General features: G+C 40.9%; 2 protein-coding genes and 1 pseudogene across 3 annotated transcripts; 2 read left to right on the top strand and 1 right to left on the bottom strand.

Annotated features, from left to right (window-relative positions):
* Positions 1-5,524: 5,524 nt before the first annotated feature.
* On the top strand, positions 5,525-6,442 carry LOC311091050 (olfactory receptor 6N2-like; the record flags this gene model as incomplete). Its single annotated transcript, XM_084126781.1, has 1 exon — positions 5,525-6,442. One exon carries the CDS (start codon positions 5,525-5,527, stop codon positions 6,440-6,442), a length of 918 nt encoding a protein of 305 aa, XP_083982907.1.
* Positions 6,443-37,051: 30,609 nt separating this feature from the next.
* On the bottom strand, positions 37,052-49,594 carry LOC311090410 (olfactory receptor 6N1-like; annotated as a pseudogene). Its single transcript has 5 exons — positions 49,591-49,594; positions 49,381-49,482; positions 39,344-39,615; positions 37,691-38,185; positions 37,052-37,059 (listed from the first exon to the last, which is right to left on the bottom strand). The product of its transcript is annotated as an olfactory receptor 6N1-like (transcript).
* On the top strand, positions 42,898-43,887 carry LOC311091043 (olfactory receptor 8A1-like; the record flags this gene model as incomplete). Its single annotated transcript, XM_084126774.1, has 1 exon — positions 42,898-43,887. One exon carries the CDS (start codon positions 42,898-42,900, stop codon positions 43,885-43,887), a length of 990 nt encoding a protein of 329 aa, XP_083982900.1.
* Positions 49,595-72,089: the final 22,495 nt, after the last annotated feature.

The following is a 72,089-nucleotide window of genomic DNA, read 5'->3' as shown; positions in this document are numbered from 1 at the left end:
GGCCTGTCTCAGGGACGCTTGGTCTGACGTTTGCCACCTGGTTTGGCAGCGCCCGAGACGGGCTGGGCAGCCTGCCTGCAGCTGGCTCCACATTGAGGCCTGGTTGGAGGCTGCTGCGGTGGCCTAGCGGGAGTGGAGGTGGCGGCAGGGGGATGCCCCCGGTGACGAGCAGGCGGAGGATCTGCCACCGGCGGCGAGGTGGAGCCAGCAGCGGGCTGCTGGGGCAGGATGTGCCGGATGGCCTCCGTCTGCACCTGGGCGGCAGAGAACTGTTGGGCACAGTTCTCTACCGTGTCGCTGAACAGCCCAACCTGGGAAATAGGGGAGTCCAGGAACTGAACCTTGTCCGCATCCCCCATATCGACCAGGTTGAGCCAGAGATGGCGCTCCTGGACCACTAAAGTGGACATTGCCAGACCGATCACTCAAGCCGCAACAGCCGTACCCTGGAGGGCGAGGTCGGTTGCGGTGCGGAGCTCACCTATGAGCGCACGCTTTGGACTAACCTTGTGCATGTCCATGAGTGCCTTGGCCTGGTAGACCTGTAGTAATGTCATGGTATGCAAAGAGGTAGCGGCTTGCCCACAGGCTTTGTAAGCTCTGCCCGTAAGAATGGATGAGAACTTACAGGCCTTAGAGGGGAGACGAGGATCAACCCATCCAAGAGGCAGCAGCCGCCGGACACAGGTGCACCTGTGTCGTGACAGACCGCTCCACTGGAGGGATTGCCTTGCAGCCTCAGCGGCCCGTTTCAGCATAGCTGACATCTCTGGATCTGGCTCGGGCAAAGTTACACTCCCTGAAGGGTATAACGCAGCCAAGTTGTCATCTCCAGAGCTCAGCTCACCCTCCAATGTTGCAATCGGCATCCTGTCCTCTGGAGGGGCCCAGAGGAAACGGATGATCGGTCCATTACAGAGGGACCAGCATGCTCAATGGGGAACTCCACCGGCTGTGGCGTGAGGGGCCCACAGGGATTAGTTACCGGGTGGGGAAGCCATCACAATGATCCTCTGATCACCCATCGCACACAGCACCCTAAGGTGGGGCATGGTAATGGGGACTCCACCTTTGCGGACAAAGGCAAGTCTTGATCTCAACACCGCGATAGTCATGTTCTCACAAAGCATGCTTCAGCATGCTGTAACCCAAACACGTGATGCAACTAATGTGACCATCAGAGGGGGACAGGAAACGATCGCATCCAGAAATGCACGGATGGAATGACATCTTGACAAAGATGCAAACGCACCCGTGTTGCTCTTTCAGAAAATGAAAAACTCTCAACAGTGCCGGAGCACACAGGGGAATGATCGCGGCAACACTGACAGGGATGATGCAGCCTGTACCAGTGAAGCACTCACTTTCTTCGCCCTCAACCGGCCGTCAGACAAACAAACACAAAAAGGGAATGCTGTTAAAACAGCAGTTGAGAGCTTAGAAGGCTCGCGACCACTGCTCGCGCTGTAGAACCACCAGCACCAGGAGAGACTTCTAGAAGAAGCACCGACACACTCACTTGTTGAATGAATCAACACTCTTCAGAGACACCGTCATGAACACCGATCGGCTCCGAATCGAAAGACAAGTGGTGCATGCGTCCACTTCCGTATTTATACCCACGCTGCGGGGCGGAGCATGGAGGCAAAGCTCGCACACCTGTGTGTGCATTGGCTCGTTTTATCAATACTCGAAGATGACAGGCTCCCTAGGCGTGATCCCAATCAGCCGACTACGTCGACCATGACCGAACTGAAAGGGAACTTTGCAACTACATGTCAACTTGCAGTCATTAGAGTATTATATCTTAGTTTAATATTATATATTAGTTACCACATACAAAAAACAAAAGAATAGGAAGTATCATCAGCAAAACTTGAAATGGCTCAGCGATTTACTGCAAAGCAAGTACTGAATGTGTTTAGTCTCACTGTCACTTTATGGTGGATCTGGTGAAGAAGCTGTCATCGATCAAATTATTGATTTTGAAGATGTTGAAAATTATAGTTTTGAGAATATGTTTGAGATAGCAAATATGAGCCAGATGCTGAAAGTACTGGGAAAATTTTCTCCTCTCTCTCTCTCTCCCACTGCAGACCACACTGAACTCCCGTCCCAGGAGATAATAGCGGAGGATGAGAATGGCCCATCTGATCGCTAAGCACTCTTTTTCGATAGTGCTGTACTTGGTCTCTCTCAGAGACTCTCTCTGCCTGTTTGTTGGAAATCAAGGCATGGATGAAACACAACTTTCTTAAACTAAATTGTTCCAAAACTGAAATTGTATTAATTGGCACTCCATCTAATGTCAATAAGTGTAATCATTTTAAACTTTCATTAGACAATACCCTAATGTCCCCTTCTGGCCAGGTGCATAATTTGGGCGTGATTTTTGATGCTTAGGTGACTTTTAATTCTCATTTTAAAAACATAACAAAGGTTGCTTTTTTCCATCTTCGGAACATTGCTTTTCCTTTAATGCACCTAAGTTACGGAACTCACTACCTGCATCTATTCGGAATGCTGCTTCTGTGGATTGTTGTAAGAAACTTCTTAGGGCACATCGTTTTAGTCAAGCTTTAAATTTATAATTTATTACTGTGTATATTTTGATATTATGCATGCGGCTGGAGGATCTGGTCCATGAGACGCTGAAAAGTGGGCAGTGTCCCAAACAACCCAAAAGGAAACGTAACAAATTGGTGCAATCCAAACGGTGCTGCGAAGGCAATTTTTTTCTTTGGATATAGACAATTAGGGGACCTGCCTATACCATTTAGTTAAATCCAGTGTCGAATAAAATCGAGCTGCACCAAGCCGATCAAGGAATTCGTCAACCCGTGGCAATGGATATGCGTCAAATTTTGACACAGCATTCACCTTGTGGTAATCCACACAGAATCGCACAGAGCCGTCCATTTTAGGCATGTCTAGCATAGTGTCGAATACAGTCTGAACCACCTTTTTTGTGTGTTCAGGTAAACGATATGGCCGGCTGTGGACCACCAGGCCTGGCTCGGTCTCAATATGGTGATGAATGAGATTCGTTCAACCAGGCAAGCAGGGGTGAGAACACGTCTGCAAATTCTGCTTGTAAACTGGTTACATCAGTGAGCTGCGAGGGCGAGAGGTGATCTCCTCCTGGGGGCAGAGCTTGAGATTGGATTTTTGTGCTCAATTCTGGCCTGAGATCTTCCTCCCCACTCACTGCCGTCGCTAACATCACTGACTCCGCCTCACTCCATTTTTTAAGGAGGTTGAGGTGATATATCTGATGTGCTCCGCTCCTGTCCATTCAAACTACCTCATAATTGTGCCCCCCACTGTGACCTCAAAGGGTCCTTGTCACATAGCGAGTAATTTAGAGCTAGATGTAGGTCTGTGCGGGTGAAGGTTTACTTGTAAGAGTATAACCTTGGTCGTGCTGTTGTTCCTTCCCTCGTCAGGTCAGAAACTCAGAACGAGGGTGTGTTCGCTTGGGAAAGCTTTTATTCCTTTCGGAGGGGATTACTAATTCTCGCCTTCCTAATGTAGTGGTGTGATTGGGTCGTAGCAAGTGTCCACCCATCACGTCCCACCTTTCCATCCTATGGAGCTTGTTGTATTGTCACAAAATACATAGTTAAATAAAACCATGAATTTAGAACCTTGGAAATGCTTTATTAATTTTCCAAACCTTTCTCAAAGCCCTTGTGGAAGTGTTCTGAACTCGTAGAATCCAAACTTGATGTAAATTGGTTGAGGTATCACCCAGATGTCCATTTCTATGTAAGTGGGTGAGATTACAATGGCTGTTATTCCAGATACAGTTTTCACTATGTGTGCACAATTCCCTGGGAGAATAAGGAGACGTATAAGACATGTTTCTTACAGTTCCCTGTCCATTTGTTGTGGTTCTGAGCCAATGTTTGTATAGAGATTTTTATCACAGTGAGACAAAGGGACTCATGTTGTGAAGTGGGGACCTCTGATGCCTGATCTCTAGATCCTGACTTTATCCTCATTGCCTGCAACCAACGCTGACAACAGTTTTGTCAGTGCTGTTTAACTCTTCCTTATGTTCCATATCTCTTTCATGTGCATCTCTCGTGCTTGCTCTCGTGCTCATGTTGTTTGCTAGAATTGAATATGATGAGGATAAATAGACACAAATAATAAATAAACTAATTAGACAAAAAATACTTAAATACATGAAAAATGAAAACTATCACAGTACAGATTAATAAAAATTAATATTTTACTATCAATACAAGAAACTTGAAATTATGTGCATTGTGCCATTCTAACATACATATATATTTCTGTCATGACAACACTCAGAGAGATTGGCATGGTTATGGTAATGGATATGGCAATGTTAATGTATTTTGTATTGGCGGAATAGATCTGCTACGCTGCTGCAGAACAAGTACAGAGACTGCCAATATATTGCTACTGCCAATACATTCACAGACATTGCTATGAGCATGTGAGACATGCTGCTGCTGGACATGTAACATACATGAAATAACCCCGTTGCAGATCTATACAGGTGGATCTGGAGAAGGTGGAGGGTTTCTGAAAGTTTCTGAAATACATTCACAGACATTGCTGTGAGCATATATTAGGAGAGGTTCACATGCCACATACTGCCTAAATTATACACAGATCTATATGATTATAGATCTGTATTAAGACATACTTTTTGTCATGTAAAAGACAAACACAACTGAGAACATGGTGTATGAATCTAGTTCTATAGTACCATATTCCCACTGACACTTTACATAATATGTAAAATTTTAATTTCAACTAGAATACCTTCCCAAAAACTCACAACCTCATTATTGTGTCTGTGTTATCAGTACATTTAGAGTTACAAGATTTTTACCCACTGTGCCACGTTTTTAATGTTTTTAGTTAAGGAAAACTTCTGGTGTGCTGTTTATGCAAGTCAAGCCACAGCAGAGAGGTCTTCAGAGACTTGTTTTATGCTATATAAAAGAGCATGGTGATTCTTAGGTCTTCTTAACAGAGCACACATAGGCTAGACCTAATTCCCTGCACATTTACACATTCTCTGAAGATAAAGTGATGGTAATGCCAGATCGTATCACAGAAGGTATTTCTGGTAATGCCATTTCATGTACATGAATATTGTTAAACTGACTAAATAATTCATATTCACATGATTTATTAAACATTGTGGCTACAATTATACAAAGCTGACAAGCATGAAAACAGTTGGTTACACTTTAAGGTTAAATTTTAAGGTGTCCTTATTACAATGCAGTGGTGCAGAGTAATATTAATGAACTAAATGTACTTACTGTAGGGTTAGAGTTAGGATTAAGAATAGGTTTAGGGTTAGTTGCGTGTACCTATGCATCATTTATAGTTATTACTATATTAACTACATGTAGCATGTAACAAGGACAATGTAAAATAAAGTGTTACCAAACAATCTTTTTTTGAGGTAAAAATCACGTGAACTGTGTCTTCTTTCATCCTCAGGTCAATGAATCCATCCTTTGCTTAACGAAAAATGGAAAATGGAACATATTTTTACTTGATGTTGTTTGAAAATATTGGGTACATAAAATATACCTTCTTCAGTTTGGGAATTATTTTATACTGTGCTATTATATTCTTTAATGCCTTTATAATTATTGCAATTTGTCTGGAAAGGACTTTACACCTGCCCATGTACATTCTGATTGCATGTTTGTCCATCAACTCTGTGTTTGGAACAGCTGCTTTTTTCCCAAGGTTACTGACAGATTTGCTGTCTGATACACACTTGGTGTCCCGTGAAATATGCTTCTTACAGGCTTTTGTCATTTATTCATATGCATCAAATGAAAATACAATATTAATGTTAATGGCATTTGACCGATATGTAGCAATCTGTAAACCTTTACAATACAACAGCATAATGACTCCCAGGATTTTATCTGTTTTAATAGCTATAAGCTGGATTTATCCAATGCTTTGTATTGGTATTGGTGGTATTTTAAATGCCAGACTGACTATGTGTGGTAACAAACTGTGGAAAGTGTATTGTCACAACTGGGAAATTGTCAAGCTTTCTTGTGCAAACACTATTATTAATAATGTTTTTGGCTTTTTCACAATGACCACAACTCTTATCATGCCTTTAAGTTTTATATTATATTCCTATGTTAAAATTCTTATCATTTGTACAAAAAGTTCAACAGAGTTCAGGAGAAAAGCATATCAAACTTGTATTCCACACATAGTGATCCTTTTAAATTTCTCTATTGCTATTTTTTGTGAGGTCACTCTGAGTCGGGTCGCGACTTTGGATCTCCCTCTAAGCCTGTCAATTATTCTTTCACTGCAGTTTCTTATTGTTCCACCCATCCTGAACCCTCTTGTTTATGGTTTAAATTTTCCTGAAATTCGCAAAAAAATTATATGTATTATAAAAGCATCCAAATAGATGTGTTTTTAATGTAATAGATACTATACAGGATTGGATTTCTCATAAGCATTGTGAGCTAAGTTTATCGTGGAGACCGTTGGTGGCAACGGTCTACTTAGGCTTATGATGCTTTTGGGAAACACAACCCAAAATGTTTATGATATACAGCCAAAAAATCATTGTTTAATCAAACATTGTTTTATCTCTTCTCATATAGCCTCGCTCACACTGATTAGTTTTTCACTCATTTGATTTGTCTGCTATAGTCTCATTCATTTCTTTGCTCCTCTGGATTTGTTGATGTTTCCTAGACTGATTCCGGTTACCAACCTTTATCAACGGGCTTTTTTCGACTATGCTCCCCCTGTGTCACAGTTGTGTTCTGTTTAGTTTGTTTTCATTGGACTTGTCTGCCTGTCTTCATGTCACGTGTCATCATCATTATCAGTTCATCTGTATCACCTGGGTTTAGTTATTCATCATCATCTACATCACCTGTGTTCTGTTAATCAGTGTTCATCTGTGTTAGTATTTAAGTTCCTTCAGTTCAGTCAGTCTTTGTCCGTTCTCCGTTGTATTTAGGTGTGTGAACCTTCTGCCTGTCTGTACCTGTTTGAATTATATTATTAGTAAACGTTTTGCATTGGAACTTTTGACTCCTCATCTTCTTCTGCCTGCACCGCACCCTGTCAGAAGAACGGACTGCCCAAGATGGACGATAGGGCAAGAATAATCGTCCTGGCTCAGGAGAGCCCTAAGCTTTTTTATTTTGTTAATCACTTTATGCGTCTTGCCGCCACCAGCTCTCTTGAAGACGAGACCCTAAGGGTCCTTTTCTGGATCGGGGCAACTTTCCACCACCATTTCGACCTCCCAGACACCACAGGATTGGACTAGAAAAAGACCGTCAATAGGTGTCTGGAGAGTGTCGCGCCCTGATCCAGAACACTGCCTGACCAGCCTGTTCTTAACGTCATGCCCGCCATGCCTGAGCCCTCATCTTCAGCCAAGATGGCCGCTGCCTCACCGCTTGAGCCCTCAGCCAAGATGGCCGCCACCTCGCCACCTGAGCCCTCAGCCAAGAAGGCTGCCGCCTCACTGCCTGAGCCCTCAGCCAGGATGGCCGCCGCCACACCAAGACCTGTTCCTGTTCCCCGTTCTGTGCCTCGACTTGTTCCTACCCCAAGGACTATCCAAATTCCCAGACCTGTTCCAGAGTATCGTCCTGCCGAGACCGCCCGTCCAGAGTCTCATCCCGCTGAAACCGCCAAACCAGAGTCTTGTCCCGCCGAGACTGCCCGTCCAGAGGCTTGTCCTGCTGAGAACCGCCCGTCCAGTGGCTTGTCCTGCCGAGCCTGAAACTGTTCACGTCATGCCCGCAGAGCCAGAGACTGTTCACTTCACGTCCGCCGAGCCAGAGACTGTTCACATCATGCCCGCCGAGCCAGAGACTGTTCACGTCAGTCCTGCCGAGCCTGAACTTCACGTCAACCCTGCCGAACCCGAATCTTCTGTCCCCAAACCTGAGTCTTCTGTCCATGAGTCTGTCTCCGCCCTGGCCACCTGCACAGCCTGCTCCGCCCTGGTCCATCCTGCCTTCAGTCTGCCCTCACCTGCTCTTCGTCCTCCTCCTGAGTCCCCTCCTGTTTGAATTATATTATTAGTAAACGTTTTGCATTGGAACTTTTGACTCCTTATCTTCTGCCTGCACTGCATCCTGACACCCTGTCTGCCATGTACAGAACCCGGTATTGTTCATTAAATGTTCTGATCTTTGCTTTTTATGTTTTATTATACTTAAAAGAAATTTGTATATTCGTTTATTTTTATTTTTTATTTTTTTTTCACAAATGTATGACTTTTGGAAGTGAAATTTGATTAGGCATACCATTATGCAGTTTTAATAAAGCTGAATTAATGTAATCTGTCATTTTTACTCTTCAAAGTTTACACATGCAGGTGCTGATTATGATTAGGCTAATTTACTGATAGCCCCATTAAATAATAATGAGGATAAACAATATTTAAAAAAGTATATAATTATCTAACATATGACTAATTAAAAATTAACCTCAAAACATAAAATGCTAAATGGGGGATATCTATAGGTCTATCTAGCATAAAAAAAAAAAAAGTCGTCTCTCAGTTGCTGAATGTCGCGCAACAACGTTGCTACAGCCCTATCGTGTCTTACAATTCTATGTTGTTACAATGTTGCAAGCACATAGACAGCTATGGAAGTTTTTTCCTTACATAATTCAAATTCAAATGCTTAAAAAGATCAAATAATAAATCAAAGTCTCAAAAAAAAAAAATGCGTCGATAACGCTTTGGGAACGCCCCCGGCGTGAATGCGTCTGAAGCATCTATGTCAACTAGTCCAATGGAATGAATGAAATGCGCGTCACGGGCGGGTGACGTCATGACCAGGAAGCTATAAAAAGCGCATCCGGTGAAACCGGCTTTAGCTTCGAAATTTGCCGAAGCAAGTCGATCACAGGAATGCAGGAAGTATGGCAGGGCGACGCATCGTCTCGTTCCCTTTCTCAGGGAACTATGGTTACAGTCGTAACCTGAGACGTTCCCTTTCGAGGGAACTCGCGATGCGTCGATAACGCTTTGGGAACGAGAATACCCAAAATGCCAGAATTCCAAAAGCCTGAGTGTAAGCATGTTGTCAAAGCCACACTAAGCATTAAGCACCTGAGACCCCGGGGCAGCATCCAGGTCCAGGCTATAGAACCTGACAAATGTGAGCGGAGAGGACCAGCCCGCCGCATCACAAACGTCTTGAAGAGAAACTCCGGATAATAAGGCTTTAGAAGCCGCCATACCTCTCGTGGAATGAGCTCTGACCTCCAACGGGCAAGGCTGGCCAGAGGACTCATAGGCAAGAGAAATAGCCTTGACTATCCACTTACTCACTGTCTGCTTAGAGGCAGGCAGACCCTTCTTGGGTGGCCCAAAACAGACAAACAATTGATCGGACTTCCTCCATGGAGAAGACCGATGAACATAAGTATCCAATGCTCGCACTGGACACAAAAGGTTCAGCTTTTCCTGGTCCGAAGAAGTAAAAGGCGGAGGACAGAAAGCCTGAAGCACAATAGGCCTCGGAATAATGGTTGGCACCTTTGGGACATAACCCTGTTTAGGATACAATAATGCCTTGACCATCCCCGGTGCGAATTCAAGGCAGGTGGGAGAAACCGAAAGGGCCTGAAGATCTCCGACTCTTTTGAGGGACGAAATGGCCAGTAGAAAAAACGTCTTAATGGTAAGAAATTTCTCTGAGACCGACTCTAAGGGCTCAAACGGAGCCCCAGATAGGCCCTCTAGAACCAATGCCAAGTCCCAAGCCGGCATCCTAGTGCGTGTCGCAGGCCTCAGCCTCAAGGTGCCACGAAGGAAACGAGTAATCAGGGGGTCTCGACCCAAAGAAACACCACCCACGGGGACGTGAAAAGCCACAATGGCTGCCACGTAAACTTTTAAGGTGGAAGGACATAACCCTGAAGAAAAGCGATCCTGCAGAAACTCCAGTACTGCGTTTACTGAGCAGTTAACCGGGTCCCACTGACGCTGGAGACACCAAGAAGTGAAAACTCTCCATTTCAAAGAGTACAGTTTCCTCGTAGCGGGAGCTCTGGAGCTTAGAATGGTCTCAACAACCTCGGTTAAAAGACCACTCTCTATGAGTTGGGCCCCCTCAGAGGCCAAACCCAAAGTTTCCAAATCTCTGGTCGGGGGTGGAATATTGTGCCCCCGGCCATTAGACAGAAGGTCTCTCCTGATCGGTAACTCCAAGGGAGGACCGTCTAAGAGATTAATCAGGTCCGCAAACCAGATTCGGCTCGGCCAACGTGGTGCTACTAGCAGTAGGCTTATTCCGTGCAGACGAACTCGCTCCAGAACTCCTGGAAGCAGAGCAACAGGGGGAAAGGCGTACAGACGTAGTCTCGGCCACGTCTGAACCATAGCATCCAGCCCCAGGGGATGGGTAAGGGAGAACCAGAGTGGACAGTGCGTCGTATGCTGAGACGCGAACAGATCCACTTCGGCCTTGCCGTAAAACTCCCATATCTCCTCCACCACCTCGGGGTGAAGTCTCCAGTCCCCTGGCCTCAGCTCCTGCCTCGACAGGACGTCTGCTCCGATATTCTGGCCCCCTGGAATATACACTGCCCTCAGAGAGAGTATTTTCCCCAGGGACCATAGGAGGATCTGGTGTGCCAATTTGCATAGTGGACGCGAACGCAGACCCCCCTGACGATTTATATAAGAGACCACCGATGTGTTGTCTGTCCGGACAAGCACATGGTGATCCCTCAGGTCTGGAAGGAAATGTCTCAACGCGTTGAAGACAGCCATCATCTCCAGGCAATTTATGTGCCAGGAGAGATGATGACTCCTCCACAGACCCTGAGCTGAGCGGCCTTCCATTACCGCTCCCCAGCCGGTGAGGGAAGCATCTATCGAGATAGCAACTCGATGGCAAAGAGCTCCCAACACCGGACCCTGGGACAGGAACCAGTGCTTCCTCCATATAACCAAAGCGCGAAGACACCGCCGCGTGACCTTGATCATACGAAGTGGGTTTCCCCTCGGAGAGAACCCTCTGGTCCTGAGCCACCACTGCAAAGGTCTCATGTACAGCAGGCCAAAAGGTATCACGTTGGACGCCGCTGCCATGAGCCCTAACAGTCTCTCGAACTGTTTCACAGTGCGTGACTGGTCTAGCTTTAGCTCTTTCATGGCTGTTAGGATAGCAGCTACACGAACGGGCGATAGATTGGCTCGCATCGTGACCGAATCCCATACCACACCAAGGAAAGTGGTCCTCTGTAATGGAGATAGCACACTCTTCTTGGCGTTGAGCCTCAACCCCAATTTCAGCATATGTGAGAGGACGACATCTCGATGCCGAACCGCTAACTGTTCTGACTCCGCTAGAATCAGCCAGTCGTCTATGTAATTCAGAATACGTATGCCCTGCAGCCTGAGCGGGGCCAGAGCTGCATCTACGCACTTCGTGAATGTGCGGGGTGATAAAGCTAGACCGAACGGAAGAACCCGATACTGGTATTCTTTGCCCCCAAAAGAAAACCTCAGGAACTTCCTGTGCTGAGGGAGGATGGAGACATGGAAGTAAGCGTCTTTCAGATCTATCGTGACAAACCAGTCCTCGGATCTGATTTGAGTCACGATCTGTTTGAGTGTCAGCATCTTGAACTTGAGTTTTTGAACTGTACGATTCAACAGACGAAGATCTAAAATGGGACGCAACCCCCCATCCTTTTTTGGAACGATGAAATAGCGGCTGTAAAAAACGGATTCTCTGTCGGGTGAAAACACCTGCTCTATAGCTTCTTTCGCCAGAAGAGCTTTCACCTCTTGCTCCATCACCAGAGCCTGCTCGGGGTGTACCAGCGTGGGCACCACCCCGTTGTAGCGTGGAGGACGCGAACCGAACTGGATTCTGTATCCTTTCTCTACTATATGCAGGACCCATTGAGAAATATTTGGCAGATTCTTCCACTCTGTCAGAAAATCTACTAAGGGAACCAGCCTCTCGAGGCTGGCCTCTGGTGTATTTGAGACACTCGGCCCGGGGGCCTGAAACATACCGGCAGGAACCACCCGAACTGAATGTTTTTTGAACCCTCCTCAGAAGGCTCATATCTGGCATAATGTCGAGCTGACATTGCGCCAGACGATCGCTGGGAACCACTGCGCCCCGAGACCAAGGGTGCGGGGTTGGCAGGATGGCTCCCTGAGGACACCGAGGTGGAGCGGGCACCGTATGCTGAGGTGTGATCCGCTCCACCCCGGGTGGGGCTGCCCTCATGGGTCTGACTCCATAGGAGTCAGGACCTCTTCTTTTGAGCCGAAGCCTTCTTAGCCTGAAGGACGGTCCTCAGATCCGGCTTCTGCTTTGAAGGCTTCGGCTGAGAGTGCTGCGTCTGCCTCCAGTGTTTTTGTGGCGGAGCACGAGACGCAACACTCTCTTTCTGCTGTGCTCTGTATGAGGAGCTTGACGGCTGGGACTGCTCACGCCCAGCAGCCCCAGGGGGTTGGACACGGTGAGGGAGAAATCTTTTAAATGCCTCTGATTGTTTCTTAGCCTCCTGGAATCTCTCCACAACCGAATTAACAGCCTCACCAAAGAGACCAGAGGGATCAATAGGTGCATCTAACAGAAAAGCACAATCTTTTTCTTTTATCTCTGCCAGATTTAACCAAAGATGCCTCTCAGTGGCTACAAGGGCTGCCATAGACCGCCCAATTGCTCTGGCGGTCTCCTTAGTAGCCCTGAGAGACAAATCCGTGGCCCGACGAAGCTCTCGAACCTCATCGGGACCCACCCCCTCACTTTTATCCAAATCCCCCAGCAGATCAGCCTGATAAGCCTGGAGCACTGCCATAGTGTCACGGTTCATGAGTGCGCTGCTTCCTGCTTGTCTCGTGCATTTGTTATTGTTGTCTGTGTGCCATGTGCGTGTGTGTGTGGGTGTCACCGTATCAATTATCAGTCAATCATCTCATCTGTAATCAGCTCGGCGCCAGCTGCCACTCATCTCCAGTTCCTTTAAAGACTCACTGAATTCTTCTCTCATTGTCAGATCGTTGGTCGATGTTTGTGCTGTGTTTCCTGTTTCCCGTGAGTTGGTTTCTTCCTGGAGTCCTGTGCTGTGTGTTCTTCGTGTCTGGATCCTGTCTTCACCTTCCCGCCGTTTCACCGCCGGATTCATCGCGACCATCTAGTCCCTGCGCCACCCTGCTTCAGCCGTCTGACCCTCACCATCTGCCTGCATCTGAACTTCTGTGTTTAAGTGTTTAATAAACATACATTCTTGAGATCGCCTGCATTTGCTTCCTTTTTCCAGTGCGTCATGACAGAACGATCTGACCAATCGATGGGAGCAGCAGGCGAGACCCAGATATCGATGGAAGCTTTCATCGGCACGAGCATTCAACGAATGGACGCTCAAGAGGAGGGGCTTAACAACAACGGACGTGCCATACAGGCACTGGTGGCGCAGGTGTCCGAGCTAACCCAGCAAATTCAACATCTGCGCATGCCCACTGCGCCACCCACGCCGTTCGTGCCCCCCGTTCCTGCTGATCCGCTCTCCCAGTCCGAGCCTCGTATGCCAGTTCCTGAGAGGTATGCTGGAGAACCTGATTATTGTCGTGCTTTCATTACCCGTTGTGAGATGCATTTCGCCCTACAGCCACGCACGTTTGCCACGGAAACTTCTAAGGTGGCATTTGTCCTCACTCTCCTGACTGGGAGGGCGGCCCTTTGGGGCACGGCGGTGTGGGCGAATAGAGACCCTTGCTGCACGTCGTTCCAGGCACTCGCGGAAGCCATGAAGAGCGTCTTCGACCGCGCGGCGGCCGGGAAGGAGGCTGCTAGGAGGCTGGCGGAACTCAGACAGGGTAATCGCTCTGTATCAGACTACGCCATTGAGTTCCGCACCCTGGCCGCCGAGTGCCAATGGAACGACACGGCGCAGTGGGACATGTTCCTGCATGGGCTGGCTGACCGCGTACATCAGGAGATCTACGCCCTGGACCTCCCGACGACCCTCCATGGTCTGATAGAGCTGGCGTTGCGGGTGGACTCCAGGCTTGGCCGGATGAGTCGACGCGCGCCAACCGAACGTCCAGTCCACTTCCTTGACTTCCCGAGGTCCAGCGGCACCGACGCGGTCAGCCCCATCCACGACACCGAACCCATGCAGGTGGGAAGAGCTCGGCTTTCCCGGGAGGAGAAGGAGAGGCGGAGATCCCTGGGCCTTTGTTTGTACTGTGGAGGATCTGGACATTTTCTGAACACGTGTCCGTTAAAAGGCCCAGCCCGGCAGTAACTATGAGGCTACTGTCGGGTGGGATCTCCGCTGCTAAGACCTCAGGAATACCATCAGCGACATCTACTCTCCTCCCGGTTAGACTTAGATGGTCGCATCACCAACACCACTGTCATGCACTCTTGGACTCAGGGGCCGAAGGTAATTTTCTGGATCATCACTTCGCCATCAAACACCACATTCCTCTACAACCACTCACCCAACGCATCTCTGTCCACGCACTCAACGGCCAAGACCTCCCTGTTATCACCCTGTCCACTGCTCCTCTCACACTCACCACCTCCGGAAACCACACTGAAACCATCACCTTCTACATCATGGACTCCCCCCTGGCCCCCATAGTACTTGGACACCCCTGGCTCACTCAACACAATCCCAAAATAGACTGGCAACACAGAACTATCAATGAGTGGAGCACTGAATGTCATAAGTCTTGTCTTTTGTCTGCCTGTTCGTCTGTTTCCGTGTCTGTCTTACAGGAGAAAGCAGCGGACTTGTCAACCGTGCCCGAGGAGTACCACGACCTGAAGGAGGTGTTTAGTAAGTCTCGAGCTGCTTCTCTTCCTCCTCATCGTCCCTACGACTGTGCTATAGATCTACTGCCAGGTAAATCTCCGCCGAAGGGCAAGTTGTATTCACTTTCTGCTCCAGAAAGGGAGGCCATGGAGAAATATATTTCTGATTCTCTGGCAACCAAGTTCATTCGCCCTTCCTCTTCTCCTGCAGGGGCGGGGTTCTTTTTCGTGGGGAAGAAGGACGGATCCCTGCGACCTTGCATTGATTACCGGGGACTGAACAACATCACGGTAAAGAATACTTATCCTTTGCCGTTGATGTCTTCAGCCTTCGAGAGGTTGCAGGGAGCGACTCTCTTCACGAAACTGGATTTACGCAATGCTTATCATTTGGTCCGCATCAGGGAGGGTGATGAATGGAAGACCGCCTTTAATACCCCCCGGGGACACTTTGAATATTTGGTTATGCCCTTCGGGCTTTCCAACAGTCCAGCGGTCTTCCAGGCACTCGTCAACGACGTGCTGCGAGATATGGTAGATCAGTTCATATATGTTTACCTGGATGACATATTGATTTTTTCTTCATCTCTCCAGGAACACGTGCAGCACGTCCGACGAGTGCTTCAGCGGTTGCTAGAGAATGGGCTTTTTGTCAAGGCGGAGAAATGCGAATTCCACGCACAGTCGGTTCAATTTTTGGGGTACGTTATCTCGTCCGAGGGGATTCGCATGGACCCTGACAAGGTTAAGGCTGTGGTAGAGTGGCCAATTCCAGATTCCCGCAAGGCCCTGCAGAGGTTTCTGGGATTCGCCAACTTCTACAGACGTTTCATCCGTAATTTCAGCCAACTAGCCGCACCTCTGACCGCCTTGACCTCCTCCCGAACTACGTTCAGGTGGACAGACGCGGCTGGCTCCGCGTTTGCCAAACTCAAGGACCGCTTTGTTTCGGCCCCAATTCTCATCGCCCCTGATTCCTCACGTCAGTTCGTGGTGGAGGTCGACGCGTCAGAGGTGGGGGTAGGAGCAGTGTTGTCCCAGCGTTCCCCCACGGACGAGAGGATGCATCCTTGCGCGTATTTTTCACACCGTCTGTCTCCTGCCGAACGTAATTATGACATTGGTAACAGAGAGTTGTTGGCCGTCAAACTAGCGTTGGAGGAGTGGCGCCACTGGTTGGAAGGGTCGGGGGTACCTTTTATTGTCTGGACCGATCATAAGAATCTGGAATACATTCGTACTGCTAAAAGGTTAAACTCCAGGCAGGCTCGGTGGGCACTTTTTTTCGGTCGTTTTGATTTTACTCTCTCGTACCGCCCGGGTTCCAAGAATATTAAACCCGATTCTTTATCGCGTCTTTTTGATCGTTCCGAACGCCTGGTTACTCCCGAGTGCATTTTACCGGAGAGTCTATTTGTCTCCACACTCGTATGGGAGGTCGAATCGAAGGTCAAGAAGACCTTAGAAGGGGTAACGCCCCCGGTCGGGTGCCCACCGAACCGTTTATTCGTGCCGGAGGAACTACGGTCTGAGGTTATTCAGTGGGGTCATTGTTCCAACATAGCCTGTCACCCAGGAATCAATCGCACAAGGTTTTTGGTTAAGCAGCGATTCTGGTGGCCACGGATGGCCCGCGACATTCACGATTTTGTATTGGCTTGCTCGGTATGTGCCACTGGTAAGACTTCCAATCGCGCGCCAGATGGGTTACTCCAACCGCTGCCAGTCCCTTCGAGACCCTGGTCCCACATCGCTCTAGATTTTATTACCGCCCTCCCGCCCTCCCAGGGCAACACGGTTGTTTTGACCGTGGTGGACCGGTTCTCGAAGGCGGCTCATTTCATTCCCTTGCCCAAATTGCCGTCAGCCAAGGAGACAGCGGTTGCCGTCATAGACCACGTCTTTCGTTTACATGGCCTTCCGATTGACGTGGTCTCTGACAGGGGTCCCCAGTTTGTGTCCAAATTCTGGCAAGAATTCTGTAAATTACTGGGCGCGACTGTTAGCCTGTCCTCTGGTTTTCACCCTCAGAGCAATGGCCAGACCGAGAGAGCCAACCAGGATTTAGAGAGAATGTTACGGTGTTTGGTTTCCAAGAATCCGACTTCCTGGTGTCAACAACTGTCTATGGTGGAGTACGCCCACAATACGTTACCAGTGTCATCCACGGGCCTTTCTCCGTTTGAAGGTAGTGTAGGATACCAGCCACCTGTTTTTCCCAGTCTGGAATCCGAAGTCGCGGTTCCCTCCGCACACGCTTTTGTCCAGAGGTGCCACCGCACCTGGACTAGAGCCCGTGAGACTCTACTCCAGGTGGGGGCGCGCACTAAGGCTAACGCCGATCGCCACCGGTCTAAGCCTCCCGTTTACGTCGTCGGTCAAAAAGTGTGGCTTTCTACTAAGAACATTCCTCTCCGTTCCGTCTCGAATAAGTTAGCACCCAAATTCATTGGCCCGTTCACTGTCACCAAGATTATTAGTCCGGTGGCAGTCCGCCTCAATCTTCCTCCAGCGTACAGGAGGATACACCCCGTGTTCCATGTCTCCAAAATTAAGCCTGTGTTTCGATCAGCAATTAACCCGCCTGTACCGGTTCCCCCACCGCCGCGTCTTGTAGATGGGGAACCGACGTATTCGGTTAACCGTATTCTGGACACCAGGCGGAGGGGACGAGGATTCCAGTACTTGGTGGACTGGGAAGGTTACGGTCCGGAGGCGAGAAGTTGGGTTCCTGCGAGAGACATACTAGATCACTCCCTTATTGATGAATTCCATCGACAGGTAAGGGAGTCTGGGGACGCCAGGAGGCGTCCCTAGGAGGGGGGGTACTGTCACGGTTCATGAGTGCGCTGCTTCCTGCTTGTCTCGTGCATTTGTTATTGTTGTCTGTGTGCCATGTGCGTGTGTGTGTGGGTGTCACCGTATCAATTATCAGTCAATCATCTCATCTGTAATCAGCTCGGCGCCAGCTGCCACTCATCTCCAGTTCCTTTAAAGACTCACTGAATTCTTCTCTCATTGTCAGATCGTTGGTCGATGTTTGTGCTGTGTTTCCTGTTTCCCGTGAGTTGGTTTCTTCCTGGAGTCCTGTGCTGTGTGTTCTTCGTGTCTGGATCCTGTCTTCACCTTCCCGCCGTTTCACCGCCGGATTCATCGCGACCATCTAGTCCCTGCGCCACCCTGCTTCAGCCGTCTGACCCTCACCATCTGCCTGCATCTGAACTTCTGTGTTTAAGTGTTTAATAAACATACATTCTTGAGATCGCCTGCATTTGCTTCCTTTTTCCAGTGCGTCATGACACATAGTGTGTAGACATGCTCCAGCCTGACCTGCTGCCGTATATGCTTTGCCCACGAGAGATGATGTAGTTTTCAGAGGCTTTGTGGGCAAAGCTGAGGCCTTCAGAGACGATGCTGAACCAGGCGACAGATAGCTCGCGAGCGTCTGTTCAGCCTGGGGCATCGACCCATAACCATATTCTCTCAGCCCCCTAATATCTGAATACACATGAACATGGGGACTATAGAGACGAGAGGAATATGGTTTATTCCAAGATCTAGATAGCTCATTGTGCAGATCTGGAAAAAATGGAAGGCCTCGTGGTGGATATGATTTAATAGATGGAAGGAAACGCTCGTCTAGTTTGCTTTTAGGACGAGCGTCCCTTTTCTCGGCTGGCCATTCAATATGCAACTTTTCAACAGCGCGAGTAATCACATCCACCAACTCCTCATACGCTGGAGAAGAGGACTGTGAATCCTCTTCCCTTATTATTGTAGTGCTTTTGTCACTGCCAATGCTCAGCACCTCTAACTCCTCGGAGCTAGAGCACTGAAGCATTGGGCTCTCTTCCCGGGCGGAAGAAGCCGCAGCGCGGGCTTCCGACACCGGAGAGAGAGCGCTGGATCCCCCAGGACAGGAAGGAGATAAGGTCCTCGGACCCGTCTCCAACCCTTCTGAGAGATCCTTTTGCGATCCCCAGGAATGCATTCTCTGTGCTGCCTCAGCAGCAGCGGGTCCTGCACCCTGAGGATCACGAGGCAGACCACTTTCCTCAAAAAGTGACAGCCGGGAGCGGAGCGTGCGGAGAGGGAGCCTCTCGCAATGCTGGCAATCACCCCCCTCGAAGGCTGACACCGCATGCTCCACTCCCAAACAAATGACACAAAGCTCGTGTGTATCCCCACCCGTTAAATAGCGCAGGCAAGGAGGGACACAGAGTTTGAACATTTGCTTTTCCATTCTCTCAAAATACAGACAACAGTATATAAGACAGACAGAGTTACACAGATCGCTTGCTGAGGCAAAAGAAGCTAAAGCCGGTTTCACCGGATGCGCTTTTTATAGCTTCCTGGTCATGACGTCACCCGCCCGTGACGCGCATTTCATTAATTCCATTGGACTAGTTGACATAGATGCATCAGACGCATTCACGCCGGGGGCGTTCCCAAAGCGTTATCGACGCATCGCGAGTTCCCTCGAAAGGGAACTGTTCAATTGATAAATCAAATGGTCAAATTATTAAATAATAAATCAAACTCTTAGCCTGATGTCGTCATACTCAGATTCTAGTCAGAATATGAGTCTGATACTGCTCCATTGGGCTGTGATTAAGGGGCGTGTTTCAACCGAACCAGGAAAGAAAATTCCTCTGCACTCAATTGGATAAACCTACAACCAATCAGAGCAACGGAGTAAGTGACGTATGTTCTTCATTCATTTTTCCGATCGACAAATGCCTTGATCGCGGTTCTCTGTTCCTCTTTTCAAATTAATGCGCTGTCGATATCTTCTATAACAGACAATATCTTCTATAACATCTGTTCTATAACAGATGGTGGAATCTACACATGATGTTTTATAAACAAAGTTCGGGAGGAGCACATTCAAATAATCAATCCAATCAACTTGTCATCAAACAATTACCAGGTCTACCCTATCAGCATGAGAGGAAGCATATATTTATTCACTCTGTCAACTCACCTAACATTCCTTGACAGTTTTCAGCATCCCTCCACTCACTCCTGGCTTGTTCTTCCACAGCCAGGAATATGGGGGGAGTACTTTGGGTTCGGGCCAAATACCGAGCCCCTAGCCCTCTCCTCGGACAGCACGCCAAATATGCATTTATTCTATCTGACTTATTTGTAAGTGTGAACTCGTGAAATCTCAATTCTCCAGCGGCAGTCATCTTTGTTGTAAACAAATTCAACCCAAGCGCTCTTGTGGATGATTACGTTACTGTTGATCATCTGTCCATCATCGTATAAAGCCCGCCCTGACAATTTGATTGGTCCGAACAGCTTTTGTTCGGGCATAATAGCTCCACAACGGATCAAGTCCAGACCGAACTTCCAAACCTAAAAATGTTGTGGGCAGGGCTAAGTTCGGCTGGCATCCAGGCTATCAAACTCTCAGAATGGCTGCACAAATGATAAATCAAATGCTTAAATGGAATTTCATTTCCTCATTCGGATTTGATTTTTAATTTTCATTATCAACCCAGTATAAACCTGTCATAATTAAATCTATAAGTTAATGCTCAAATCATAAATCAAATGCTCAAATTATAAATCAAACGCTCAAACCAACATCGAAAATGGCAAATCAAATGCTCAAACGCACATCGCTAATGATAAATCAAAAGCTCAAACAGACATCGCAAATGATAAATCAAATGCTCAAACGGAAGCCGGAAATGATAAATCAAATGAGGAATGTTAATCAAGTAGCGTGGGCGTAGGCCGCGGAGCTTTGAGACGGAAGAGATCAAGATCGGTGACGATGGTTTTTGAAGGTGTAATTTTACATTTGTGTGAACTCTCCGAAAATGTGTCCTTTGGAAACTTTGATGAAAAGGTTTTTGAGTCAATGGTGGAATATCTTCTTGAGAGAATGGGGGAAATATTGGCCCTTACTGACACCGAGGTCAACAACGTTGCAATTGCAAACCTGCGCGAGGTACTGAGGCAACTGCAGGTGCAAAGAGTCAGAACAACACCATTGCCAGGGAGACCAAGTCAAAACATTCTACCAGAGACCATCGACACGTATCTAATGCGAGGTATAAAGGCTACGGAAATCGCAAGATTGTTTGGCATTTTGGAGATGACTATACATCGTCGAATGCGTGAATATGGAATAAGGTAAGTCACATATGGGACTTTTTGTGCGTTATCACTAATTTGCAGGGGGTGCTGCAAAACAGTAAGTTAGTTATTGGAGAAATGATTCACCGAATGATTCACTAACGTTACGTCTGATCAGAGTTTTTCTGTCAGAAAAGGTCTGTGCTGTTTGCTTTTAATTAAAAACAAACAGAAGTCCCATACAACTTGCTTGCTTCAAATTGTTCTTTCTAAATTAATTTGGAACTAGTTCCTGTCTTTGTGGCTTAAACTTTGTTTTTCGTTTAATTGGCATACCATTGTTTCCCCATTATTGCAGAGTGTCTGACCTATACACAGACATATCAGATGATGATCTGGACAGAAGTGTAGCAGAAATCCAGAACCCCAACTCTGGCTACCGTATGATGCATGGCCACTTGAGCTCAAGGGGTGTTAAAGTATAAGGTAAGAATTGTTCATCTTAATGTAAAATAATGATTATTGCATACAATTGGTCATACTTCCACAGTAGCCTAGACACCATTCAATTAAGTAACTCCTGAAACTGATCTTCAGTAGTCAAATAATTTATACAGGTAAGATTAAGATTTTTTTTGTGTGTTATTTATCTCTTTTTTTATATTAGTTGAAAGAGTGTGCAAGTCCCTGCGGAGAGTGGATCCACAGGGAACACAGCTACGAGCCTTGTCGCTACGCACAATAAGGCGTCGACAGTATTTCATTCCAGCACCTGCATTGCTATCTGCTAGGACTTTTACGTGCTTTTCCCAAACCACTGAAGGGACGTCGACGTCCGGGTTAGCAGTAGCATGAGCCGTCAGGCAAGTGTTATTTAAATAAACTCCTGATGTACTTACAAACTTTCCAATGCCTCGTTTTCTGAGTACAGAACCTATTTGTACTACTGTATAAGTTTGGTACCATTCCGAGCATTATTAGTGGGGTAATATATGAGATACATCGTAGGATCCATTAGCGCCTGCAATAAGCCATCCGGCTGATTTCTCTAAATAAGCTCTAACTTTAATAATGTTCAACCAAGGGAATTTTTTTTTACATGCTATGTTTGAAACTTCAAGGCAGAAGTACATTGAATAATTAATTGTACGTACACCATGAAATTCATATATAACTGCAGCAAATCCGATATATTAAATCTACCCATATGCTCGTTAATCTGAGCTCTTCCCATTGGATTGATGAACAGATACAATTTATTATATTTCAGATGTGTTATATGTTTTACTTGTTAGAGTGAAATGAAGACTTGACTCATATCTTGGTCTCTAAAAACACTGTGTTGTGTTCCCATGAGTCTGTGTGCTACACCCATTGAAGGATAGAGCTCAACGCCACCTATTATGGGATTTCAGTTTCTGTGTCAGAAAGTTTTTTCTGAGTTATAGGATTTTTGTGAACTGTGTTGTAGGGGAGCATATCGATTTTCCTAGGGTCATATGCTGCCCAGCTTTATATGGCACATAATGAACATATGAAAAAGGGTCCTATGTTCCCCAGTTCAACTGTCTATTAACACACATTAAACAAACTTTTTATACGGTCAGGATTCATTTTCCCAGGGCGCTATCAACTTCATGAACTTTCATCCCTAACCTAAGGAAGCTGACCATTTGTGATTCCATTACTACAACCATTTCAGTTCCCTCAAGTCTAGCCTATTATACTGAGAGCCATATGGCAGTGCTGAGGAATAGAAAACCCATTTGACGTGTTCCCAAAATAACCCATGTCATATTAAGCGAATACAGAGATTGTCATAAATAACTCCATATAATTTACACAGTAAAATCCCCAGTGTTAATTTAACACAACTAAGGGTTTATATAAACCACACTACAGAGTGTTCAAAGTAACACAGAAGCAGTGTTGAAGTTAATTAGATCAGTGTTTCCCAACCCTGCTTCTAGAGGCACACCAACAGTGCACATTTTGGATGTCTCCCTTATCTGACCCATATATTTCTGGTCTTGGAGTCTCTACTAACAAGCTGATGAGTTGATTCAGGTGTGATTGATTAGGAAGAGTTGGAAAATGTGTAGAGTTGGTGTGCCTGCAGGAACAGGGTTGGGAAACTGCAGTAGATAATTAAGTGATTAATTACTAACTAATTACAACTAATTACATAAAACTTTTATGCGTTTTGGTCATTCATTTACGCGACAACAGCATTTTAGGTGCCTGAAAATGCAAACTTTTGAACACGGGTTTCAAAGTGCAAGTTTTTGAAAATGGTCTCTATGTAAACAAAAATGCAAAATCATTGAAGATGATTACATCATCCACATGCGTATCACGTGTTCAGTCTATAGTGATTCATCGCCATCTAATGGCCTGGCAGCAGAATACAGGGTTTTTAGTCGTTTTCGCAGATCTATGTGAATGGGGATCGCTTTGACAATGGTGTCGTCTGTACGGGGAAAACCCAAAATAAATACTTCTCTGTTTTAAGCATATCATTGTCGTGTAAACGTACCATAAGTTGTGATTGACTATTAGTGATAACACCTGCTGTTAACAAGCAAAATCACTAAAGGAAAGAGGAGCAACAATTACAGAAAAAAAGGAGATGAGCAGAAACACAACTACTGTTACGTCCCAGGGTCTTTTAATATAATGTGTTGTGAGAAAATGCTTGTATGCCTTGTGTTGTGCTCTGTTTCTCTCCCTCACTCTCTCTCACTCAGGTTAATTACCATCAGCTGCAACTCGTTGTGAGCATGCCTGAGTCTGAGCTGATCAGTATAAATGCAGCACTCCGAGAAGCCTGTGCTGAGGAACACTTCTCCCCCAGCCTCAGACTGAGATTGTGTGTTTTGGTGAAAACCGTGCTTATACTTGAGTTAGAGTGGACCTATACTCATTTGTTTCGTGCTAAGAAGTGACAGAGCTTGCTTTCTAGTGTTGATATCTCTACCTGTGGGTAATTAAAAGGTATTGTATGGAATCTTGTTAGCTTTGTTCATTTTGGATTGTCTGGGGAATGTAGGGAGAGGGTGCCTTATTTTATTTTAATACCTTTTTTCCTGTTTTTGGTTAGAGAGGGAGCTCAGGAAAGTTTTGTTGTTGATTTTCATCTTTGTTTTTGTGCAGGGTAGATAGCTCCCTTAAACCTTAGTTAGCCTCTATTTTTGTTTGTTATTTTAGGACATGCTCTCTCCTGAAGAGTTATTCCCATCCTTTGTTAATCACTTAAATATGTAACAGAAATAAATACTTTTACTTGTACTTGAAGTTGTGCTTGCTTTCACTCTGGGGGCTGAGGCCGAAGTGTGTCCTCCACGTAATTTTACGTCTCAATGTTACCCTTTTTTTTCCTCTTTGTTACTTCCCCTCCTGACCCCTAGACTGGGAGGGGAACGTAACAAGTGGGGGCTCGTCTGTTCCCGTTACTAATAATAGCGTCAATTCACTCATTTGTGGGTAAGTCTACTTTTTTTTTCATAAGCTGTTTGGCAGTTTTTTTGGTGTGGGGAGGAAACTGTGGTAGTAAGATGGAGTTTGACTTGATTAAGTTCACTCTCTCTCCTACCACAGAAGTCTTTGAGCGTTGTAGGAAAGCGGATTTAATTTTGATTGCTAACTTTTTTAATATTACTGTTCCTACAGAAGCAACGAAACATGTTATCAAGCAAGTACTGCGCGATAAACTTGAAGAAATGGGAATTCTACCAGAACCCTCTGGCAGGGAGGAGGTGTCGCCCGACATAGCAGAGGGAGCTGTGTCGGATGATGGCCCTCCTGGTGTTCCTGCGGTAGAGCCTTCTGTCGACCCAATGTTGGCATTAAAGATGAAAGAACTCGATTTGATGATTAAAAAACAAGAGCATCAAACAATGATGGTTAAATTGCGCATGTTAGAGGCGGAGGCTGATCGGGATATTCAATTGCGTCAGATGGCTCGAATTGAAAAGCAAGAATTGGAAAGCAAACCTGTACCTTTGCCTCGTTCACGAACTCCTTCTGCTAGCTCTCCTTCTGATAGCCATTCTGCTGCACCTCAAAATCCACGTGAGGCTGAAGCCAATGAAAATTGATTTAAGCAGGTATTTGAAACTGGTTCCGCCATTTATGGAAAGCGAAGTAGATGCTTATTTTGTTACTTTTGAGCGCATAGCCGTGAAGTTGCGCTGGCCTAAAGACGTGTGGGCATTGCTTCTGCAGTGCAGCCTTTCTGGGAAAGCCCAGGACGTTTCCTCTGCCTTGCCGCTAGAACAATCGCTTGACTATGACATTGTGAAAGCCACTGTACTTAAAGCGTATGAACTAGTACCGGAGGCGTACAGACAAAGGTTCCGTTCTCATGCCAGAACTGCCAAACAGACTTATGTTGAGTTCGTCTGAGAAAAGCGCACACTTTTTGAGAAGTGGTGTCTTTCTAATCGAGTCACTACTTTTGAACAACTACAAGAGCTAATTTTGCTTGAGGATTTCAAAAGTAGTGTGCCTGAAAACGTGGTAATTCACCTAAACGAACAGAAAGTGACTTCTATCGTTGCCGCAGCTGTTTTAGCTGATGAATTCGTGTTAACGCATCGGAATGTATTCTTTACTCCACGGCGTAATGTAATGTCCTCCGCTAACGTTAATACGGAAAAGGAGGCGAGACCTGTCTGGTCACACACTAAACCAGTCACACAACCAAGTTCACCTCGTAAGAACGACAAGCGAGCTTGTTTTTTCTGTTTGGATCCAAGTCACCTAATTTCTTAGTGTCGGGCTTGGAAACAGAAAACTGCTGCCTCACAGCCTAAAAGTGCAGCTTTGGTGCACACGGTCGGTATTAGTAAGGGTAGTACGGGGACTGTTACGAGTGCGTATCAGCCGTTTTTACTGGATGGCACAGTGTCTCATTCACCTGACGCGGTAGGTAGGTCGGTGAAGATTTTGAGAGACACTGGATCAGTCCAGTCATTGATTTGCGAAAAATCGTTACCGTCTCTAACCGTTTACTCCGGCACCAATATCTTAGTGTGCGGGATTGGCATGGGATGCCTTAGTTTACCATTACATGACTTGTACCTCATATCAGACTTGGTCACCGGTCCTGTAACCCTTGGAGTTTGTTCGCATCTACCGGTTGATGGAGTAGATGTTATACTAGGGAACGATCTTGCTGGTGGAGATGTTTTTCCTAGACCTTTGGTAATTAGGGAACCAGCTCAAAATAACAGTTTGTCACTTGTGCAAAAGTTTCCTGCTGCCTTTCCTGCATGTGTAGTTACGCGTGCCCAAAGAAAGAAGATGGGAGATGTTATTGATCTCTCTGAGAGCTTCTTAGTTGATTCAGATGATCAGAACTTGACGCCAGAGAAGGTGGATGTTACGAAAACCTGCGAGGTAGATCAGGTACCTGAACTGAAAGTTGTATTGGGAGTGGGCAGGGAACCGTTGGGTGCTGCTCAGAGAACAGACCCTTCTTTAGCAAGCTGTATTGAGTCTGTTGTGAATCTCAAAAGAAAACCACATGATAAGGTAAAGTACTTCTGGGAAGGGGAAGTTTTATTGCGGAGATGGAAGCCCATTGCTCGTTCTTCCCTCAACACAATTCATCAAATCGTTCTGCCTCAACCGTATAGAGAGCCTGTCCTGAAAATCGCTCATGAGCATGTACTCTCAGGTCACTTAGGAGTTACCAAGACATACAAACGAGTGTCACGCTACTTTTTCTAGCCAGGGCTAAAATCAGCGGTGTCCAAGTTCTGCCGCTCGTGTGCTGCCTGTCAAATAGCTGGTAAACCGAATCAAAAACTCCCAGTTGCTCCCTTGCGGCCTATTCCTGTTATGCGAGAACCTTTTGAACGCCTGTTATTAGACTGCGTAGGTCCTCTGCCTAAGTCCAAATCTGGTCACGAATATATACTATCTATAATGTGTACTTCTACACGTTTTCCCGAAGCGATACCCTTGCGTTCCACGAAAGCCCACATCATTGTTCGTGAACTGATCAAGTTTTGCACTGTCTTTGGATTGCCAAAGGTCATACAAACTGATCAGGGTACAAATTTCACCTCAAAACTGTTCTCATAGACTCTAACTCAGTTTGGAATTACTCATAAACTGTCAAGTGCATTCCATCCTCAATCTCAAGGTGCTGTGGAAAGGTTCCACCAAACGCTAAAGACGATGCTGCGGACTTACTGTCTTTCTAGTGGTAAAGATTGGGCAGAAAGCTTACCCTTGATGTTTGCGATTCGAGAAGCAGAGCAGGAATCAGGAATCACTTGGATTCAGTCCTGCCGACCTCGTCTTTGGTCACACGGTGCGGGGCCCTCTTAAAGTGTTGAGCGAGCAGTTGTTGGCTAAGGATGCAATGCCTGTCACAGTCCTTGATTATGTAAGCTCATTTAGAGAACGGTTACACAGAGCTTGTAAACTGGCTAGAGCACATTTGACCACAACCCAATCTAAAATGAAAGCCTGGTATGACAAAAAAAAGTGTATCTCGTAGTTTCCAACCAAACAACGAAGTTCTTATACTTCTACCTGTGCCTGGTTCGTCCCTCCATGCTAAGTTCACAGGTCCTTATTCTGTAAAAGAAAAACTTAGTGACACAGACTATGTTGTCAGCACTCCTGATAGGCGGCGTAAAACCAGGATATGCCACATTAACATGTTAAAGGGATTTGTTCGTGACTCTAAGCCTGATCCACCATGTAACCTTCTGACTACGCCTTTACCGGTTGCTGTTGCTGAAGTTGTTGAACAAGATAGTAAAGGACTACTAAACTCTGCTGTATTGAAAGATCTACCTTCCTTTCTTTCTCACCTAGAACCTGAGGAAGCCAGATCACATTCACCTCTGTTTTCTGATGTGCCAGGGAGAACCACAGTTCTTGAGCATGATATCAATGTAGGTTTCGCTAAACCGATCAAACAGCACTCCTACAGAGTTAACCCAACTAAATGTCACCTGACTCTTTTCCACTCCCCCGTATGGAGGATTGCGTAGACAGAGTAGGATCAGCCAGGTTTGTAACAAAGCTTGACTTGCTAAAGGGTTACTGGCAAGTGCCACTAACCACCCGTGCTGCAGACATCTCTGCATTTGTTACTCCAGATCATTTCCTGGAATATTCTGTCCTTGCTTTCGGAATGAGAAATGCTCCAGCCACCTTTCAAAGGTTGATGCAAATTGTGTTGGGTGACGTACCAAATTGTGATGCATATCTTGACGACATTGTAGTCTATAATGAATCATGGGAAGACCATATTGAAACCTTGGAAATGGTCTTTGAAAGGTTAAAACGTGCTTCGCTAACCTTGAACCTGTCTAAGTGTGAGATAGGGAAACAGTAACCTACCTCGGGAAAAAGGTAGGCCATGGTTGGGTGAAACCTGTTGAAGCTAAAGTGGAAGCTATTCTTAAGTTCCCTAAACCCAACAACAAGCGCGAGCTTCGCCGATTTCTGGGAATGTCAGGTTACTACAGAGGTTTTTGCAGAAACTTTTCCTCTGTAGTTGCCCCTCTCACAGACCTCCTGAGCACAATGAGAATGTTTAGGTGGAGCAGTGACTGTGAGCGAGCATTTGAAGCTGCTAAAGACCTGTTGAGTAATGCCCCTGTGCTAGCTGCCCCTAACTTCAAACTGCCATTCAAACTGCAGGTGGATGCAAGCCACTTTGGTGCGGGAGCTGTCCTTATTCAAGAAGATGCTCAAGGCATTGAACACCCGGTGTCTTATTTCTCCCGCAAGTTCTCAAAGGGTCAGTTATCCTACAGCACAATCGAAAAGGAAGCTTTGGCTTTATTGTGGGCCTTACAACATTTTGAGGTTTATGTTGGGAGTAGTGCTCTACCTGTAATTGTGTATACAGACCATAATCCTCTAACTTTTTTGTCCAACATGTCTTCCTCTAACCAGCGTTTACTGCGCTGGGCTCTCAAGCTTCAAGATTTTAATCTCCAGATCCAGCACATCAAAGGCACCGACAACATTGTGGCCGATGCTCTGTCCAGATCTGTTGGGATGGCAACTTAGGTGACGTGTATGTTGGAATGGTGATACAGAAACCTTATCGCACCCTGGTCTGTAATCTTAGCGGTGGGGGTGTTACGTCCCAGGGTCTTTTAATATAATGTGCTGTGAGAAAATGCTTGTATGCCCTGTGTTGTGCTCTGTTTCTCTCCCTCACTCTCTCTCTCAGGTTAATTACCATCAGCTGCAACCCGTTGTGAGCATGCCTGAGTCTGAGCTGAGCAGTATAAATGCAGCACTCCGAGAAGCCTGTGCTGAGGAACACTTCTCCCCCAGCCTCAGACTGAGATTGTGTGTTTTGGTGAAAACCGTGCTTATACTTGAGTTAGAGTGGACCTATACTCATTTGTTTCGTGCTAAGAAGTGACAGAGCTTGCTTTCTAGTGTTGATATCTCTACCTGTGGGTAATTAAAAGGTATTGTATGGAATCTTGTTAGCTTTGTTCATTTTGGATTGTCTGGGGAATGTAGGGAGAGGGTGCCTTATTTTATTTTAATACCTTTTTTCCTGTTTTTGGTTAGAGAGGGAGCTCAGGAAAGTTTTGTTGTTGATTTTCATCTTTGTTTTTGTGCAGGGTAGATAGCTCCCTTAAACCTTAGTTAGCCTCTATTTTTGTTTGTTATTTTAGGACATGCTCTCTCCTGAAGAGTTATTCCCATCCTTTGTTAATCACTTAAATATGTAACAGAAATAAATACTTTTACTTGTACTTGAAGTTGTGCTTGCTTTCACTCTGGGGGCTGAGGCCGAAGTGTGTCCTCCACGTAATTTTACGTCTCAATGTTACCCTTTTTTTTCTCTTTGTTACTTCACCTTCTGACCCCTAGACTGGGAGGGGAACGTAACAGTAAACAAAAATGCAAAATCATTGAAGATGATTACATCATCCACATGCGTATCACGTGTTCAGTCTATAGTGATTCATCGCCATCTAATGGCCTGGCAGCAGAATACATGGTTTTTAGTCTTTTTCGCAGATCTATGTGAATGGGGATCGCTTTGACAATGGTGTCGTCTGTACGGGGAAAACCCAAAATAAATACCTCTGTTTTAAGCATATCATTGTCGTGTAAACGTACCCTAAGTTGTGATTGACTATTAGTGATAACACCTGCTGTTAACAAGCAAAATCACAAAAGGAAAGAGAAGCAACAATTACAGAAAAAAAGGAGATGAGCAGAAACACAACTACAAGTGACTAACAGCCACACAGCCTTAGATGATAGGCTTGTTCAACTTCATACAGCGCTGTGCAGACCGATCGGCGGCTGACTTGAAGTAGTGCTTGCCGGTTAGAAACTGTGTCTGACTTGACACAGTGCAGACACCACGTGACTGTGACTTATCCTGTCAAAGTACTGCAAGAGTGATTCGAGAGCAGCCGGAGGACTCAGAATCCATGTTGTAGAGGTTCTTAATTGTCAAAGACAATCAAAGACAAACAATCCAAGACGACGGTAAATAGACGTAATAAAAGTCCAGGCAAGGTTCCAAACACAGCAAGGCAGGCAGACAGCAAAAAAAATCCAAACAATAGACAAAAAGGGTCAATCCAATAAACAGGGAAAAAAGGGTCAAAACACAGCAAGGCAGGCAGACAATGGCAAGAAAAAACACTTAGTAAGGCAGCTAAACTGGCAATACTTCACAATGTGTTCATGGAAGCACATGGCTTATAAAGCTACAAACAGGAAGTGCCACTTAAACTGAGGTGACGGCTCCCGGTGGAGGGATGAACTGTTCATGGGCTGAGGTGATACAAACACTGCTGGAGCTCATGCTGTAATACTACACGGATGATGGTGCAAAATGTACATGTATTTACGACAAAACACACAATAAGTGATAAGACTTTAGATGAAATCATTGAATCTGGCCACTTTTCAATATACACAGATTTTGTGGCTAAGATAAGGTCCAGTTCTGGTTTATTTATTTGCTCTTGGCTGACATATGTCATTGCTATGGCCTGGTGTGGCCCAGATCTGGCAAACAGGAGTGAGCCACCCAAGGGCTGTCATTCCACGCTGCATGTGGGCCAGATCATTATTCCACATGTACCAGATGTGAGCCGGATCTGGGAAGACACAATGTTGCTGTGTAGGTTGTAACCTATAAGAAATTAACTGAATTAGACAGACTTTTGTCAGTTTCTGACGTATGATTGTCATAACCTATCAGTAATGAGTAAGATAATATGGAACAGCACACTTTTCAGAATGAGTTTTTGAACAGTTTTGAAAGCATAACCTTCAATTGATAGCAGAAAGCATTCTCTAATAGACCAAATATGTTAAATTGTGATTGGCAGAAATTTAAAAACAGAATATTTAAAGCAGCTCTAAACAGACAATAATGTCATTATTCATCTCAAGTCAGTTCAGTGTTAATTCAGTTATCAATCATGAAACAAGTTCATTTCAGCAATGCAGCTCTACAGAAGGCAACAGTTTCATTATTAAGCTCAATTCAATTCAATTCAATTCAATTACACAGCTATAAAGAAGTTCTGCACAAGACAATAGTGTCACCATTCAGCTAAATCTTTGTTCTCATATCAATAATATTACTGGATTAAACCCCAACTAAGAAATCCAAAGGCGACAGTGACAAGGAACCCAAACTCCATCAGGTGACAGAGTGGAGAAAAAAACTTAGAAGAAACAAGACTCAGTCAGGGTGCCAGTTTCCCTATGTAAACATAGTTAAACACACAACAGAACCATGGTAAATAGGAGTCTATATGAAAAAAAGTTACTCTCAATAATTATTCTCACTGTTTGTGAGTGTCATGAAGTAATCATAAAGTGCCATGTATTACAAGGTCACACATGCACGTGCGCACACACACACACTAAATTGTGTCAGTATGTGTCATAAATTGTGACACAATGTGTCATCATTTCTATTAAAACAGCAAGATGAAATAATAAAAAAAAATAAAAATAAACAGCAATGTTATAACTAAAACATACACTGGACACTATATATTTCTTTACTTTTATTAGTTATTAACAAATTCCTTTTGGGACAGCACTGTATTTTGTGAGCTCACCTTCAAACTTTATAATCTAAATTTGAAAACACAAAGCATTTTTTTTCTCTCAGCTCATGTACACAGTAGTATTACTTTCAGCAATTGTTGTAGGCTAGTATTCCATATACAAGTGGTCCACCATGTGGACAAGGTGATGCTATTGCATTTACCAAAACAAGGCAAATTAATCTCAGGTCTGCATATATAAATAGGAGTTTTTATATTTAAATAAGTACAGTATCTCATATTCTGTCAGATAAAATGTATTTGGTATGTTAAAAAAAAGCCATTAATTGAATCTCAAATATGCCAGCGATTAATCTATAAACAGGTGATATTAGAAAGATATTTGGAATTGTTTACTTTATTTTGTGCTGTCAATAAGAACTAAGAGCTGAGGTAGGCTGCTAAATTTTAAACTTAATCTACAGTGAAGAGCCTTCAATCCTAAAACTAGAAAAATACAAATTTACTATCTCAAATTAAGGTTTACCGTAATTAGCGATGCTTTGATTGCTGCTGTCAAGATGGTTGTCATCACCTACAAAGAAACGCTGATTTTTATAGCCTACCGTCAGTCCTCATATTGTAATTAAATGAAAAACGCTATCAGTTTCACTATTAGCTTATTCTAGCGATGCAATCGCAACAACATGGATAACGCTGTTTGGCCTTGCCTAACTTTATATGACATATGCGCCATATGCTAGAGTTACACATCCCGCTGCCATTTCAGGGCTTGAATTTTGGTGCAGGAATGTGGGGATTGTGCATAATTTAAACCATTCCCGCAAGGTTAGCTTTTATAGTGCGAGAAATTCCCGCACAAATATATTCGCTTCATCTCAGAGCAAATGATTGCAGCAAGCTTGCAGCATAACAACATTGAATGTTCAGCCAAACAGCTGATCATAGCTGTACAGGGCGCCTTATTATTTTTCATCTCCATAAATATATCTAGTAGTAAAGCTAATGCAAGGGCTAGAAATCAATTAATCTTTTGCTGATACTTCCTTGTCATCATGGAGAGCGCAGTTCATGGTTGCATAGCAACGACAGATGCCAGGGGACAGCAAGCGCTTGTGGAAAGGAGAGAGTAGCGCGCTCGCGCTTTCCACTTGTTTTTACACATCTAAGGTGCGTTCCATTCGACAGGGTCCATACGCAGTGTTCACTGCTCCCCTAGTCCCTGAGCACGGTATATCAGTTGAAGTGGACTTCACTGACAGTAACCGCTCATTTGAAACGCCCTGCAAACGTCATCAAAGAAAGTCAACGACGGGGTCGCGCAGATTATGATATAACATAAATATATATAGGACTACATTCATATTTTAATTTTTATTATTATATTATATATTTACAATTATATTGCACTATTTTACAACTACCTAAAATAAATCACTTTACTTCACAAACTAGCTAAGCTGGCTGCATTCACTGAGGTAAATTATAATCATCAAAAGTAGTATGTAATATTCACAACAATAACCGTTAAAATACTGTCATTTGTATAACAATGGCGAAATGTATGAATACTTACACACATACGTAAACTCCTCCATCGTTAGTTATGACCGTTCTGACTGGTGATGACGTGGTGCGCGAAATGACAGTTGGGTGATCATTGCTCTCCACTTCATGTGAAGTGATGTATCGATGTTCCCTTATTCCCTATGCCGTGCGCAGTGCCCTTCGAACTGAACATGTTCGCTCCTTTCGGATTGGAATCTCACTTAAGATGGCGGAATACCCTGTGAAGTCCACTTCGCAGTCCACTTACGGTCAAATGGAACGCACCTCTAGAGCGACGTTGTTGATTGTTTGAGCATATGACTGCACGTTTCTCCTTGTTTTCTATTGTTATGCGCAGCATATTTCCCGCGCGCACAAACACAGCCACAGACAATGAATTGTTTGTTCGGTTAGCGAAGAAGAGCATGATGTATTTTGTATAAAGTTTTTTTTTGTTTTGTTATAAACTGTTTTGAGAACTGGAAATGCACAATTCATGCATACAAATCTGTATATATTAATAAATGAAGATAATTAAATTAGACCAATGCAAAAAACTAAATTCATGCCTGCATTTATTAAGACAAACCTAGTAAAAACGAATGCAGTATATACACTGACTTGGCAGCTCTGTGAAATGTAATACAACAGTGCCACCTACTGTCTAAATGCATTAACATTAAAAGTGTGAGGTGAAACTCTTGCATAGACATAGGTAAATGGGTTTGTCTATTAGCCAGAAATAAAAAAAAAACAAAAAAAAACAAAACAGATCTTGTGCTTCCTCACATTGGAGTCCCGAGTTCATGTACAAAGTTTGGTTTCGATACGTGACATAGTTCCTGAGATATGGACGACTTCCTGTTTGGCGACTACGCCGATGATTTCGTTTGGCTGTGATGGGCAAACGCTTCCGAAAATCAAAAATCCTTCTAGTAACTTTTGTGAGGCTTAGTCCAAGGATCATGGACGTCTAGTTTCGTGAAGTTCGGACCAAATTTGTGACCTGTGAAACTTTAGATTCGCTTTCTGTTCAATCCAATATGGCGGACAAACGACATGGACTCGTGATGTCATCTTCGCGAGCAACTTACACCGGTACTGACCGGAAGTTTTAAAGTTGGAACGGTGTCTCTGTCTCAAAGGGCCTAGGCGCAGGAGCTGGCCAAAATTTTTCTCCCGGGAATAATAATAATAATAATAACTAGAAAAAATGCATTTCCGGGGGAACTGTAAAGTGTGCTTGCTTGGGTGCGGTTCACTAACGTTAGCAGATAGTGGATAAGGGTGCGTTGAAGTTTGCTTGATTTGAGAATTTCAACAATAGTACTTTTTTCAAGATTGTGCAAGCGCTTATGGAAAGGAGACAGCGGCGCGCTCGCGCTTTCCACTTGTTTTTACACATCTAATGTGCATTCCATTCGACAGGGTCCATACACAGTGTTCACTGCTCCCCTACTCCCCCTGAGCACGGTATATCAGTTGAAGTGGACTTCACTGACAATAACCACTCATTTGAAACGCCCTGCAAACGTTATTAAAAGAAAGTCAACGACGGGGTCGCGCAGATTATGATATAACATAAATATATATAGGACTACATTCATATTTTAATTTTTATTATTATATTATATATTTACAATTATATTGCACTATTTTCAACTACCTAAAATAAAATCACTTTACTTCACAAACTAGCTAAGCTGGCTGCATTCACTGAGGTAAATTATTATCATCAAAAGTAGTATATGTAATATTCACAACAATAACCGTTAAAATACTGTCATTTGTATAACAATGGCGAAATGTATGAATACTTACACACATACGTAAACTCCTCCATCGTTAGTTATGACCGTTCTGACTGGTGATGACGTGGTGCGCGAAATGACAGTTGTGTGGTCATTGCTCTCCACTTCCTGTGAAGTGATGTATCGATGTTCCCTTATTCCCTATGCCGTGCGCAGTGCCCTTCGAACTGAACATGTTCGCTCCTTTCGGATTGGAATCTCACTTAAGATGGCAGAATACCCTGTGAAGTCCACTTCGCAGTCCACAACGCACCTCTAGAGCGACGTTGTTGATTGTTTGAGCATGTGACTGCGCGTTTCTCCTTGTTTTCTATTGTTATGCGCAGCATATTTCCCGTGCGCACAAACACAGCCACAGACAATGAATTGTTTGTTCTGTTAGCGAAGAAGAGCATTATGTATTTTGTATAAAGTTTTTTTATTATTTTTTATTAACTGCTTTGAGAACTGGAAATGCACAATTCATACATACAAATCTGTATAAATGAAGATGATTAAATTAGACCGATGCAAAAAACGAAATTCAGGCCTTGCATTTATTAAGACAAACCTAGTAAAAACAAATGCAGTCTATACACTGACTTGGCAGCTCTGTGAAATGTAATACAACAGTGCCACCTACTGTCTAAATGCATTGACATTAAAAGTGTGAGGTCTTTTGCATAGACATAGGTAAATGGGTTTGTCAATTAGCCTGAAATAAAAAATAAAATAAAAAAATTCACATCTTGTGCTTCCTCACATTGGAGTCCCGAGTTCATGTACAAAGTTTGGTTTCGATACGTGACAGCGTTCCTGAAATATGAACTACTTCCTGTTTTGGCGACTACGCCGCCGTTTTCGTTTGGCTGTGACGGGCAAACGCTTCCGAAAATCAAAAATCCTTCTAGTAACTTTTGTGAGGCTTGGTCCAAGGATCATGGACGTCTAGTTTCGTGAAGTTCGGACCAAATTTGTGACCTGTGAAACTTTAGTTTCGCTTTCTGTTCAATCCACTATGGCGGACAAACGACATGGACTCGTGATGTCATCTTCGCGAGCAACTTACACCGGTACTGACCGTACGTTTTAAAGTTGGAACGGTGTCTCTGTCTCAAAGGGCCTAGGCGCAGGAGCTGGCCAAAATTTTTCTCCCGGGAATAATAATAATAATAATAATAATAATAAGAAAACTTAAGAAGAACAATAAGTGTGCTGCTTTCAGCAAGCACACTTAATAATAATAAGAAAACTTAAGAAGAACAATACGTGTGCTGCTTTCAGCAAGCACACTTAATAAGAACACATTTGCTAAAGAAATAAATAAAGTTTGGGTCTGATTTAAAAGTCTCTTTGTTCAACATTGTGGACCAAAAGAACAACCCAACCCAAATATAACACTAGATGGTGACAAATCACCACTAAATCAGGACATTTGTTTGGCAAGATTTTTGAAATATGGGGGATTTTTACAACACAACAAATTAGATATAATTGTGCATCAATAGTATTCATTGTTTTGTTTTACTCAATAATTACTCTACTCAGTATAAATTGTTTTATGTCATTAAAATGATCACACATGTCATTGTAGCCTAGCCTATAGTGAAACAAGTGTCAGTACAAAATGAACAGGTAAAGCTATGAATTAACCAGCTTTTAGGCAACAGCCTTTACTACATTTGCATGTGTGCACAAGTGAGAACATATTTAGATGCTAACCCTAACGTTTTTGTGGATGAAATTAAATGAGCTTGCAGTGGGTTCAAATGTCTAAGAACACATTGACATTTTCTGAACACATTAGAATTTTCCCCCTTTAAACCTGAAAAAAAGTGTTATCCAGAACGCGAACTGCACTGTACAAAGGTCAGATGTTCTTGAAGTGAAACACATGATACTTGGAACATTCTCAAATGGTTTAGCGCCCATGCCAGCTTGAGCCCTTCTGTCAAGGACACACACTAAACACTAGGAAATTGTGAAAATCTAATTTTCCCTCAGATTGTTATGATGATAATATAATCTATAATGAAAACACTGTAGTATATTTAAAAAGAATGAACATTAGGTTTTCCCACTAGTAGGATCAGACCTTTTTATCTTACTGTATAAAATCTGAAAGTACAAAACATTGTACAATAGTATTTGCTTTTAATCATGTCTTTGGTTGTCTATAGCTTTCCATATAATTTAACACATAATGTACATAAAGATCATGAAATTGCAAATATTTTAGGTACTTTTTGTATTGAAGTATAATAACAGATTGTTGATGCACACAATCTCTGGGTTATTTTAACAGTACATTTTCTGATCTCTTTGGTTCTAACACCATATATTACTGGATACAAAAGTGGTGGCAAAAGTGTTATTTGGACTGATATGAAGACATTCATCTCACTAGATATAAGCACAGTAAATCTGTTATATATAACAGAAAAAACCATGGCAATTGAAAAGTTTATGAAGATTATCAAATGAGGAAGGTATGTTCCAAGTGCCTTGTTTTGACCATTTTTTGACACTTTTAAACTAACAGAAAGTAATTTAACATGAGACAGCAATATAAGACATGTAGGGAGCACAGATAAACACACTATTATTAGTAAACCATACACATTGCTTAAAAAGCCAAGACTACTCATACTACATGATATGTTAATGATTGAAAGGTTATCACAAAATAGCTTATTAAGAGTATGGGTGCATAAGGGAATTCTTGATGTCAAATATATTTGACCAGCTATTGAGAAAACAGGAACTAAGTTGCTTAACATAAGCCAAATTTTAATTTTACTACGATTCATGATAATATGGTACTAATGGCTGACAAATGGATATATACCTATCATAGGCCATTACTGTCAAAGTAGAATAAGTGCAAGCAGCATAAATACTAAGCAAATAGACTTGGAGAAGACACCCCTCATACGAACTAGTTGTAACGAGGAAGCTGAGGCTGAGTGACAATCCATGTGCGGAAGTTTATTAAAGACAGTTACCACAAACAAATACGAGAAGGCAGGCAGAGGGTCAAAACCAAGGTAGCAGTCAGATCTGTCAACATACAAAGGGGAATTCCAAAAGGCAAGCGTGAGTAGGCAGGCAATAGGTCCAAGCAAAAACATCAGTCCGATCAGGCAACCAAAACAAAGGGGATAATCCAGATAATCGAAAAACAGGGAACCAGGCAGAATCATACACAGTAGACAGGCAGGATAAACAGGAAATAACACTCGGTAAGGCAGGTAAACTGGCAATACTTCGCAATGAGTACAAGTATGGTCTCTGTTTAAATAGCAGTCAAACAGGAAATGAGTGCAGAAGAAGCAGAGAGAGTGGAGCACAGTCAGTACTCAGGTGAGGGCTCCCTCTGCTGGTTTGGCATTACACTAGTGTGCCAATCAGTTAGGAGATTTGAAAGAACTTTTGGCCAAACAGCACTGCTTCCTTGTAGTTCACTGTACATCAAGTTAAACAAAAATATATACATTGGCTTATGGAGACTTGATTCTAAGTAGATAACAAGCATTATAAATATGTTTGCTAAGGTTGCAACTGAGTAAACTAAGAAAATCAAAATAGTCAACACATATTTACTTGGACCCAGCGATTCATATGATGAAAATACCAGATCCAAACCAGTAGACTTGTTCAGGCTGGAAAAGCAAACAATAAAGCATTGTGTAACATGTAGGACCAATATAATACCAAACAAAAATTCCTGTTGTACCTTATTGTTAATACAGACCAGGCTCTGTGTGCACTGCTAAACATTGTGTCTGGGCTAAAACGCTGGACTAAAACATTGTGTATAAAAACGCTTCTGTTGCTTGGCTGGAGATGAAGTCAAAAGATTTCGCAGAGATTTCTTTAGGGAGCAAATTCACATCCATGTATCTTGAACATTTTATTCTTGGCTTGGAGAAATGGGGAAATGAATAACCATAGAAATATATCTTCACTTTACAGAGCATACTTGCTAAAGGTCACTCAATAAACTATCAATACTGCACATAAAGTGAGTCTAGATAATAAAATAATTAGAACAGACATGGAAACAAATGGAGTCAGCCAGCAGTAAAGGATACATTTAAACATTTTCTGTTTTGTCATGTTTGAATGATACTCAAGTGGTCTACATATAGCTACATACCTGTCATATGCCATCACTGTTAATGTTGAAAAGTCACACAGAATAGATGAATAAATGACAAATATCTGAATCAGGCATCCAATATAAGAAATCATACAAGAATTTAGGGTAGAATCCAGAAGTGCCAAAAAGGTTGCCTTCTTTTAAGTTTAAGTAACTGCCTCCATGCCCTTCCATGCCCAGTGCCCACAGATAAAATAGCATGTATTATCTCTTTATCATATTCATCGACATCATCCAAATACACGTTACAGCGTTCCACGTCTCTCAAGACTGACTGCATTAGGCACTGAAAGGTTGCAGGTGCAACATGTTGTGCATTGTGCAACCCGGAAGCTATCCGTGTATATTGGGCAAAATAATCTGGCGTAACAAAAGCACCAATGTCAGAAGCGTGTTGAGTCAACGGGACTTGCCAGTATCCTTTCAATAGGTCTTATTTTCTAATTTACTGTGCAGTTCCAATATTGTTAATACAATCTTCAAGAATGTCATACACCTAGGATGGCTTCAGGGTAAGTAAATGATGGGCTAATAAAACATTTTTTGGGTGAACTATCCCTTTAACCCTTTACTTTCTAGATATATAAGGGAGCACCCTGAGTTCGTATTAATAACTTGTTGTTGATTAAGTGTGGTATTTATTTACTTATTTATTTACTATTACTTATTTTTTGTAACTGTGTTGAGATTGATATATTAATGGTTGGGAAAAGTTGGATGTTAGTATGGCAGAGTTATGCTTTCTACTTTCGTTGTGAAACACATGTGAAATCAGTCCAATGGTGTGGTGAAACGTTAGAGGCAGGTGATGTCACGAACCAGGAAAATATAAAGCATGCCCAAAACAAACAGCGCTATCTTCGTAGTTGACAGGCACGTAGGAGGTATGGCAAGGTGATGCAGGGTCTAGTTCCCTCTTCAGGGAACCGAGGTTACAGTCAAGAGTCCTTTCAAGGGAACTTGCGCTGGGTTGATTGACGCTGTGGGAATGTCTATACCAACACCACCATAGTGAGAAGTGACTGTCCTGTGTGAAATCGTGAAGAGCAGCACTAGGACAAGAGCACCTGGGACCCTGGTGTAGAGTCCAGGTTCAAAGAGTAGAACCTTACAAATATGTGCGGTGAGGACCACCCTGCCGCATCACAAACATCCTGGAGAGCAACTCTTGATACAAGGGCATTAGAGGCTGCCATACTCTTAGTAGAGTGGAAACGGACCGCCATAGGGAAGGGTTGTCCGACCGACTAATAAGCCAGTGAGATAGCCTCTACTACCCACTTGCTTATTCTCTGCCTAAATGCTTGGGACCCATTGTTGGGGGGCCTGAAACATATGAACAGCTGTTCAGATTTACACCACAGGGCAGCTCTGTGGACATAAGCATCTAGTGCCCTGACTGGGCACAGCAGGTTATTCTGTTCCTGGTCCGGATCATGAGGAGGACAGGAGGAGGAGGAGGAGAAGGACAGAAGGCCTTGACCATGCCAGGTGCAAATTCCAAGCGAAGGTGAAACCGACAAGGCTTGCAAATCTCTGATTCTTTTAAGAGAAGTGATAGCAAGAAGGAACAGTGGTTTTAAGGTCAAAAACTTGTCTGGAACCTCCTCAATAGGCTCGAAGGGAGCCAGGGACAGGCCTTGCAGGACAATGGCCAGATCCCATGTCTCAGGCCTCAGCCTCAGAGTACCATGGAGGAAACGAGATACCAAAGGGTTTCTCCCCAAAGACATTCCAACCAAAGGAATGTGGTAAGCAGCTATGCCATTCAGATTGAGCCATGTATTAAGCCCAAGCAACCGTGAAAACCTATTTTATTCCCCTTGCTAGGAGTGGTCCACTGATGAACGACTTAACTTAATGAACTTATTAAACGTAAGTTAGGGAGGAGCGAGCCCATCTAATCTTTCAGTCAACAGCCAGAGTGTATAAGCAGCCACTTATCTCTCTCTAGCATCAGCTGGTCCAGCATCCCTCCACCTCCCCATACTCCACCTTCATCTTAGGTACCTTATCCTTTGTAATCATATCTTATGTTTAGCCACTGTGGGGATATATCAGAGCTCGAGTTGAAGCTGCTTCATCGAGCCCCTTATCAGTGGACAGCAAGCCAAATAAGTTTAACCTAAAATTTTAAAGATTTTGGGCATCTTTTGGGTGTCAAAGTTCTACTTCGAAAGAGAACTAAGTTAAATAAGTGTAACAAGTGTGTCTTTCTTTCTATATTTATATGTACAAACTCTGACTGAAAGACATGAAAAAGTGACTATTGTCATGACACCTGTCTTGGACTTTGTTTTGCCTTCTGTGTTTGTGCATTATGTGTTTCCTTGTTAATCGGTTTCACCTGTTACCTGTCATCATCCTCATCACAGACATCATCACTGACCGTGTGCACCTGTTGTCACTTAGTCTCCTCATTTGTCTGTGTATATAGTTTCCCCAGTTTCAGTTCTCCCTTGTCGGTTCTCGTCAACACAGTTGCTAAGTTTGGTACGTGTCTTGTTCGTGAATAAATACTGTTCAATCCTGATCCGTCTTCTTCGTCTTCCTGAACGTGCCTCACCCAGCCAAAGCCTGGCAACTATGGTCCAACAAATACAATTTTTGAAACTGGACATTTAGATCCAGAGCCGTATGTAACATATTAAACATATGCTCATATGCTGATTAATAATGCTAAATGAAAAAAAAAAAACTCTTAAGACGCCACATATTATCTTGTCTTGTTTAGTTAAATGGTTAGTCATCTGTATGATAGATAAAAATAATTGTATTAGCTGCATTCTCATTTGCAGTGTTTTAGCGAAAGTATCTATTTTGCTGCTCACCATGTTTCTGCTACTGTTGTTATTAAAATAACCGCTTCATCTGCAGCTCTTAATGTGCCGCTTTATGTTTTTAGCGAGGGAGAGAGAGCAACGCGTACGGAGTGGAAAGGGCTTGAATAAAGCACTTTTGGCTTTAGATAAAAAATATTGTAGATATATCTCCGAAAGATCATTACCATAAACAACCCTGAGTGCTTGTGGTGTGGACCGCTCCGTTGTTTTGACCCACTGCTCACTTTAATCTGTAGAAACGGTAAAATGACACAATTATGTTTCGCGGTACGGATGGAACGGTCCGCCATTTTAATAACATATGATTTGTGATTTCGATATATAATATGATATGTACTGATATGATATATACTAATAATAACATTATTATTATTATTATTTAATAATAAAAAAAAAAAAGGGAGTAGATTTAAACAGATAACATCCACTGGAGGTGGGCCTTGTAGAATAAAACAGAATAAAGCTACAGAAGCTTAGATCTTCAGAAGACGAGAGAGTCTGTAAACATTAGGTAAATAGATTTCTCAGAATATAATCCTTCATTTAATATTGTATACTGCATATTTGTTCTAAAGTGAAATGCCTTTCTTTCTCTTCATCAGGAAAATGATTCTGCCAAGTTTGAACATCACTCTGATTTTTACCAGTTATGGACCACCTGGTGCTCTTAATTATGGAGTTTTTGTAATCTCTCTTGCAGTCTATCTTACAACTGTTTTTGCAAATGTAACACTGATGCTGGTGATCTGCTTGGACACATCTCTCCATAAGCCCATGTACATATTTTTATTCAACCTAGCTATTAATGGACTAATCGGATCATCTGCTGTACTTCCTAAAATAATGGAGAATCTTGTTGATGATATGAAAGATATACTGTATACTGACTGTATTCTGCAAGTGTTTTTTATTAATATTTATGCAACATGTGCTTATGCAATACTGACACTTATGGCGTATGACAGGTATGTTTCAAATTGCAAGCCTCTACAATATCACAATATCATGACTCCGGGTAAAATAAGACTTCTGCTTTTTATTGTGTACTGTGTTCCTATCTGCTCTCTAGCTGTACAGGTGTACCTTACATCAAGGTTGCCTATGTGCAGGTATACAATAAACAAGTTGTTTTGTGACAATTTGGCCGTTGTTAATCTCTCCTGTGCCAAAAATACCTGGGGAGATCTGTATGGCATATGTCTGGTACTTGCTTTTGTTGTTCTACCTCTAATCTTTGTCATCTTATCATATGTGCGGATATTATTTGTCTCTTTGAATGCATCAGAAAACGCCCGAAAGAAGGCTCTAAAAACATGCACACCACACTTGATTACTTTTATAAATTTTTCATTGGCCTCTCTTTTTTCTGTGATATACAATCAAATTAATTTCAGTCTTTCAAAAGAACTTAATGTGTTTATGTCAGTTCATTTTATCCTGATCCCTCCACTTCTACATCCACTTATTTATGGAATTAGAACAAAGGAGATCAGCACTAGCCTCACAAAAATATTACAAAGAAAAATACTTGCACTTGGTTTTAATTTAAAGACTGAACAAAGGTGTAATGATGCATTTTTTATTTCTACTAAATAAATGGCAAGGCCTATATGGACACATTTGAATGTCTTATATTACATTTTGTACATTGTTTAATGGCATTAGAGTTGGAATCTGAAATTGTGTATGTGTAACTGATATTTACATAACTCTTATTTTGGTCAATGCAAATAATCCACTTCAAATTACCTTAAATTTAAGAATTTTTTTTACATAATTGTATCATATTGATGTTGCAGCCATTTTATAAAAGCAACTACATATTTATATACATACTGTACATAGATTCCTTCTCTTTTCTAGTTTTATTAAAAAATGTCAAATAGAAAATATTATTCAAATGTTTATATAGGTGAGAAGGCACCCATTTACACAGATGAAAAAAAGAATGTTAAACAGTTCTTTACAGATTTACTCAAACCTCTGATACTTTATTCTACAAACAAACCTGTTCATCTTTTTTATGCACCCCCTTTTCTGTTTTTTATTCTCCATACTTGGCTTTCCATTTTGGATATATGCCCATACACTAGAATTAGTTAAGTTATAAGTACAGAGTCTGAACTGTGTTTGGCTGATAATTCTTCCTGTCAGATGATCGAGACCAGTGGTTGAGCAATTTAACCATCTTAAGCGCATCTTAATCTTAGATGCTGACTATACAATATGTGGATTATGCAATTGGTATATGACACTAACTTCCAAGGAGGCACACTCTCAGTTGTTAAAAATAAAAGAAAACAAAACAAAACATGCCTACTTTTATACATGTAAGTGTGAAAAGCTGGTCGAGGCACAAATTAAAATAAAAGTCTTAGTCTAATCACAAGCAGTTGGTGTTTAATGAAAACATACTCAGAATAACACTTCTCAGACACTCAGAATGCAAAAACACGGTGAACAGAACAACCACTATATAATGACGAGATCGGACCAAGAACAAACACAGGGCTATATATATATATATATATATATATATAAACACAAAGGATAATCAAAGGCAGGAAACAAGAAACCCCTTACGGAACATATATTTCCCATATATGAATGATCAATATATTAAATGGTTAAACAGTATATTTGAAAATATACATAATAATATGTTGTGCTAATATATTACAATATATTGAATAATACATAAGGAATTGCCGCTTTTCAGATATTGAAAAATATGTGACAATATATTTACTAATATATCAAAATGTATGTAATTTTATATTCCGTAATACATTTCATAATATATAGATGTATATGTAACCAGATATATGGCACTGAATGTGTAATATTTTGCAGATATATCTACTCATGCAACATCAGACTAGTTAACAAAAGCACAAGCACACCTGCATGAACTTAAGTATTTAGCCAAGAGACTATCACTGTGATGAGGAGTGCTTAGCCATTACTTTTAAAATACAGCAATTACTGTTTTAATGGTGTTTGTCCAATCGTCTATCAATCCTCTACTCTTCAGAATGGTGACCCCAAAAACTCAGACATACCAGAGAAAATCCAAAATAATAGAACATTAAACACTAACAGATATCCCCCCTATATTAATATTGAGCAAAACACATCAAATAACACTTAATCTTAACATTTACTCTCCTTTAACAGTCAGAAGCAAAGCATGCTGGGAACTAGAAATCTGTTGTAACTCATTCCGTGTGTCACGTGTCAGTGTTTATTTGGCATTTCAGTTTGTATTTTGATTGGTTCCTGTTCTCCTTTGTTCTTTTCCAGCCACTCCTTCGTATCTATGGTTACTGTCATTATCAGTTCAGTTGTGTCACATGTTTAGTCATCATCGTCATCTGTATCACCTGTGTTCTATTAATCAGTGTCTTCTGTGTTTGTATTTAAGTTCCATCTGTTCATTCAGTCTTTGTCCGATCTCAGTTACATTTAGGGTGCTTTCACACTGGCAGTTTAGTTCGGAACGGGACACGGATCGCATGAAAAATCGCTAATGTGAACGCTATCATGTGGACTCGGGTGCGCACTGGGGTACCGAACCCAAGACTACCTGGAGGAGGTGGTCTGAGTTCTGTTGCAGTCGAACCATGCCGTGGTTCGCGTGAATGTGAAAGCAACACGGACTCGGGTGCGCACTTGTTCGGGAAGTAAAGTGACCTGTGCATGCGTTTTAGCTGATTATTATGTATTTAGTTAAATAAAACTTATGTAAGGGATGACAGTGTTGATGATTTACCTTGGATACGAGCAAGAGTGAGCCTGCAGTGTATTCGCGCATAGTGCGTGGAATCAGGACAACAAATTAATGGAAATCCACTGTCTCCTCAAAATAGTTTGTATGCAAGCAGCAGAAAACCACCTTATGCATCACATACACACAGTAAACCAGTGTTGTTCACTCAGCTGTGCATAATAGCACCAAATTAATAAATAAAAACACAATATATTGACTTGCATTCTGTTTTCTAACATGTGCCGTGCATGTTTGCGATGACGTAAAATGCACACAAACGCACCAGGGTTCGATAGAATCAAGTTGAGTGTGAAACTAGACCAACACTGCGGGGGGCACCAGGAACAAACGCGCTCGGGCTCGGACTGCAGCAAACGAGCCCAGTGTGAAAGCAGCCTTAGTGTGTGTTCCTACCTGTTCTGCTGTCCTGTGTTTTATTGTATTAAACCTTTGTTTGTGGGAATATATCTTCGTCTCCATCTGCCTTCCTGCAACCACCCGTGACAGAAGATCGGACCAACAAATTTCAAAGATGGGCGTTCTCCGCAACCTCTTAAATCCCACTAGTCATCTGGTAACCTGTTTCCAGTACGGCTGCCAGATCGAAGTATATGTTGAAAAGTTCCTGGAAATCTCTCAAGAGGTAAACTGGGCAGATGACGTCCCCAAGACTATTTTCTGGCACGGACTTGACGATCATCTGCACCAGCTAGCTCCAGCGGCTGCGATCCTGGGTACCCTCGCTCAGTACCTGGATCATGTGCTGAGGTTGAGTGGTTCAGCCTTCACCGTGGATGAGGCTGAAGATAACATCGCCGCTCAACCACAAACACCAGCCATCTTCATCACCACATCAACAGAACCTGTTCCTGCACCGTCTTCGTCAGTCCCAGTCTGCCCCTTAGTCTGCCCTTGCTCCACTATACTCTTCAGAAGCCGCTCCTCTACGCTCTCCAGAGACCACCCCTCCAGAGTCTCGTCCCGTCGAGACCACCCTTCTAGAGCCTCTTCACGTCAGTCCTGCCGAGCCAGAGACTGTTCACGTCATGCCTGCCGAGCCGGAGACTGTTCACGTCAAGCCTGACGTGCCGGTGTCTTCGGCAAAGATGGCCGCCGCCTCACCGCCTGAGCCCAACGTCAGAGCCTGTTCCTGTCCCAAGACCTGTTCCTGCCCCAAGAACTGTTCCTGTTCCCAGACCTGAGTTTGTCCCCAAGCCTGTATCTATCCCCGAGCCTATGTCTGTCCCCGAGCCTGCGTCTGTCCCTGAGCCTGCGTCTGTCCCTGAGCCCGGGTCTGTTCCCAAGCCCGAGCCTGAGTCTGTTCCAGAACCCGAGCCTGAGTTGGTTCCTGTTCCTGAGCCTGGGTCTGTTCCTGAGCCCGGGTCTGTTCCCATTCCCGAGCCCTAGCCTGAGCCTGAGTCTGTTCCCGAGCCCGAGTCTGTTCCAGAACCCGAGCCTGAGTTGGTTCCTGTTCCTGAGCCTGGGTCTGTTCCTTAAAAAAAAATAAAAAAAATAAATTGCACAATTGACCAACTGAAACCTGGTCTAAAGTCAATGGCACAATATTTTTTTTGTTGTTATTTAAAGGGCGCATTAGTAATATGAGCTTATAGGCGGGTACACAACATGCATACACTCTGCTTATTACACACACATAACAGGGTGCAGCAGCACACAAACATGCCAAATATTAACACGCAGTCTATTTCAGTTGCCTCAAAATAGTAACGCGCCAACAATGCGCCTGACCACACCTTGTTTTCAGACCAGCAGCCCATGGGCGCACAAATGGGCACAAATGCATTTGCTATTTAGTGGTGCAGGACGTGAAAATGATAACTGCATCGGGCTGAAACTAGCAAAAACCACTTGTATGCCTGTGTATTGCATATTCCGTACAAAAAAAAGAAAAGACAAAGACTTGTCCATTTTTATTTCATGGTGACTTTAAAGGTGCAGAGTGTGATTTTTAGCAGCATCTAGTGGTGAGGTTGCAAATTGCAACCAACAGAAGTTACGGTGGCCGACAGGAGATGTCATCATCTGAGACAGCAGAGAGTAGCAATGAGGGTTCTTTACGAAGATAAATTAAGAAATGATGTTGACTTAATTATTCAGTAAAACGATGTTATTGCGAATATTATTGTTACTTGTTCATCATTGTGTCATTGTTTTATTCGCTGACTTTAGCTAGCTTCTTTGCACGAAGAACAACATAGTGACGAAACGCGTTTGTCCATTCAGGGCCACTGTAGAAACATGTCGGCGTATTTCAATGTAAGGGGACCTGTGGTGTAAGTAGATAAAAATGGCTCATTCTAAGCTAATAAAAACATAACGGTTCATTTTGTGTTTATACACCACTGAAAACATAGTTATGTATATGATAATGCATTTCTGTCAACAGATCCTCCTAAATATTACACAATGCACCTCTAAAGACTAGCATTTGTATCATGTTTTTGTAAAAATAAAATAAAAAATTGTTCTGTGGTCTAAAAAATTCATAAGAAGCATTAGTGAAACACAATGAGAAGCAAAACGAACATTTATTTTTTAATAAATTCAGAGAAGCAAGATAAGAACAATTTTTAAAAGCACTAGTTAACTAGCACTAGCATTAGTTAATTTGCCTTTTTTTTTTTTTTACAGATATTAAACAATATTTCTACATTACGAAATCATCAATCATTATAACAGATTCTTAATAATCTTATCTTATAAGATTTTCTTATTTGAACAAATACAAACAACAGTTTTTGTACACATGCAAAACTTAAATTTTTTTTAAAAGAGCGCATGACTTACAGTACTAAGTTATTTTTCTACCTTATAGGTGACAATGAACAAATAAATCAAATGGGGTAAATCAAATTTTTAAGTGCCATTTTTATTTTAGAAAATGTAATGTTTCACGATTAATACCGTTCCCAATTATCTTAAAACCACCTTCAAAGTTTATAGAGATAATCTCGCAGTAACTAAAGAGCCTATCCTTTAGTCGTGCCCTTAAGAAGTTAGACGATCAGTCTATACAAGTAAATATTCTACTATAAAAATAATAGAGATATCACAAGTATTGTGTATTAAAAGTCTGTCTTTTAAGGTACTCCTTAAACCTTTTTTGCAATATAACATCACCCTGTTACATGCTGCCTCTTTGGCTCGGCTATATGATCAAATCAACATACATGGTAGTAAATCTTTTCTCAAAAAGAATGCTTACCCCACGTGAACTGCAAAAAATGCTTTCTTAATTAGTATTTTTGTTTTGTTTCCAGTCCAAATATCTAAAAATTCTTATGGGAATAAAGCAATACAGCCATAAAGTTCATTTACAGACAAACTGCATACAAAAACATACATAGGTTCATGCAAGGACTTCTCCTTGCATATTATTCCAATAATTAATTGATTTGCCACTATGATTGCAACAAACAACAAGATCAAAACAATGAAACATAAATACTTAATATTCCCAATATCAATATAACCAGCCAATATAATGGTTGTGAAATTAGATAAATTACCCATGGATGACAGATATTTAAATTAAATATTTAACAGTTGATCAGATAATCAGTATATACTGAGGATGCCATTTGATTTACAAATTAGCACCTAAATAAAGAGAAATTACAATCATTACAATCATCAATCACTGATAATGAGAAGATGTGAAGGGAGCGGATTGTCAATAGAATGTTATTTCAAAACATGTAAACCTGCATTAAGAAATGTGGCCAGAACAAAAATCTGTAGCTTGTCAAAACCTGCAATCAAAATGATCAACAAGACATACAAGAAACAGAATTGAGCGTCAGCGTCAGTTCTGGCAGGCCAGGTAGTCAAGACGCTGCTAATGCTGTTTGCTAACAACACTGTCCTGTCAGCTGATCTGCTCCAGCTGAGCTGCATTAGCTCGTTAACTCCCCTCGCTGCTCAATGGCCAAGCTCAAACAAGGCGCCCTATTTAAAGCACATTCAGTTTGCTCATACATGCTTGCTGCTCGCTTCTGCTGCCCGCCACCTCTCCAGCTCCTCCTTATGCATAATGTGGCATTTGCTGTTATGTCATGTTGCCTGCTCTGTTCACAGGGGGATATTTTAGCTCTCACAGTCCTAAACTGTGTGAGCGTTCCCTAATGCTGCTGCTGCTGCTGTCCTCTGACTCTCTGCTATTTCATGGTGCTCATGAAAGGTCAGAGGACTCCCTGAACAGAGCCATACCGCCAAATTTCAATTCAGGAACATCAACTTGTTTGCAATCTATTCAATAAAAATTCTTTATTTTTATTATCTGTGTTCTTGACTTAATGGACCTGACAGAAGTTGAATTATGTTGTGCTGGTGAAGCATCTACATTTATAATACAAGACAAACACACAAGGGAATGTTGACGTGGATGTTCATGTAATACATTTTTAGGTCTGAGCTTCACTTGTGAAATAAATCACAAATGTAATAATCTTACAAAAATAAAAATTGCTGTATCATTACTTCAACTGTAGTTTAACTCAAGTTTTTAAAACAAATTGTGTTACTGTAAATAAGACATTAAATATCTCAAGATCTCAGCAGAGGAGGATTAAACAACTCCACAAACAGCATTACCAGCTTCACTTATTACTTACCAGACTGACTTTATTTCTGTCAGACATCTACAGAAGTTGTTATTGAGAATTAATAGGAGTTTAACTCTAATGTGTTTCATTTGATGTCACCATAACAGTGATTAGTGTTTCCATTAGTTGGGCTCTTATGATTGATGATTAAGCGGCAGTCGACCGCAGACCCCTTCCGACAGACAACCACACATACTACGCAAGTCGACTTGCGCCACAAGAGTAACTCATGACGCATGTATGATGTAGGAGTATTGTAAGTTTAGATGCCTCTCGCTGTTCAAATAAACAGGGCTGGGCAACAAACTCAAGCTCCTCCGACATGTCTCTTTAAAAAATGTCGTTTTTCACTTCTAATTCGTGACTGGTGTTTTGTCTTGCTCCCTCTGCACTTCCGCGTTCGTCTTTACGTCATGTGTCAGGTCAAAGGTCACTCTTCCACCTTAAATTGATGCGTTCGACTTTTATCATTGATGGATGCACTTTGATGGAAGAGCCAGAAAATTTTTTAGTATAACTCTGATTGTATTCGTCTGAAAGAAGAATGTCATATCATATACACCTAGGATGGCTTGAGGGTGAGTAAATCATGGGGTAATTTTCATTTTTGGGTGAACTATCTCTGTCCGGGAAACTGCCCCATATATGTGTGTTCATAGCTTAGCAAGCCAGACCTACATCAAGATGTTGGGTCTGGCAACTCACCATAGACACGGCTCAATCCGAGGGGCGGGATAAACGGCTGTCTTTCAAATTCCCTCTGCACGCAATAGGACAGCGCTTCAACCAACCAGAGCGTTTTCCCAACAGCGGAGCTAACGTTAGTTGATAGATTCAACTTTTGCCATATCTGGCCGGCAAAACTACGAACACATCTTCCTTTTTTAAGAATGACTTAAGTGCCGTTCTTTGCTCTTTTCTCAAAGAAAAACTTAACTCCAAGTCCTCCATAGTCGCGGCCAAAGCCGATTGGAAAGACTGTTCTCCAGCAGCAGCAGCCATTCTTTGTTTTCAAGTAGCAGGGAACCGTCACAACTCTGTCTTCATTATGTTAAGCCCGCCCCACCTACTCTATACACGATGTGATTGGCCTGACCTAATTTTGGTTTTTCCAGCTCGAATGTCAATGGAGAGTTGCTAGACTACCCTGGCTGCAAAATAAATTTTGCTGCCGCTAGGGTGCGTCTAGATTTCTAGGCTAGTGTGTCCATGCTGCATGAGTAAATTTATCTGCAATATATTACATATGCTGTACCATATATGATCACATATACATCTATATAAGTGTATTACTGAATAAAAAATTACATACATTATGATATATTAGTAATTTTCAATATATGAAAAGCGGCAATTCCTTATGTATTACAATATATTATGTAAAACAATATATTATTCTGTATATTTTCAAATATACTGTTAAACCAATATATTGATCATTCATATATAGGGAAATATATTTTATTTTCATAAGGGTATACAGGTGGAGCTGGGGAAAGTGGAAGGTTTCTGAAAGCGCAATGCACTGCTAAGGCAAATGCTACCCAATTATTTGAAGGTTAAGCAGCGAGCTCATTGGCTACTGATACGGCAGGAACCAATCAGCTGCACCCTATAGATAATGATGTGATTATGAACAGGTGAGTAAAACGACCTAATAGCTTGAACCATTTTAGAGTTTCATGCCAGAACTATGTATTTGTGTACTTCTATAGTGGTGATGTGGAAACTACAACATTAGCCCTATTTGGAAAATAATTGTTTCTAATGGGGTCGCATGGTATTTTCATCATTTACAGGGGCTAGTCTGTAATGAGATTCATTCATAATTCATTGTTTAAATCCTTTTTAACCACTGCCAAGCACTGTACAATAACTGTTACGTTTCACAACTAATTCGTATGCATTTTAAAGATCTAGCGTAGGCTATTACTGAAATGCTGGAAAGAACAATATTTCCTCACCGCTCAAAAGATAAAGAGAAGAAAAGCACGTTAACATTTGAAATGGCCCGTTATTATGGCAGCAATATATACATAAAAAATAAACAAATCAGCTTTGTGTTTACCTCATGTAAACACAAAGCTACTTATATCCGCTAATTTTCACATTTTTTAAATGACATCCACCACTTTCAGTTGATCGATCATAGGCCTTATTTATCTGAGCTTACATACCTCAGTTTTTGAGTAAAAAAATCATTATTTGTGGATAATTTTGTCAATTTTACATAAAATATTAAAATATTGCACTGTTTATCACACTGTGTGCTTTAATGTTTAACCAGGAAATTTGTTTTGAAATGCTTTTATTTTGAACAAAATGGCACAAGTGTTCTAGGATTTTCAACACAGCACAAGGGTTAAATATTGTTGAGACCCACATTTTCAGTCGTTTCTTCTGACCTACATCTAAGCCTAATCCACAACCTTAACAATACAGACGGCATACATCAGTGGTAAACATGTTTGTTTCCGGTCATTAATCCATTGGAGCCTCAATGTACATAAATGTACTTCTATGCTTCCTTCCCACTGAAATGGTGCAATATTCATCAGGGAAAAGTAATTACTGTTATGGGGTTAATTGTTCATGTCACAACTCAGGCCCCAATTTTATTTTCATCTGTACACATAAAAATTGTCATTGGTCACACAACAACAAGGTAAAAACAACAACAACAACAAATCAAGATGTTTAGATGTTACCAAGCAACTGGTCATTAGTCCACAGTGTCATATTATTCCCCTGTGTAAAGTTTTGAGTAATTACGCTTTTAGTTTAAACTCCACTTCACTGGGAATTCTTAATGTCCAAAGGCAGAAGGACAGATGAATTCACAAGGAAAACTGTCAGAATTCGAACAACTGCTATTGTTCACTTTGATGTAATAATTAGATCTCAAGAGTGATTATGGTCAAATAATGGGAAAACATGTTGTTTGTACTGTTCTCATCTGACATGAAACGGCAAGCTAAACTCGTTCCTTCAAAAAGTTTTCCTTCAATGAACAGACGATGTGTTGTACTTGGCAGGTAATTTTAATGAAGAAAAGGTAAAACTGAAATAACAAACACATAACAAAATACAGGTAAGTACTTTCTGTATTACCATTAATTAATAAATAAAGTATTTTTTCCCCTTTGCAGGTTGCACCTTCAAAATGTCTTAATTAAGATACAGGTAAGTAAACAAATAAATAAACTCAGCACAAAACAAATAATATATTGCTCCTGAATTGGGTCTTAAGTTATTAAATTAAATATACTCACTGACGATACCCCATGACCGAACAAAAGATGGATGGATAGAGATGGCATTAACTACAACATGTGCTTCTGCAACATGACCACAACTGCAGCACAACAGGAAATGATCCCACCCACAAGAAATCCAAATTACAAAATAAAACACACACACCTTCAAAATAAAGGTATTCTACAATAAACAGTCTCTTGTAACTTCTTAATTACACCACATTGTTTATGATAGCAAAATAGATATTACACTTAGTAAACATTTCAAGATATCAAGATAAGATACTAAGTTATCAGTTTTATACGTCGTCATCAGATCTTCAAGTCACAGAAGAACATTGTGTTTTAATGCAGGTTGCAGGTGTGAAAATTGTTTTGCAATTGTAGATTTCCAAGGTAAAAGGTACTCATAATTTAAAGTTGTTACACAATTAGTCAGTTTAGAACAATTAGTTAGCTATACTGCAATCATGAACTAACTACACTGAAGCTGTTTGAAGGAACACTTGCATTTTAAAGTATATTACTATTGGATGATATCATTTAATTCTAGAATCAAAGTTATTTTTACAATCCCAGATAATATTCAGATAACAGAGCATTTGTCCATTTCAAGAATAGCCCTCCATTGAAAAATAGCAAGCTACTAAATATACAAACAAACAAAAAAGTGTTCTGTCAGATTATTTCTTAATTCAATTGTAATGGCCCCCATTAGAAAAATATGATTTTATTAGTAGTTATGGCCTCCACCAGTGGGAGACAAGGTCCACAAGTCCAGTCACCTTTATTTATACAACCCCAAATCAGAAAAAGTTGGGACACTGTACAAATTGTGAGTAAAAAAGGAATGGAATAATTTACAAATTTCATAAACTATTTTATTCACAATAGAATATAGATAACATATCAAATGTTGAAAGTGAGACATTTTGAAATGTCATGCCGAATATTGGCTCATTTTGGATTTCATGAGAGCTACACATTCCAAAAAAGTTGGGACAGGTAGCAATAAGAGGCCGGAAAAGTTAAATGTACATATAAGGAACAGCTGGAGGACCAATTTGCAACTTATTAGGTCAGCTGGCAACATGATTGGGTATAAAAAGAGCCTCTCAGAGTGGCAGTGTTTCTCAGAAGTCAAGATGGGCAGAGGATCACCAATTCCCCCAATGCTGCGGCGAAAAATAGTGGAGCAATATCAGAAAGGAGTTTCTCAGAGAAACATTGCAAAGAGTTTGAAGTTATCATCATCTACAGTGCATAATATCATCCAAAGATTCAGAGAATCTGGAACAATCTCTGTGCGTAAGGGTCAAGGCTGGAAAACCATACTGGATGCCTGTGATCTTCGGGTCCTTAGACGGCACTGTATCACATGCAGGAATGCTACTGAAATGGAAATCACAACATGGGCTCAGGAATACTTCCAGAAAACATTGTCGGTGAACACAATCCACCGTGCCATTCGCCGTTGCCGGCTAAAACTCTATGGGTCAAAAAAGAAGCCATATCTAAACAGGATCCAGAAGCGCAGGCATTTTCTCTGGGCCAAGATGGACTATAAAATGGACTTAAAATGGACTGTAGCAAAGTGGAAAACTGTTCTGTGGTCAGACGAATCAAAATTTGAAGTTCTTTTTGGAAAACTGGGACACCATGTCATCCAGACTAAAGAGGACAAGGACAACCCAAGTTGTTATCAGCGCTCAGTTCAGAAGCCTGCATCTCTGATGGAATGGGGTTGCATGAGTGCGTGTGGCATGGGCAGCTTACACATCTGGAAAGGCACCATCAATGCTGAAAGGTATATCCAAGTTCTAGAACAACATATGCTCCCATCCAGACGTCGTCTCTTTCAGGGAAGACCTTGCATTTTCCAACATGACAATGCCAGACCATATACTGCATCAATTACAATATCATGGCTGCGTAGAAGAAGGATCCGGGTACTGAAATGGCCAGCCTGCAGTCCAGATCTTTCACCCATAGAAAACATTTGGTGCATCATAAAGAGGAAGATGCAACAAAGAAGACCTAAGACAGTTGAGCAACTAGAAGCCTGTATTAGACAAGAATGGGACAACATTCCTATTCCTAAACTTGAGCAACTTGTCTCCTCAGTCCCCAGACGTTTGCAGACTGTTATAAAAAGAAGAGGGGATGCCACACAGTGGTAAACATGGCCTTGTCCCAACTTTTTTGAAATGTGTTGATGCCATGAAATTTAAAATCAACTTATTTTTCATTTAAAATGATACATTTTCTCAGTTTAAACATTTGATATGTCATCTATGTTGTATTCTTAATAAAATTTTGAAATTTGAAACTTCCACATCATTGCATTCTGTTTTTATTCACAATTTGTACAGTGTACCAACTTTTTCTGATTTGGGGTTGTATAGCACTTTATACAGGAAAATAATAAAACAAACATAAATGACATTAACTGGAAAACAATGATTCAGTGATGCAAACAGTGTTTCAATTCTGCTGTAAAGCAGGTCTAAAAAGAAAATAGTGCCATTGTTCAGCTGAGCTCAGTTCAGACTTGATTCAGTTCCATTCAATAACTGTGTAAAGTTCATCAAATATGAAATTAGTTCAATATAGCTATAACAAGGCCAAGCTAACCAACCAAACTTTGACTCCCAGGCATGGTAAACCACCACAGACAGACATTTATCAATGCATACACTGTAAAGAAACAGCCAAAATTTGACAGTTACATGCTGTTTTCCATGAAATCAGCAATATACTGTAAAAAAATTCATTCTGGGTGATATTTGTCGGTTTCGAGAAAGTAGCCTACAGGAATATACTGTGAATTAAAAGCGCTCAAAGTCGACACTCAGAGGCTGTTTTCACTATTCCCTACATTAGTTCACTAATATAGTCCACTTGACTGAGTGAATAATTACATAGTTAATTCAGTTAATTTTCGAAGTTAATTCAGACACTGATGAACACCTGATGTTAGCAGAGGATGATTAAACAACTCCACAAACAGAATTACCAGCTTCACTTATTACTGACCAGTTTGAATTTATTTCTGTCAGACGTCTACAGAAGTTCTTATTAAAAGTTGACAGAGGTTTAGATGTCATTTTATTTTCAATTTATGTTACCATGATGGTGATCATTGTTTGCCTAAGTTGGGCTCTTTACCCTTGACTTTTAAGATCAAGAAAAGGTAACAAGGATGCACAACTAAGAAATGAGAAGCACTCCCTGCCTCCATTTTGAAGTGAGTTCCACTTTGTCAAGTGGGCGAGGGAAGTTTATGTGGATAGGCCCTCAGCCCCTCGATTTTGACAGAGGGAGCGAGTCTACTCCAGAATTCACCCCACAGTTCAACTTGATTGTGATATCACAGTAAATCGCGCTTAACTTTAGTGTATGATACATTAATTATTTTGAAAATTAATCACATGATTGTGTATAATATATTATAACAGTGGTTCTCAATTCCAGTCCTCGTGACCCACTGCTCTGCACATTTTGTATGTCTCCCTTATTTAACACACCTGAACCAGATCATCAGCTCATTAGGAGAGACTCCATGAACTGAACTGAGTGTGTCAGATAAGAGAGACATACAAAATGTGCAGAGCAGTGGGTCACGAGGACTGGAATTGAGAACCACTATATTATAATATATCAATAGGTCTATATACAGTATGATAAGAAACACATACAATTATTTAACATTCACAACTTGCACAGCTTGCCTTTGCTATTTTCTCATTAAAGCTTCCTTTATTGCATGACTTTGCATACCATAAATCACTGGTGGAATAATGGAGAAAGAATAAGAAAATACAAAGAGAGTATTACATGAAGCATGTAGGGCACTTCTCATATCAAACCGGCTTTGTAGAAGTTCAAAGGAACTTCCAATGATACAGTTAAATAATGCCATTAGATGTGGGACACAAGTTCTAAAGAGTTTGACTCATCCTCTCTTTGACAATTTCAAACAGATTAAAGTCACCCATGAAATCAAAATTGAAATTTTTTGGCTTTTAGTATGAATATACTAATATACTATAGCTTATACCTCCGTGAAAAAGTGTTTTAAGTTACACATCTTACAGCTTGCTTTTGGTAAAACTTATGACAAAGCATTCTCATTATAGCTTCCTTTATTGCTTGAGTTCCCATCCCATAAATGATTGGGTTTATTAATGGGGAAAGAATAAGGAAATACAAAGAAAGTATTACACGAATAATGTAGGGTACGTGTCTCATATCAAATCGGCTTTGCAAAAGTTCAAAAGAAGTCCCAATGATAAAGTTAAACAATGCCATTAGATGTGGGACACAAGTGCTAAAGAGTTTGACTCGTCCTCTTTTTGACAGTGTCAAACAGATTAATATGATTCTTAAATAAGTGTAGATAATTATACAAAATGGGAGTACAACCACAAAGAAAAATATTATTGTGCTATGTATGTTGTAATATGAAATATCAGAGCATGCTAGTTTCACTATTGAATAATTATCACAATATACTTTTTCAATGATAACTCCACAAATGTCAATGTTTGCTGTAAATGAGAGAGAGATGGTCACTCTGAAAAAGTGGAAAAGCCAAGTGAATACTATACCCAAAATCACCTTTGTGGGGGTGACTATTTTGTCATAATGTAAAGGATAACATATAGAAATATATCGATCATAAGCCATAAGTGTTAGGTTTGTTATATCACAACTAACATAGGTATATATAAAGTAGATTTGCACAAGACAAGAAAGCCATGTTATTTGATAATCCTCCGTCAAGAAACTACTTATGATAAAAGGTGCAACTGCTGTGCCACCATATACATTTATACATGCCAAATTGCAGATAAAGATGTACATTGGCTTATGTAGTTTTCTTTCAAGACATACTACACAGATGATCAGTCCATTAGCAATGATGATGAGGGGGAAAAGAAAACCCAGCACAACAACAAAAACAAATTTCATGTCATGTATTTTGTTATATGCATCCAGTGTGAAGGAAATATTTTGCATTGTGCTTTGCAGCATGGCCCTGTAATTACATGAACAACAGAAGAAAAACAAGGTTAAAGAAATGCTACTGGAACAGAGAAAAAACATTATTCACAATATTTTGAGCATATAATTTCATCACAATAGACTGAAATATGAATAACAAAAAGCAGAATAAATATACAGCAAATACACAGTATAGTATACAGTATATACAGTATATATCTTACAGTTTCTCATGTGTCTTTCAAGCATCAGTTTGTAGACAGTCGTTCTTTATCTGTTGAAAAATGAATGTGGAGTTTGAAGGATGGGGTTGTATTTATGACAGGGTCCTTAAACACATGGTTTATGCAAATTAGCCCCTTTGCTGATTCATTAGACAATGTAACCTAAAGCGCAAATAGAAACAAACTTGTTTAAAGGTCTTAAGAATTGTGTGGAAAGGGAGTATGCCACATTATGAAAAAGCTCTAAAAGCTTTAAGGGCCAAGCATATCCACAAACTCATAGAAAATAACCAAAACACCCCAAGGTTTTTATTCAGTACAGTGGCTAGATTAACAAATAAACAGTTGTCACCTGAACTAGATAATCCATCACAGTTTAGTAGTGACTTTATGAATTTCTTCACTGAGGAAATCGAAAGCATCAGAAATATAATTGTAAGTGTACAACCTTTGACGTTTTATGACTCAGCCTCAATTATTGTCCCTCAAAAACTATTGCAGTGCTTTACAACTATATGAGAGGAAGAGCTAATAGGTCCTTTTACTCACCTGGTCATAATCACATCGTTACCTAGGGCGCAGCTGATCGGTTCCTGCCGTATCAGTAGCCAATGAGCTCGCTGCTCAACATTCAAATACTGACCAAGGCTGCATCTCAATACTAGTTTTACTTTATTTTAGCGCCGCATTTTACATTATATCCTCATCTGTATATTATGTAATACCATGTTTACTCAGTCAACACTTTGATCTCTCCATATGATCACAATGTGAGGTCACAGTGAGCTAAAAGTGTAACTGTTTGTTATGGCAAGAATAATGGCAAGAGAAAATGAGATCAGCTGATGTCAGCTACTTGATGATGATGACGACTGATCTCTTCTAGACTGCCATGTGTGTTTTTCATTTAAAAAAAAATGATTATAGTAATGTTGCTACAGCATGATATCCAACAGTGTTTTAATAAAAAAAATCTGAATATAAAAACATAAACATTTTGAACTTCTGACACACTCAAACCTCAAGAACCAGCGCGTGAATCTCAATAACTGTGACATGCTTCATGCCGCGATGCATTCTGGGAGCCACTAATGAGTTTTTTTATGATGCACCCAGAATGCATTTCAACATGAAAGCATGTCACCGTTACTGAGATTGAGTCCAGGTTTTCTGATAGAAACGCTGCAGGATCTCATGCTGTAGAAAATGAGCATGCAAGATTGATATCAGAGATTAGTCCCTGGAAGAAATCATTATGATAATATCTTTATTATTAACAAGTAGCTAACATACTTGATCACATTTTCTCTTGCTATAACAAACTCTTACAGCAGCCAGAAAAAAAATAATAACAGGTTCAGTCCTGTGTCTGCTGGGAAACTTAACTTAAAACTTAATAAGAATGTTAGGAAATAATGTTCTATCAATGTTCTCACTAAACATGTTTACAATGTTTTTAAAGAGTGTTATCCTACCTTTTAGGAGAACATTATGGTAACAAAAATAAAATTAGCTACAGAAAACATTACAAGACAATAACATTAATAATAGTATTTTGTATCAGTACATTATGTCTTTAAGAGACAGCAGCCTAATATTCCTGCTGTCTGTGTTTTTAATGTTAATCAAACAACAAAAGACAAGGAAATCACTCACTGCTCTTGATTTGTGACTTTAATTTAAACAGTCAAATATGCAGTGCTATTTTACATTTGATTACTTTATTAAATTTCTGTACCTGAAAACGTCTAGGGTTACGACTGTAACCCTTGTTCCCTGATAAGAAAGACGACACTTTGGGGAACGTAATTGTGTCTGAAGTGTGACAAAGTAATTGTCACACTTCAGTGTGATTGTGTCTGAAGCCTGTATGGAACTAGTCCAATCTTGATTGGTGTTGTGTCATGACGTCACATGTGATGGCGTAGCAAAGCTGTAAAGAGACGCCGGCTCATATTGCACGTATTGTCTGTTCGAACTAGAACATGATGGCCTCTGAGGTCTGGAAGGAAATGTCTCAGAGCCAGAAACACCGCCAACATCTCCAGGCAATTGATGTGCCACGAAAGATAATGGTCCTTCCATAAACCCCTGGTGTAGCGGCCTTCCATGACCGCTCCCCAGCCCGTGAGGGACACATCCATAGTCATGGATGTCAGGTAGTCAGGTACTACGTTGGACGCTGCTACTAGGAGTAGCAGTGCTTGACAGTGATAGCCTGGCCTAGCTTGATACTGGTGATTGTAGTCAAGATGGAGTTTATACGAACAGGAGACAGCGGTGCCTGCATCATAACTGAGTCCCATACCACCCCCAGAAATGTAGTTCTCTGCTGAGGGATCAGTGAACTCTTTTTGGCATTGAGTCTCAGCCCCAAGCACCTTAGATGGAGCAGAACGAAATCTCAGTGCCGAACCGCCATCTACTTTGACTGTGCAAGGATGAGCCAGTCGTCTATATAATTGAAGATACGAATGCCCTGAAGTCTCAGCGAAGCTAGAGCAGCATCCATGCATTCCGTGAAGGTGCGAGGAGACAATGGCCGCTGTTTTAGCACATCTTTTTTTTATCACATCTTTTTTTTAATCACTATCACTTTTTATATTGATTTATAGATGTATTATAGTATGAAATAAAATGTGTGAATAACAATTATGCACTGTTTTCCTTCCCATTCTTGATATTGCAGGGTCATGACACATAGCACAAAGTCCTTTATACTAGATGCATACATTAGAAATCATGAACATGAACTGTTTTTATTGTCATGCTATTTTTCCTCTACACAATCATTATCATTGCTAATGCACTAATCCTCTATGTAACTTACATTGAAAGAAAACTACATAAGCCAATGTATTTCTTCATATGCAACATGGCATTTATAAATATATGTGGTGATACAGCAGTTGCACCTTTTGTCATAACTAGATTCTTGACAGAGGATTATCAAATATGGCTTTCTTGTATTGTACAGACTTATTTTATATATAAGTATGGTGGATGTGACATAACAAACCTAACACTTATGGCTTATGATCGATATATTTCTATATGTTATCCTTTAATGAATGAAAAGAAAGTCACTCCTACGATAGTTATTATAATGTTTGCATTCACTTGGCTTTTCCCTTTTTTTCCGATGTACCATCACTGTCTTACTTACAGCAAACATTGATATCTGTGGTATCATCATTGAAAAAGTCTACTGTGACAGTTATTCAGTAGTGAAGCTAGCATGCTCTGATATTTCATATTACAACATATTTGGCACAACAATGATATTTTTTCAGTTGTACTCCCATTTTTTTAAAATTTTCTACTCGTATTTAACCCTCTGGGGTCTAAGGGTTTTTTGGGGTCCTTGAGATGTTCTGACATGCCCTGACATTTGTGCTTTTTTCAGTTGCTTATAAACATATTAATGGCAAAGGTGTAATTACACTATATTTAGCACAAACAGGGCTACCATAATATGTGAGCAACGTGCATGTACATGTTTGTATTTTTGAGAGAATAATGTTTATGAATGGTTATTGAAAAAACTAAAAACTAAAGTTTCTGAAATAAGGCCACAAAACACATACTAAATATGTGTCAATAAGACTTTTGACTAATGGATGTCGTTTTCTTCAAAATTATGTGAAAATCATCCTGCCTAATCATTCACATAACACAATACATTGATTTAAATCTTGTAAAACACTTTTTGTTTGGAAAGGCAATATGCGCAAAGGGCGTCAACCATTCAACACCATCATGCATATTTAGTGGTTCACACCTGAGGAGACAATGGGGCCCACATACTTAATGAGCCATTCATTCAGGTGTGTCACCTATAGCCACAAGAAAGAATGCAAGAGCATTGGTTCACAGTTGGAAGCATCTCAATTTTATTTTATTTTTTCACAAATTGTGCTTGCAAATTGTATAATATCCAAGGAAAACATGTCTAGTAATTGTGCAGTTAATTCTCATACTGTATTTTCAGTTTTGGAATATGTATCCTCTCCCCAAATTTGTCAATAATAAAACACAATAAAAAATATTTAAAGAAAAGGCTTATATTTACCTTTTAACATTTGTTTACATCTACCTTGTAAATATATATTTTTTTATTAAAAAGGTTACAATTACAACAACAATTCAAGTGTAATCTTTCTTTGTAAAAACTAAAGTATACATTTTATCATACATATTTCAAAGTTAAGGATTCATTACTTTGAATATAGCCTACATTGACAAAACATACTATATTTAACATATTAGCAAAAACTGGCAAACAAAAGCTTATTTGAGGTGGCAGATATTTTACAGTAAAAACATATAATCTATCAAAACTAGTCAATGAAATGTTGTCTTTCATTTGTCTGTAACGTAGGTCTTTCGTTTTTATTATAAGGAATATAAATGTTAATTTGCAGTTTAATACGTTGCTTATACAAATACATTTTATTTCAACATATTTCAGTCGATTTTTACTCATCTCAGTATAGCAATACAGTTTGCTAAAAGCAGATCATTCATTCACACACAGAAACGCGATTCAAATTTAAACTGTCTTTTTGCGAGCTGTGGTAAACAGCGCATCTCTGCCGTTCATTCATTCACACAGAAACGCGATTCACTTGAGAATGAAAAAAACTTACTACAGTATTCCTCAGCTCAGCTGCATCTGCTCCTCGAAATACCAGCACTTCTGAGGTACATTTTCCATTATTATTATTATTCCTCACAGCACTGCAAGACGGTGTAAACAAGTACAATGATCTGTATAAGCTTGATGTGTTTTCTCGAGCTGATATGGGGGCGTTCACAGTTTGCACGGATCGCCTCAGTCATTTGCGTTTGAATAGCGCGCGCTCTCCGTGGGCGGAGTCACATTAAAAATAATTAGCTGAGATGAGAACGACTGACATCTCTCTCTTTTCATAAAGATTACATAAACAGAGAATATTTGTTATTTATAAAAATTACTTCATTTAAAAGAAGAGAATTCAAGCTTTATGCCTGTGTGTCTGTATGCCTGTTTGACTGAGTATTCGCTGAGTTATGGTTCATTTTCGGACGCGTTTCAGAATGGACTTCACTGACAGAGAGGAGGCAGAACTCACATCATGTTTATTTTTCTTTATTTGGCGAAAAGCACAACACTTTGTTTTTATTGTGAGTATACACAAAAATAATACACACTTAACAGGATCGATTGATGTATGAAACTGATTTGTAAGATCAAAGTCAACAGAGTATTTTGAGTCTCGTTTGAACTGATAAGAAAAAAAGCGAGCAAATCATGCCGGCGCGATTGTCGACCCCAGGAGGTTAAAGGATGCATATTTCCACATACCAATCTGTCAGGATCACTGCCCATTTCTTTGCTTTCTTCTCGGATTTATCAGTTCAGGGTCCTTCCATTTGGCCTGTCTCCAAGGGTCTTCACCAGGGTGGTTTCAGCAGCCCTTCGTCCTCTTCAGTGTGCAGGTTTGAAAATTCTATCATACCTGGACGACTGGCTAATTTGTGCTCCTTCTTGCAGTCAAGTCATTAAGGACACAGATATGATGCTTCAACATGTCCAGTCTCTCGGGTTCAAAGTGAACTGGGAAAAGAGCAATCTAAGTCCCAGACAACAGACAGTGTTTGTGTGAATTTCGCTGGATTCCCAATTGATGACTGCAACTTTATCACCCCTGTCTAGCTCAGTCATTCCATCTGAACAAGAGAATGAAGTTAATTCAATTTCAGCGATTGTTGGGCATGATTGCAGCAGCAGCAACTGTGGTCCCACTCTGCCTTCTCAAAGCCCATCCACTACAACGTTGGTTGAACAACTTTCACTTACATCCCAAATTACACAGACATGTAAAGATAAAGGATACACGAAGGTGTATCCAAATGTTACACCCTTGGAAGACGTTACCATCACAAGGGGTTCCTCTAGGCCAGTGGTTTTCAAACCTGTCCTGGAGGACCACTAACACTGCAGGTTTTCGTTGTCTCCCTAATCAAACACACCTGATTCAACTCATCAGCTCATTATCACATGGGTTAATGAGCTGATGAGTTGAATCAGGTGTGTTTGATTAGGGAGACAACAAAAACCTGCAGTGTTAGTGGTCCTCCAGGACAGGTTTGAGAACCACTGCTCTAGGCAACATCCCAGCGAGGCGGTCTGTAATAACGACAGATGCTTCTCTAACGGGGCAGTTTGGGAGGCAGGTCCATCAGGGGACTCTGGAAATCCCCCTGGACCATGGAGCACATCAATGTGTTGGAACTCAGGGCAGTCCATCTCTCCCTGAGGGCTTTTCTCCCGTTGTTGCAGAACAAACATGTGAGAACGGACAACATGTCTAGACAAAGGAAGTACTTTCTTGGGCATTTCTGAAGCTCTCATCACTCAGAGCAGTATACATACCGGGAGTAACAAACAGAGCAGTGGACCTGCTGTCTCGAACTGGACCTCTCCCGGGAGAGTGGCGTCTCCATCCCGAAGTGGTGAGATTCATATTGTTGTAAAGTTTTCTTTGTTCGAAGCAGAGACCAGTGAGACAGTCGGGATCGCGTTCAACAGAAGTTATTCTTTATTGAGAACTCCACTGTACGCGGCTGTAGAAACTTCCAACATGATCTAATCTAATACGGTATGCATTGTAGTTATATACATTCCAAGGGGGAGGGATTACATAGAGGTGGAGACTCTGAACAAAGCATGCAAATGAAGTAGGAACACACCCTACTCTGAGTCCAATTGAATCAGCATAACTATTCACATGCTGATACTGGCCAGGAACTCCAATTCCAAGAGCCATCCCAGTGCCATTAAAGACAAAAGGTGAAAGTCAATCAACCTAACGATTCAACGTCTGGGCTCCGAAAGGTGAGAATCAAGTGATCTGATTCATTTAAAACACAATAGAGAAAACAGGTCTAGCAGGAAAGGAGACTCTTTGCTGGAGACTCCATAATCATCTGAAATCAGTCTACTAAACTTTATCAGTTTATATACTATTGCAGTGGAAAAACTAAATTAAACATTTAATAAAAATGTAATCCAACACTTCCCCCTTTGAGAGTTCTAATAACTCTCACAAAAATACAAATTTAAACACTTAAAAGTTCAATTCTTGTAACTTGAAAAAATTACAGGCACGTATAACTTATTCTGTGTTGTGTCCTTGATTTACATGAGTGTCATAGTTCTTCTCAAAACCATAACTGTTGACACCTGCGACGCAGGGTGTAAAATGTCATATAAACTACATGATTACACAGAAAACCATGTAGCATAAGAGTGGAAGTCTTGAAAGTCCATGTCCACACTGTACTTGTTTATATGTATTCTGTACACATTTATATGTATAGTCTATAGTCTCTCTATAGTCTTTTTTTTCTTTGTTATTATTAGGCTACTATCATCATTATCTCTTTTTAGACATTTAATCAACAATCATGCAAACACTTAAAATGGTATCGTGGAATGTGCGTGGCTTCCGGACCCAGGCAAAAAGGACTAAAATAATTAATCATCTGACGAAATTGGGGGCAGATATATCTTTCATACAAGAAACACACCTAACAAAATCGGAACTTGAAAATCTAAAATTTAGTAAATTTAACAACATATTCTCATCGACATACAATAGTAAACAACGAGGAGTTTCAATATTAATAAATAAAAACATCCCACTTACTCTTAACACATCTGTTATTGACCCAGAAGGGAGATTTATTATTATCAATATATCCATTAATAATACAACATACACACTAGCTAACATTTATGGACCAAATACTGATGACCCATCCTTCTTTCATAATTTCTTCTCACTAATACCTGACACAAATAATATTATTATTGCTGGAGACTTCAATACTGTTATCAACCCACAAATGGACCGATCAAATTCAACCAATTCCACAAGAACTGGGCAGTCTACTGAAACAATAAAACAATATATGACTACTTTTGGACTTGGCGATAGTTGGAGAATGAATAACCCTTCACTCAGAGAATATACCTATTCTTCTTCTGTTCACCAATCATTTTCCCGAATTGATCTTTTTCTCATCAGTAATTCATTAACCCAACATATAACAGAAACTTTAATTCATCCAATCATAATCAGCGATCACGCTCCCATCTCTATCACATTAAACACTAAATTTTCTATCAAACCCCCCAGCAGATGGCGTTTCAATACCTCATTACTCCACGACTCCGACTTTGACTGTTTCATTAGGAAAGAATGGGCTTTCTTTCTGGAAATGAATGACTCTCCAGGGATTTCTCCATCATTATTATGGGAAACAGGCAAAGCAGTAATTACAGGAAAAATAATATCATATTCAACATACAGGAAAAAAAAACAACAAGAGCTGGAAAATAACTTAGAACAGAGAATTAAACTTCTCACAGATACCTATACTACCGATCCTAGTGAGGAAATACAATGCGAACTAAACTGTCTTAAAGCTGAACTCGATAGCATCATTAACCAAAAAACACAGTTTATTATCCAACGACTCAAATATAAACAATATCAATATTCTAACAAAATGGGCAAATATTTAGCAAATCAACTAAAGCGTAAACAAGAAAAAGCAATTATTCCATCCATATACAATGAATCAGACAGAATAACCCAGAACCCACAAGAAATTAATAATGTATTCCGAACTTTTTACCAAAACTTATATTCATCAGATCACAATCCAGATGAAAAAGAAATAGAACATTTTCTGAAAAAATTAAAACTACCAACAATGTCAAAAGAGCAGGCAAATGCATTAGATGCACCATTCACTAATGATGAGCTCCATAAAGCATTAGACAAAATACCAAATAACAAATCACCCGGACCTGATGGACTACCAGCTGAATTTTATAGACACTTCTGGCCAATTCTATCTCCGTTATTCGTCAAAGTTATCAAAGAAATTAAAACCACATCAACAATACCAACACACATGAACACGGCAGCTATGACACTTCTGCTAAAACCAAACAAAGATCCAATGCACCCTTCTAGTTACCGACCTCTCTCATTAATAAACACAGATTTAAAAATCATCACCAAAGTATTAGCTACTAGAATAGAAACAGTTATCCCGATGTTAATTCACCATGATCAAACAGGTTTTATTAAACAAAGGAATGCCTCAGATAATGTACGCAGATTATTCAACTTAATTAATATTGCCCAACAAAAACAAACAAAAACTATAATTGTATCACTTGATGCTGAAAAAGCGTTTGATAAAGTAAACTGGACATTTCTTTTTTACACTCTACACAGATTTGGCTTTGGAGAGTCATTCATCCATTGGATAAAAATATTATATTCTTCACCTAGGGCCACAATAACAACAAACGGGATCACATCACAAAATTTCACACTTCACAGAGGGACCAGACAAGGATGCCCACTTTCTCCCTCTTTATTTGCCATATTTATAGAACCACTTGCAGCAGCAATACGACAAAACAATAATATCAGAGGAATACAAAACATCAATACACAACATAAGATCTGTCTTTATGCGGATGATTTATTGTTATGTTTGCAAAACCCTTCGAAATCACTGAAAGAAACCTTTAAAATTATTAATAATTTTTCAAAAATTTCTGATTATACAATAAACTGGAATAAATCAACAATACTACCACTTTCAGAGGATGCCTGGGATTCCACAGCTCATGATTCTTCTCTCCCACTCCGCACCGGCAACATTACATACTTGGGTGTCAACATTTCATCCAGACTGTCAGAGTTGTTCAATCTTAACTATACTCCACTGTTAAAAAAAATAGGAGATGATTTAAAACGCTGGACTAACCTACCACTATCACTTGTCGGGCGCATTGCTACAGTTAAAATGAAAACTTTACCACAAGTCAACTATCTGTTCTCAATGCTTCCAACAACTCCCAGCGATAAATGGTTCAAATCACTTGATTCATTAATCTCTCAGTTCTATTGGAAAAACAAAACATCCAAAATATCACTAGAAAAATTACAGAAGACAAAATCACAAGGTGGCCTGGAAGCTCCAAATTTTCAATATTACTTTTTAGCAAACCAACTACAATATTTGTATAAATGGATCCATAATAAAAATCACAATTATTCATGGATGGAATTGGAACAAAATCAATGTAAAAATACTTCAGTTTCAGATCTCGCCTTCCTACCAAAATCAATTAAAAAAATGCACTATTTTAATAATGTTACAATTGCATCAACTCTGACAGCCTGGTGGAAAGTAAATAAAATTAATAACTCATCACTAACATCATGTAGACACACCCCCATCTGGTTCAACCCTGACTTTCAACTATGCAATAAACCTATACATTTTCCATCCTGGAAACAAAAAGGAATTACGCATCTCCATCACTTATTTGAAAATAATAAATTTGTATCATTCCAAACGCTAATCCAGAGATACGGTCTTGGGGGAGAACAGTTTCTACAATACCAACAAATTAAATCCATAGTTAAATCCAAGATCAACATAATTAATAACTCACTTAATCCCTCTAAGTTAATGGAAGATATAATGAAAATTACTAACACCAACAAACTAATATCCAAACTACATAAACTTATATTAAATAATGATACAACAATTATAATACCCATGAACAAATGGGAAAATGATTTAGCCTTATTATCCCCCAACACCGACCTCTGGAAGGAAGTCTGTAACAATATTTTTTCAATGACTAACAATACTAACCTCCAGCTCATACAGTTTAAGATTATACACAGGATCCACATCACTGAAAAAAAGATGTTTATAATGGGCTTGAGGGACACAGACATTTGTTCACAGTGCACAATGGGGAGCACAGATGACTATCTTCATGCCCTATGGACCTGTCAATCAGTTTACTCATTTTGGATATCAGTGACCACAAAACTCTCTGTTATCATGGGTTGTGGAATCCCTCCATCTCCGTCACTTTGTTTACTCAATAACTATATGGAAGTTGATCATCTCCCAATTAAATACAAAAATCCACTCCTCATTTCTCTAACTATCGCCAAGAAAGTAATTTTGCAAAACTGGAAGTCCAAAAACTGTATAAATATCAATCACTGGACTAATCTTCTTATAGAATACATCACATTAGAAAAAATAACATACACTAACAAGAATATTCTATCTACATTTCTTGATATCTGGAAGCCATTCCTAACTCATCTTCATATAATTCAGCAACCTGTAACCGGATCCACGCACTCCCCCAATATATGTGTGTAGATATATATGATGTTCAATAAGCTATACTTTTCTTTTATTTAAATCTGCATATTATTGCTATTACTAATTATTTCCATTTGTGATGGTGGTATTAAGAATAGTGATTTTGGTAATATTATAATATAATTATTAGTCAGTCCTCTCTTTATTATATAAATAACAAAATGTTAAGTATAAATATTAAATTATTATATATATATATAGATATTTTAATAATATAAACCGTCTGGGTTGGGCGTCTGTTCTAGGTGCTGTTGGTGGGTCCGATTGGCATGCCCTGTTGTCATGGTCATTGTAGTCTCAGTGGTCTAATTGACCCTTCCCCTTTCACTGCCTCCGGCCAAATCCCTCCCTCATGTAAAATAATTTGGATTGATACCTGGGTTGGATATGGTGTCTCTGGCTGGGTAGCTAACCAGTGCACACCATGGTCCTAGCCATGGAGGAGGAAAAAAAACAAAAACAAAAAAAACAAAAAAAAAAACAATTGGGACAAGAGGGCCAACCACTAATAACATTTGGTTATGTCAGGTCACAACCAGACTAAGGGAGCTTGGTATGGTGGTGCCTGATATGGTGCCCCAGCATACTTATTGGAGGAAGACTCAATGGAGCATAGAGGATTAATTGCTGTGGCCGGGTGTCACTGGTGGCTGTGGGGGGGGGGGGGGGGATTGGATTGTCGGATCAAGGAGAGGTGTCTATGTCGGGGGGACATGCTGGTTGTGCTCACTGGCAGTTGTGGATCAGCCCCTGACCTAGAGTTTAGAGCAAATATACAATAACTTATGGACTGATCTTAATGTATTGTTATTGTTATTATTATTACTGTCACTAATACTATCATTACTATTTACTATTTATTTATTTTTAATATATATATATATATATATATATATATATTTTTTTTTATAAATCACTAAAACTAACACTATTACTATTGTTATGATTATTATTATCATCGATAATAATAACACCACTAATATTGATATATTATTATTGATTATATATATCAACAATGAGATTGAGCTGTCTTTTTTTTCTTTTCTTTTTTTTTTTTCTCTCTTTTTCTTTCGTTGTTGTTATTCTGTTTCTGTTCCTCCCTCGCTTCTGTATTTATGTCAATGATTTCTTACCTTGTATATGTTACTGTTTTGTTAATCTGCAATAAAAAAAAAAAAAAAAAAAAAAAAAAAAAAAAAAAAGAAAGTCCATGGTGCCTGAATAGCTGTGAAGTCTGTTTCCTGTAGAGTCCATTTGTCACGTAGAGTCGCTCTGATGACTCGTCCCTCATGAGGCTTGTTCATGGAAATCTGAGGTGATGTTTTATACCAGGATGCCGCTTGTGAAGACATCATGGCATACACACATACCTGTAACACAATAAAACAAAGAAACGGCAGACCAGCAGTATTCATGCATGGACTTCATTCTTCCATAAGTCGCACATGTTCTGTGTTGATTTTCTGTAATTGCATGTTGACACAGAAACGAACATGCGATTAGGGTCCGTGAATTCTCTGCGTTGTGTATTTTTCATTTTCTCTTGTGATAGTTCGTTCAGCAGTGGGTCTGGTTGTCTTCTTGAGGTTGGGGCTTCATACGCAGATGAGACGGTCGTTGCATATGGATCTCGAAAAAGACA

This window comes from Abramis brama (assembly GCF_963993115.1).
Source record: "Abramis brama genome assembly, chromosome: 10".
NCBI lineage: Eukaryota > Metazoa > Chordata > Actinopteri > Cypriniformes > Leuciscidae > Abramis > Abramis brama.
Note: the sequence above shows the minus strand (reverse complement) of the source record. Positions and strands in the feature narration are given on the sequence as shown.